General features: G+C 38.6%; 4 protein-coding genes across 7 annotated transcripts in view; 2 read left to right on the top strand and 2 right to left on the bottom strand.

The window, feature by feature from the left end:
- Positions 1-28,085, top strand: part of LOC113068267 (septin-7) — a 43,158-nt gene extending 15,073 nt beyond the window's left edge. For 2 of the 3 annotated variants that reach the window (XM_026240935.1, XM_026240933.1), the window contains exons 4-15: positions 695-801; positions 14,143-14,243; positions 14,392-14,526; positions 16,206-16,323; positions 16,578-16,670; positions 19,409-19,505; positions 22,189-22,240; positions 22,531-22,656; positions 22,998-23,018; positions 25,913-26,048; positions 26,134-26,279; positions 27,246-28,085. In XM_026240935.1, the coding sequence (XP_026096720.1) occupies positions 695-801; positions 14,143-14,243; positions 14,392-14,526; positions 16,206-16,323; positions 16,578-16,670; positions 19,409-19,505; positions 22,189-22,240; positions 22,531-22,656; positions 22,998-23,018; positions 25,913-26,048; positions 26,134-26,279; positions 27,246-27,282 (1,169 nt within the window). In that variant the 3' untranslated portion in view covers positions 27,283-28,085. The remainder of the gene's footprint in view (positions 1-694; positions 802-14,142; positions 14,244-14,391; positions 14,527-16,205; positions 16,324-16,577; positions 16,671-19,408; positions 19,506-22,188; positions 22,241-22,530; positions 22,657-22,997; positions 23,019-25,912; positions 26,049-26,133; positions 26,280-27,245) is intronic. The other variant, XM_026240934.1, reaches the window with a different exon arrangement.
- A 3,503-nt stretch (positions 28,086-31,588) lies between these two features.
- On the top strand, positions 31,589-51,804 carry LOC113068266 (endonuclease/exonuclease/phosphatase family domain-containing protein 1-like). Its single transcript, XM_026240932.1, has 7 exons — positions 31,589-32,674; positions 41,485-41,536; positions 47,507-47,617; positions 49,922-50,056; positions 50,572-50,707; positions 50,854-51,048; positions 51,335-51,804. Exons 1-7 carry the CDS (start codon positions 31,842-31,844, stop codon positions 51,529-51,531), a joined length of 1,659 nt encoding a protein of 552 aa, XP_026096717.1. The 5' UTR covers positions 31,589-31,841; the 3' UTR covers positions 51,532-51,804.
- A 4,449-nt stretch (positions 51,805-56,253) lies between these two features.
- Positions 56,254-65,982, bottom strand: matcap2 (microtubule associated tyrosine carboxypeptidase 2). Its single transcript, XM_026240931.1, has 7 exons — positions 65,715-65,982; positions 62,028-62,695; positions 60,336-60,479; positions 59,823-59,955; positions 58,392-58,697; positions 57,787-57,884; positions 56,254-56,909 (listed from the first exon to the last, which is right to left on the bottom strand). The coding sequence occupies exons 1-7, from the start codon at positions 65,740-65,742 to the stop codon at positions 56,751-56,753; spliced, it is 1,536 nt and encodes a 511-aa protein (XP_026096716.1). The 5' UTR covers positions 65,743-65,982; the 3' UTR covers positions 56,254-56,750.
- A 960-nt stretch (positions 65,983-66,942) lies between these two features.
- Positions 66,943-71,380, bottom strand: LOC113068264 (chromatin target of PRMT1 protein-like). 2 transcript variants are annotated; one of them, XM_026240929.1, is made up of 6 exons: positions 71,108-71,380; positions 69,946-70,318; positions 69,107-69,257; positions 68,508-68,685; positions 67,753-67,887; positions 66,943-67,588 (listed from the first exon to the last, which is right to left on the bottom strand). In XM_026240929.1, exons 2-6 carry the CDS (start codon positions 70,038-70,040, stop codon positions 67,389-67,391), a joined length of 759 nt encoding a protein of 252 aa, XP_026096714.1. In that variant the 5' UTR covers positions 70,041-70,318; positions 71,108-71,380; the 3' UTR covers positions 66,943-67,388. The 2 variants fall into 2 exon arrangements, with proteins under 2 accessions (XP_026096714.1, XP_026096715.1); XM_026240930.1 differs by having other exon boundaries at positions 67,371-67,588; positions 70,227-70,318.
- Positions 71,381-71,669: the final 289 nt, after the last annotated feature.

The following is a 71,669-nucleotide window of genomic DNA, read 5'->3' as shown; positions in this document are numbered from 1 at the left end:
GACTCGTGACCAACCCCATATCAATTCAGAGTGTCAGGTGTTAAGAGCACCAGGTTTGGTAGATCTGCAATGTTGGGCCTTATAGGGACCTTTGATTTTTTATTTTTATATATATATATATATATATATATATATATATATATAAAAGCATGGAGAGAATCATGGTATCCAGTTATTAAAATTGTTGTATAATGCTGAATGTGATTGAATTTGTCAGATTGGATTAACAAATCAAAATTTGGGCTGTATTTAATTTATCCAACCTCTGTTTTGCAGAACTTTATTTGACACAAAAGCAATGACTTATTGTAAAGGATATTTTTATACATTATACAAGATTGTTTCATGTATTCATTTAATTACCAGTTGTTGTTTTTTATTTGTATAAAATCCAGAAGAATTTAAGCAGATTTTGCAGATGAGAAAAAGGGCCATATTACCTTTATGAAATGCTTTTCGATGCTATTAAAATGGAATTCAGAGAGCATTAAAATGGAAAACAAAAAATATAGGGAAAAAAAAGTTTAATGAACAGGCATGCAATTGGAAGACGATGTGAATTAGGGCTTTTCAGATTCTGCGTAAATCTCTAGACTCAAATTCCACACAGTCATTGTTCACCAGCCAACAGAAGTGATGAGTGAGTCATCTGCTGAAATCTCTGACGTAAACTCTCTCGTTCTCTGTCCTGCAGGAGAATCAGGTTTGGGAAAGTCTACACTCATCAACTCCCTGTTTCTGACAGACTTGTATTCTCCGGAGTATCCCGGACCCTCTAACAGAATCAAGAAAACTGTTCAGGTAAGATCCACTCGGTGTACGGCTGTATCTCTTCCTGCTTTTACCAAGAGGTCACCATAGAGCGCAGCAGTGATCTGTATTTTTGTCACCCTGATTCCCTCATCAAAAACCCAGCCAGATTTCTCCATTGGTTTTAGGATTATTGCAGAAAATAAGCTTAGTGACCAAGAAGAGTTTGATTCATTGATTCATTTTTCACATGTTTTCTTAATCATGATAATCTTCACAAATGAACACAGCCTTTATGAATCAACTCGTTTATGGGTTTTGAATGAAAAGCACTTAATAATTGCATGCAGCACTCTACAGAGGGCTGTGGTTCTGGCAGCTGGATCACATATGCTTCACTCCGCCTTATATAGTGTTGAATATAGTGTTATATAGTGTTTTACTTAGGAGCTGTTAAAGATGGCTTCCCATTGCTCTAGGGAAGGCACTTGTGATATGGCCAGCAGCTGTCAATCAAATGAGCATTCAAACTGGATTGACAGGCGGTGTCAATCATCAAACACCAGTGTGTCCCATCATCCCTCACTGGCTTTTGTGGCATGCGGTTCGTCAGCTGTTGTAAAGAATGCAGTGATTACAATGCCACGCTGTTCTCCACAAAGACATATTTCAGGTCTTTTGCATTCAGTAGGTCTTGGGGGTTGTGTGGACCACTTTCATGAGGTACTTTCTTATCTTATCGTCTGTCGGTTGGTACAGCTGTCTGAAGCACTATGCAAAAGTTATCTTGATTGAGATGAGTGTGATACATTACATAACTGTGCAATCATATGTTTTTGCACATGATGCACTGGAATCCTTAGTGATCTTGCAGAAATCAGTTCATCTAGTTTGATGTTCAACAGTCCCAGATGGAATTATGAGATCAGCCATGAGGATAAACTAGGGGTGAACGGTTTGAGGAAAAAGTCTAATTGTGATTTTTCTGATACTAAATTTCAATTGCAATTTTTAAAAGTGATTAAAAGAAAAACTCCAGGTTTGCTGCGCTTTTTTGTAAGGTTGCGCAATTTGGCAATTTTTTTTGTGATATATTGCTTATATATTTAAATTGATGCATTTAGCAGACTCTTTTATCCAAAGCGACTTACAGTGCATTCAGGCTATCAATTTTTACCTATCATGTGATCCCGGGGAATCGAACCCCCAACCTTGCGCTTGATAACGCAATGCTCTGCCAATTGAGCTACAGGAACACTTATTTACATACCAAAATGGTTAAATAATTATAATACCATAAAAATGACTTTTCTAATATTACAGTAAAATAAAGCAAATAGTTGGGAATAATAATAATTAAATATAGCTGCAAACAGCATTTCCGAGGCCAAGCCCGAGAAGGGCCTTAGCACAGTGCAGGGCGGGAAGAACAAAAATGGCAGAAATAGAATGTACATTAGGAAAGCAGATTGGTTCAGAAGTAGAGAAGTTCGAAATTGAACTGAAGTTGAGATGAGCAAAATGAACAAAAAAACGTTTCTGACTCAATACAAATAATACAATTTCTGAAATAGAAGCAACTTTAACCATGCTGGATTTGAACCCACAACCTGAGAGCTTCTGGGCCAGTGGTTTTGCAGAGTATTCCAATAGTATTCCATAGTATTCCAATTCTTTATGGCCATGTCCACACTAATACATTTTCGTTTGAAAACGTATATTTTTCCTTCGTTTTGGCCTTCCGTCCACACTTAGACGGCATTTTAAGTAAATGAAAATGTAGCCTTTGGAACACTCTCCAAATCGGATACATTTAAAAATGGCGTCTTCACGTCATAGTGTTGACTGTGAAAACGGAGGCTTTTGAGAACGATGACGCATTTTTAGTCATGTGATGCAGTCATATGACCAATTCAGCCAAGATGATATTTGTTTTGGCACATCTCCCAGTCTACGTTCACGCTTGCTTTGGCCACTTTATACTCCTGAGTTACTCGCAGCAACAGCTCCACCTCCACCTCACAAACTCCGTTCCTTTCCTCGACATTGCCGCAAAGTTTCAAAGAGCCGGAAAATAAATAAACGCCTAGCAGAAATGACGCGGGTTGAGGCTTTACCCATGCACAGTAGGGGGATGTTAGCATTTTCATACGTTTTTTGCAGATATGCCAAATGGTTCAAAAGATTTATGGTTCATGCAATTTATGTTAAATTTCACTATGGCGGACAAATGGTTCAGCCAATATTGGCACAATTGACATTCACAGATTTGGCATGACCCAAAGAGCCCATAGACACCATCATGCTTTCCTGACTAAATGTTAAAAAGTTATCATAAATTTTTTTTAAAAGGTGGCTGTTCCCAACTGGCATGGACCCTTAGATCATGGTGTTGATGAAGTGTACCAAGTTTGGTTTTGATTGTTCAAAGTTTTCTTTAACTGTTTACGTTTTCATACAGAGAATACTTCATTCTGTAGGTGCATTCTCAATTTAAATGCAGTGATCCAAAGCAGTGAATCTAATCATCATTCAGGCAAAACTTAGCTTCAAAAATGAGTCACACTACTGACGTGATCTAATCACTAGCACACCTAGAGCACATGTGAGTTAACGTATTCCTCTTATCGGCAAGACATATCGGCATCATTTTTCATATCGGCTGATGCCGATATTTACACTTAAAGCCATTATCGGCTAATATCAGTCCAAAAATATAGTGCATCCCTAGTACTCTTCTCAGAAAACATACAAATAAAAATAATTTTAGAGGTTTAATTACTATTTGGAGCATTGGAATCACTAGACGGGGTCTCAAAATGAGCCTGTGTGCATAGACTCATTTTGCCAGCACGGGTCACATATATAGTAATAATATTTTTTACTTTACATTACACAACCAAAATTGCAACACTTATATTTACTGCTGTCTAAATTATTATTATTTTTTTTTTCAAATGTTAAGCAATCAAACTTTTATTTTGATTGAAACCTCAGAGTAGACGAAGAAACCGCTAATAATGAGCTGCTCATGTGTAAATGAACACAGTACCACACTTCACTCTGAAACACTGCGATCTTTGTGATTTAATAGTCACACCGACTGAGCCATATAGTGATTTCAGTTTTGTTTTGATTAATCTTGTTGCCCTTGTCTAATCAGAATATCTCTCTTGAGTTTGATTATGTCTATGCTGATAGGTCTGATAGATCTTTCAGTGGTACTTCAGTAGAAGCAGGTCAGTTTTGCTGTTGTGTTTCTCATGGCTCTTATCAGGGGAAGGATTAGGTTTATATCTGGATTAATCTCAGAGAAACATGGTTTCCAGTGATGAGATGAGAGCCTCCCTTCTGTCTAGAGCAGTGGTCACTGCAGCACACGTCTGAAGATGCTAACATAACATGAATAACATGACACATAGAAGCAAATTGACAGACGCAGTGTGTTATTATAAAATAAAAGTGGTTATTATAAAAGTGGTAACCATCTAAATTAAATGATTACTGAATGTGCAGATTGATGGAGAATAATACAGCCTTGATTTCAACACCGTTCTGAAGAGAGAAAAAACTGCATTAATCAATCACTAAAAAAAACAATCACTTTCAATTCTGGGTGAAATAAAAGTAAGTTTATGTAAGTAAGTTTGCTTCAAACTGATTAAAAATTGCCATAAATGTGTCATGCTATAAAAGATTTCTATTTCAAATGAATGTTCAAAATATATACACGTTCTATTTAACAAAAATCTTGAAAAAATGTACTTTCTGCAAAAAAAAATGTGAAGCAGCACAACATTGTGTTTTCAACGTTTTAATAGTCTCTTGGGCAGCAAATCAGCATATTTTCATGATCTCTGAAGGATCTTTTGACACTGAAGACTGGAGCAATGCTGAAATTTCAACTTTGATCACAGGAATAAACTGCATTTTACAAGATATTACATCACAGTTATTTTAAATAGTAATTAATGTCATGCAGACTAATTCAGAACATTTGAAATTAAACAATTATCTGTTAATGCTCTTGTGTAGTGTAGCTCCATACTCTAAAAAACGCTGGACTGTTTCAACCCAACCTTTGGGTTAAGATTTGAATGTAAAAATGAACAGTTGGGTTAGTCCATATTTGACCCAAAGTTGGGTTGAAACAACCCAGCAGTCAGTATTCATATCTCTTTGACAGCATGTGAAATGAGTTTATGTGCTGATGTAAGAATCTGAAGCCTCTGCTGTCAGCTCAATCTGATCGTATCTCTGGTCTCTGTTCTGTCCTGCACAGTAACACTGAACTCCTGTGCTGTTGTTGCCTCTGAGAAGTGAGTCAGATAATCAGTATGTGACAATGTTATTTGTGCATGAGGAGGAGAAAGAAAAGAAGCTTCATCACTCATGTTTCTCACTGTGTTGCATTACTCCAAATGAAGAGATCAGGCTCTGTATGTGTGTGTGTTTAATAGCTGTGATTAGGATACGGTGATGGCACACACTAACCACACACACACTCTGTGGTCTGGCACCAGTGTCCTGACTATTTCAGGCCTGTGTGTGTTTGTAAGTGCTCATTCAGTGTAGTTATGTTGTTTATGTAAAGTGTTGGCAGCTTTTTAACTGGATATGTTAGCCATTGAGATGTGAATCTGTTGTGACAGGCTGAAAGAGGAGTGTAAGTGTGTCTGTTCAATCCCTCAGTACAACAATTTGTCTGTTTGTATTAAACTCAAGTAGTCCGTCATTACTGCTAATCGTCAGTAAGTGGACATGTCTTTGGCAATGATTGGAATTAAATACTAGTATTAAACATAGGACTGTGGACTTGTGTGTTGAAAGCTGAGGCTTTGGCAGAGCAGTGATCTGTCCAGACCTTCAAGCCTGTGGATATCTGACGGCCCACACTGGTATCAGACTCTTTAGTGTTGACTTTAAAACGCATCCCAATTTAGTAATTTCATTGGGACTGATGCTGCTGCTGATTAAGTTGCTTGGTTCGAGCTGCCATTGGTGACTATATGTCTGCTAGTGGCTTGAAATGTTTAACCAGACCATCTCACCTCCTCAGTTGACTGCATCAGGTCAGATGAGAAGAGGACGACAGCATCCATGAACACAGAAAGGCCGATCAAAAGCAGTTTTGGTTTATTTCTACTCCACCTGTTGGGTGTGCGGACACAGAAGGAATTTTAGACGGTTATAAAATCAGTGTGTTCTCATGGTTTGTAGACGTTTGCTGAGTGATTACTCTGGTGTGGTGTAATAATCAGGGTGATGTCATTGATGTGGAATTGTTTGGTAAGACAGAAGATACGGGATGGGTGCTCACACCCCCTCACATTACCTCAGATCATCTGTTGTTCCAGCTAATGCCTGGAATGAAGAAAACAACAACTGGTCATCATCTGTCAAAATCACAACACATGAGTCCAACTTAAACACTGACATAAACAACTTCAATTATCTTTTGCTGCACATTAGAAATATATTCTTTGGTTTTTCTCATTTTGATGGATGAATTTGGGCTTTGTCCTCCAAAACCCCCCACCTTTTTTTTCAATTTCTGTGAAACAGGAAGCCACGGGTGGATAATTTCATGTTTATAATCATGCTGGTGTGCTCAAAAATGTGAATATGAATATACTTCAGAGATATTTTACTCATAAGAATTTCTAGGGGTGCCAATAATTGTGTCCAACGAGTATTTGAGAAAAACTTTATTTCATAATCCGAATCAGAAAGAGCTTTGTTGCCAAGTATGCTTGCGTATACAAGGAATTAGTTTTAGAAGACTAGTGACATAATGATATTTCCCCCATTTGAAATTCTTATTATCCAATGAAAGGATACATTTTTGTGAATTCTTTAAAAAAAGATCAAAAGGATTTTGGGCCACGACTGTAGATTCTGCACACTTCTTAAAGAGAAATCCAACAGATTGACCTGTTTACATGTGACTGTTTCTGTCTTAACCCACACTTCGGAGTTTTTCGTGAAACTGCAAATACACATAAAGAGGTGTGTTTGCACAGACTTTAATCTCAAGAAACAAACATGCTGATTAATTGTTTCTTAAGCCACGTGCACAGTCACTCTCTTTTTGCTGAATTATTATTTCTGATATTTTTTGTTAGGAAAGGAAAAGGATTTCCAGGTCTCAAAGTCATGAAAATGAGTTATCTGTCTAGGAATCAACACTTGGACATTATTTATTTAAGGTTTTATTTTTTTTTATCTTTCTTTGTTTAGTTTTGGTTTTAGTATAGTAGGGCTAAAAGTCGAGCCAAAGTTCATAAAACCTGAATTTGGCGTGACAATGAATTTCACCAATGTTCTTGGTCTCATTGTGAATTATTCAACCATTTATCTATAACTTCATTGTTTTAAACTAAATGGGTGTAGCTCAAGAATACAGTGCTTGTGTTAACTAGGGATGTTTGCAAAAGCAGCTCTGTCTGGAGTTACTGTGTGGAGTGTTGTTTCGGGCTGGCAGGTCTGTAGAGGGGTGATAAAAATCTCACACAGGAAGAGTTGCGAGGAAGTGCCTTTGACTGTGCTAGTCTTGCGGTTTCTTGGCAAAGGCAGGTTATGACAAGGTAAATATCAAGCCCATGTAGTTATTTCTGTTCTTTCTCCCTTTCCAAACATTGTCACTCATGGTCACATTGATTCAAGTCTTCACAAAAGGATCATTAATACAGCAGCTCATGCTTGAATGGACATCACAGTGTCTCTGTTAAACCCAGCTAAATGTTTTTCAGTTGTTGCCTGCAGCATGTGTCTTCACTTATCTATATGCAGAGCAGTCGGAGAGCTGGAGAGGAAACACTGTCTTTCTGGTTTCTCAGCATAGCTGGATAACAGCGCTGCTTCATCATCTACATGTCACTGCACGCTTCCATATAGGACCCATGATTAACACTTCAGCTTTCAAATTCATCAGAAACTATACTACATATTACCAAAATATTATTTCTACAGACTGAGCACAAGAATGAGTGTGATCCTTTCTGAAGGGTGTGGAAGGAAAGTGAGAATAAGCGCCAGTTGGATCTCCAAAAGCTCAACTGGACCCGCCTGTCTGCAAGTCTCAATGATCAACAAATGCCAAACTACATCGCAGCAAAGCTTTTGGTCACCCTTTTGTTCGTGAAGCCTTACAAACTAGCTTGAACCAAATTCAGGACAACAGATTTTGCATTGGTTACTTCAGTGTCCAGGAAACTTAAGCGATATTTATGCAAGCCTTAGTGCTCTATTTTATGGAGCCCCTCACATGACATGCAAGAAAAAAATATATAAATCATGCACACGATTTACAAATTTGAATTTAACTCATTCGTTCCCTCGAATTGCTAAATTGTGTGCACAATTTACTAATTACTAATATTTTTATATATATATATATATATATATATATATATATAAAGTTGACCAATATCAGATTAAAGTGTAAACTGATCACGGTCCTGAACTGACCCTGGATGTAAAGATGGAGGTTAGCGCTTTTAAGTTAGGTTTAGAAGTTAGCTTGGTTTGCGCTGTTTACAATGTTAGAAAAAAAGAATAAATAAAAACAAAACCGAATTTGGAACATTAAAGCTGCAGTAGGTAACTTTTGTAAAAATATATTTTTTACATATTTGTTAAACCTGTCATTATGTCCTGACAGTAGAATATGAGACAGATAATCTGTGAAAAAATCAAGCTCCTCTGGCTCCTCCCAGTGTCCTATTGCCATTTGCAGGAATACATCGCTCCTGGTTAGAAACAACCAATCAGAGCTGCTGTCCGTAACTTTGTTTGTGTTCAAATCAGTTTTCCAAACAGTGTTTTTAGCTTGTCCTGAATCACTAGGGTACACCTATAATAAGTGTTTATATTCTGACTATTTTAGATTGCTTCGGGGGTACCAAGGCGGAGTAACCCAGTACCTTTGTGATTCTTCATAGACATAAACAGAGAGAAGTAGATCCGGCTATGATGTTCTTCCGCAAGACGCAAGCAGTTCTGTTTATTAACCGCTAGAGCGTCAAAAGTTACCTACCGCAGCTTTAGCTCTCTTTAATATCAGTCTTTAAATGCAAGATATTTAAAGTGTACCTGAAGTATACTTGCAGTAGTTCCACTTCAGCACAATCAGATATACTTCCGAATATCTTTAGTTAGCCTCAGCACTACTTCCACACAACTGTGCATTAAGTGCAAAATTACTTGTTCCTATTTAGCAATCTTTTTGGACAAAATGCTGCATGCTTCTTTGTAAAAATGAAATATAACACAATAATAATATAGCACTTCCATATGATTGCTTTTTTGTTGGTTTTCATTGCTTGTATTGTGCTAATTTGTACAGTAAGTTGCTTTGGATAAAAGCATCTGCTAAATAACCAAATTTAAATATAATGTAGATGTAAATAACTAAATGAAATAGAAATTTTACAACGAGCCCCAAATCAAATAAATTACATAAAAGAAATCTCTTGATATAAACAAAATAATGCTTTGTGTGCTCTTTGCATTTAAAGTTAAATTCTCTCTCTGCCAGCAGGTGGCGCTTAAAGCGTTTCCTTGGTTTCTGATGTAAACAAAACAGTGCTGCCCTTATGAACTTTAATATGCATTATACAGAGCCAAGATGAAAAGAAAAAATACCATCTAAAGACCGTAAATTCTCCTCAGACATACATTCATATAAACTCCTACCCCTAGTTAAATCACGATTTGTTTAGCATCTCAACCGGCTCGCAGTTATTCATTACATCCCTAGTTATGACCAGTCTAGAAGAAAACCAATTAGATAACTTTTTAAGACTAGTCTCAGCAGTTTATGCAGCCAGCCCCAGTTAGAAATTTCTGTGCGACTGCCACTATAAATATAAATATATTTGTAGTATAATTAGCACAAAATAGATGAATTTTAAATACATTTTACTATTTCTTTTTCAGTAGGCTGCGCTTGTGTCTTTTGCAGCATCTCACACAATACACTCCGCTCTAAAAACACGGCACTCAATTTAAAATTGGTTAAACTTGTCAAAAGTGCATCTTGAAACCATGCGTCCTTTTTTCCCAAACTAGACAATGAAACCGAAGAGACGGAACAACAAAATAGTGGAGACCACAACAACAACAGGGTTATTATGAGATAGCCACAACTTAAGTTTAAAAGAGTAAAAAGTAACTGTCATAACTTCCGGAGAAAAATAAAGCAGACACAGTACTAAGTTTTAAGTTAAGGATTAAGTTTTCTAGAGCACGTTTGTCGACCACCTGATTTCACATACACCTCAAATCGACCATGCTTTAAAAGGCTACACGTACAAGCATACTTGGGTCTTTACAGTATTGTGCGAACCAAAACACCTGAAGGCACACTTTATTGAGAGGAATTAGATCACGCATAGGGAAGTGGACCCTTTTTGAAATGATTTGCTTGAACCAAATTCAGGACCACAGCTTCTGCTTTGATATTTACTTCAGTGCACAGGGAAACTCAAATCAGTCTTGAGTCACTTCTCTTAAATGCCTTTCAAAGATTTAAGGCTATGAACTTCACAAGCTTTGTCAATTTCAGTGACTAGTGTTTACCTCTGTTGTTCTCATTGTCTCACAGCCTGCTAACTGCTAAGAAAACCTATGAACACTGGACTAATTGGAAATCAGTACACTAATCAGTTTTCTCCAGCTTTTGCCTTTTTTTGTGCTATAAGCATCAGTTGGTAAATGCAAGTGTAAGAAAATCGGTTGTAGATTTTATTATGAAGACTATTGCATTTATTTTCTTTAGAGAAAGTGCAAAGTGTACAACTTTTGCTAATTTCTCAGACATTTAGCTACTTCAGTGTGGTTGCTTTTTTTCTAATTTCGGGGCAAACAGTGTTGAAATGAGTAGCATGCATCTGATGGAAACCATTGTGGTCTGCTGTACAGACGGAGGAAGTTAGAGAAGACGTTATGGGTTTGTAACTGGGGCAAGGTGTGTTGTTTGGTGAGCATGGTATCTTGCTGGATGATATAGCACACTTAAAGTGCTTTCTGTCTTTGCACTTGCCATTATAAACTCAGTGTTTGACGTGCCAACCCAAACATCACCCCAGATGTGCTGCGGTGCACCTCTGAACGTGCCGGTGCAGTTTTTTTAGTGGCTGATGAAATTGTCTCAAGAACATAGTTGCAAGTATACTAATATGCTGTAATGTAATGCATAATAGTAATCTGAAATGGACAATGGACAACTGCAACAATAGTTGTGGATGGTTACTACGCTGGGGAGTTTTCCCTCTCTTCTTCACTTTCCTTCACTTTTAAATGCCTGTACACATTCAAATTAGTGGCATTTCTGCGTTATTTGTTTGAATGGCAAATTTCATCCATAATATCTTAAATTGTGTTCTGAAGAGGATCTAAGCATTTACGGGTTTGGAACGTCATGGAGGTAAGTGATTAATGACAAAATTCATTTTGGGGTGGAGTAACCCTTTAAGAACATAGAACAACAAGAATTATTTTAATACAAAAAATCCTTAAGTGTTTTCTTAGGTTAGAAAATAAGAATAAAATGCCAGTTAAGAAGAAATGTATGCTTAAGAATGTTTGGTGAATCCGGCCCCAGGTCTCCGCACATTGCCAGCAGTCGGCATTAAAGGTCAGAGGTCAGGAGTGTGATATATGTTGGCGAGTGCTCACAGTCAGACTTGAGTGGAATCTGAGATCACCTGCTCAGCGCAGACAGTAAAGCACACAGGAATCCTCCACATGTCCCGCAGCAAGTGTGAGGCGCTCTCCTGCAGAACGAATGTTTGCATTCCACAGCCGGCCAACTCCTGATGGAGCCATTTCTCCGGCATTCTTGGTCTCATTTGTTGGCTTGTTTCTTTTTTTCTTTTTTCTGTTTCTGTGGAGTTGGTAATTTACAGAATGACAGATCTGCGGTGGCTGCACGTACGTCGTCTCGCTCATGTTTCCAAAACATCCCCATGGCCTCTCAGCTAGGGCTAATGGTTTTGAAAACAACACTTCCACTGAAAAGAAAGAAATGTAGCAGGATTTGCCAATGTGTTCTCAGGTTACTTGTTTTTTCTTTTCTTGGCCTTTTTGGTGTTCCAAACTCCTCCTTGGTATGGATTTCCTTTTTCTATTTAACACAAAAAATTTGTATTTTAAAGAATGTTCACGTTGTACCTTTCCATTCAATTAAAAAAAAGACATTTGATGCTTTGAGGATCAGATCAGCACATTTCATACTAGTAGAATGCGTTTGAATTTTTATAATGCAAGTCAATTGATGAATTTGCATTTCTAAAATAAAATTAAAAAAACATTTGCACATCAGATTTCAAGTTCTTTATTTTGTAATCATATTATGGCATTTACAAAACAAAGAAATGGTTAAAAACATGAATGAAAAGGAAGTAAGCACTCAAACCAGTGTGATGATCAGTATGTGAGATCTGTTAAATCAGAATCACTTAGCCTCATCTAAAGACCATGCAACACAAAACGTACATGCAATACTCCATTAATATGACATAGCAAACAAGCTGTCAAAATAAACATCCTGCTTAAACTACTTATCAGCCGATATGGCAATGTCCTGGCCAATATTTTGGTCAATCACTTATTAGAAATATAGGCCATTTTTAATGCATGTGCAGTTTTGTTGTATGAAAGATCTGCAAAATACCTTCTTGAGTATCCTGTGGAAGAAAGATAGCCATAATGAGTTTGGCACAACAAAACAGGAAAATAAATGATGACCGATTTAAATTTTGAATGGAAGGCGTTATTATTGTGATATAATGCACTTTGTTAATGTTTTCTCACCAGTGAATTAGACATGAGCAAATCTGACAACCCTGCATTCAATCTTATGCTTTTAAAACTAGCTTGCTATTGCTATCCTCTCCGAAATCGCCTACGTTACCTTTACCATGGAACATCTTTGGCAGTCACCGTGATCGGCCCACAAGTTGACACAAGTCATCAGTTTGAACTTGCACGCTCGCTAAAAGCAGGATGTGTAGCTCCTCCATCCCAGCTGTTTGATAGACGTCGGAGGCCAAGTTTCTTTTTTGGGGGGTGTGCTTCATGAAATGAATGTCCTGCGCTGGGCTCGGTGGTGTCCGTCTGAGCTGTGGAACGCTGAGGGCTGTTTAGGAGGAAATCATAAAATGCACAACCCAAACCCAGAAGCCACGGTCTCAGACCACAGCTGCTTTATGCTGCACATAGAAAGGTGTGGGCTTGAGCTCGTTTTAGCTGTGGTTGCACACATGTTGGCTGAATCTGTTCTGCTTCACAGTACGTTTAAAGGCTTAGAAAATGTGATCGATAAATGTAAAGCCTCTAGTATTGATAGAAGAGTTTCTCAACGTGTCTTGAGGTATCATTCATGTGCACAGAGCAAGTTGCATGCCAAAGTTTAATACTTTTGGTTTTAGAATATAGAATACCAATTAACTGTTCCAAACTAATGTATAATGGCTCATAACAGAAGCAGAACGTCTTTGCTTTCCTTTTTGAGCTGTTCCTATATGTGCACATATCCTATCTGTTTAAAACTGGCATCCAAAAAAAGACATTAAGTTGAACTGTTGGTTTTTTTTTTGTACAATATCGCTACATACAATTGCAGTGAAAATAAGTGATTTAACTATGACAATTAATTGCTCACTATATTTAGTTGAAATTAGTATGTAAGTGAAATAAGTGTTATGAGATGTAGTTGGCATTTGCAAGTAACTGAATTCAAACTTTCCCCAGAAAAGAATACAAATTTGCATCAGAATTTGAGTGTCTTTTGGTCACATTTGGTGTGATTTCATGTGAACAGGCTTTAATCCTTGATTTGATTTGATTTTTTTCATTATAGTATTTTTTTTGTGTGTTTATTTATTTTATCTTGTGTTTAAAATTTTTTTAACGTTATTATTATTATTATTATTATAAGTTCAAGGTAGGGCTGGGCGATATATCTAACGATATGACATTACCTGCTTATAATTGGAGTGGCATTTAATAGACAGAGACGTAGATCACTTACAAGCTACGCAATATCGTGTTCATTATCGAAGGCGATTCATCGAAGATAATGAACGTGATATTGCGTAGCTTGTAAGTGATCTACGGCTCTGTCTATTAAATGCCGCTCCAATTATAAGCAGGTGATAGAGATTTAGCGGTAATCACGGATCCAGATTTACTGACTAGATGCGCATGATCATATCGTTAGATAGATCGCCCAGCCCTAGTTCAAGCAACAATATTGTGATGACCCTCTTGCAATTTTTATTTTATTTTAATTTATTTAGTCCTAAATGAACTTCTAAATCAACGTGTTTGTGTTTGTTTGTGTGTTAGTTAATTATTTATTTAGTTTTGTGGTCACGTTTGTTTCAGGTGGAGCAGTCCAAGGTGCTGATTAAAGAGGGAGGAGTTCAGCTGCTGCTCACCATCGTGGACACGCCAGGGTTCGGAGATGCTGTGGATAACAGTAACTGGTAAGCGTGATTTCTTTATTTTCTGCATGTCACGTGTAAATAGCTTGAAGCCTCCTGACATTGGTGTTTAGTAAATGAGGGCTGGCTGATTTGTTTATATTAGGTTTGCATGTTGTTGACTCTGAAATGCCGGTTGTGTGTCCTGTAGCTGGCAGCCCGTCATCGATCACATCGACAGCAAGTTTGAGGATTACCTCAACGCGGAGTCACGCGTCAATCGGCGCCTGATGCCTGACAGCCGAGTGCACTGCTGTCTGTACTTCATCGCCCCCTCTGGTCATGGGTAGGCACTCTTTTTCAAGCATTAAATGCACTCAGACCGTTTGTATTTTTGGCTTGTATTTCTGCTGTGGATGAGCTTTTAGAGGTGAGCACTAAAGTGATGCCAAGTACATCAGGATTTATTGCACTTTCAGCATTTCCAGTCCAAGTTGTTGTCAGATGCAAGTGTTGTTGCAAGCTAAATCTCATACACGTCCAACTAAAAGTTTTCTGCCAGCTGTTAATTTTGCCATGTGTGTGAATCTCTTTCTTTTCTTGCTCTTTTTCTCTGACACCGATTATTTCTGTGGCTCAAAGTCGTGCTCTGACTGCTTTTGTCTGCACATCCAGAAGTCAGGGAATACTGCGAAGTAAGGGAAAGATCGGACAAGAAGCCTGATTAAAGCATCTATATGATTGCAATGTGACACTGATTTTGCTCAAATTCGCAAAGAAAAAAATATATCAATCAAGCCAGTGCAGTACTGTTGTGTCTCTGTGTTTCATTACTGAATGAATCCACTTTTTTTGAAAGAATGGAGCGAAGAAGTGACCTGTTCATAAAGACAGTCACATGTTTCTGAATGAATCAGACATTTGAACGAATCGGTTGAATGAAAGACTAAACAACTTGCTCATTAATTTACCGCCACCTACTGGTGACTTGGTATCACATTTAAAACTATTATTGCATTTTCTCCAACATATATTTGGTTGTTCAAAAAAGGATTTAAAACATTAATCTTGCAACATTATTTATGCATTTGACATTTTTTGGTGTAAAAGCATTTAATGCACCTCAGTTTTGTTAAACAGTCTGTGTAAATGCAGACGCAGCTTCTGTTTCCTCTGCGGTGGAAAGATGGAGAGAGTTGATACCTTTGAGAGTTTAATCATTTATTTTTTTATGTAAATAATTTTTTGCATTGAAGTAAAAGTAGCTTTTTTTGCATATGCATATGTCATTTTATAGATCTTCAGAATTGGCAGTTCACACTTACAAAACAGTCGGAATCGGCCAAGAAAATTGCAATCGGTGCATCTCTACCCATACTGTTGCCAATACTTGAGGAACAACTTCTAACGCTGTTTTGTTTGGTGCTTTTTTGTCTGGTTTGGTTTATTTTGGTTACTTGTCTGGCGTTTTGTTTCACGGTTTTTGAATTTGTTTTTGTGGCTCTGTTTCAAAAGAGGCAAACATTAGAACCTAGGGATAAGAATTTTAAAGAGACCTGCAGGTGAACTTTTTTGACTTGGGCTATTACATAATCACATACATTAGCTGCAAACCACTGTAGCACAGTTAAGAACTGCTTTTAACGCTCCAGAAACCACATAGCAACTCCTTTATCATCTCTCAAAACAATTGGCAACCACTCAGAGACCTACAGCACATTGGTGGTAGGTTTTGCCTGGGAAAGTGCAGGTGATGTGAATCCAGTGTGTGTGTAGTCAGTGGCTGTGAGTGGACAGGCACAAATCATTTTCCTGCCGTTTATTTATTGCTCCTCTTGCAGCGCAGGTGGCTTTACTACGAGCCGAGTTATAAGTTCAGCCAAGCTGTCAAACATCAGTGTGAACGTGATCCTTCACTCCTGCTCTACAGAGGAGACCTTTGCACCTGCTTTTGGACCTACGCTCAGTGTTTGGTTTGAAACATTAAACCCTCACATTCTCTCTCTTTCTCTCTCTATCTGTCAGACTGAAACCACTGGATATTGAGTTCATGAAACGGTTACATGAAAAAGTGAACATCATTCCACTCATCGCCAAAGCAGACACACTGACTCCAGAGGAGTGCCAACAGTTCAAGAAGCAGGTGAGGGTGATCGTGTGCTGATGCCAAACTGTCTGCTTGTAGATTTAAGGGCTTTTCCCACCCTTAAGTCCACTTATAACAAGGTTTCTTGCCCCAAAAACACTAGAGAAAAATCTGTCTGCACAAAGTTTTCACGCTGACTCCTTAGAGAGTAAATGCAATCCCAAACCGGTGACACTGAGAGCCCACAGAGCATGCTGGGAGATGCACCAATTGTTTTTTCACTCTGTGCTTTTGTTTTGTTCTTTGCCCAGATGATGAGAGAGATCCAGGAACACAAGATCAAAACCTATGAGTTCCCAGAGACTGATGACGAGGAGGAGAGCAAGCTAGTCAAGAAGATTAAGGTTTGTGTCTTCACAATAGTTAATGAATGATTTGTTTTGTACTGACACTAGGGAATATTTTCAAAATTGACTAATAGATGGGAAGTCCGAATGACGTTAAGACCCCGATAGATTTCAAATGAAATCTATGGGTGTGATTTCATACAAAACGCCGAAACGGAGGTGTTTTGTAGTTTCAGTGGTTCAGATGAGCTCACCAGCATGAACCATCCGGAAAACTTACCGCTAGCTGTTCAACCATCAGTTGCCATCGGTCCATGATGATTATCTAATAGCTGGCAGTCCTCTGGAAATCTGTTTTTGTCAAGGTGTGACAGAAGTAAAAACATAAATTGTGCCAAATTGCAGAGTGTTTGTTGTGCTATTGAAACAATTGTACTGCACATATTGAAATACTCATCCAAACACTGTTCCCAGGAGCACTGGCAGCATCAGAAGGTTTGCTAACAGTATGTTATTTCACGACTATCTTCAGTGTAGCCCTGAGAGGATGCTGGAGCCTTTACACAGTGCCAGGTATTTGATCCAGGTTTACTCATTGAAATATGTGAAATATGTGACCCTGGACCACATTTCTTTTTTTTTTCCCGAAATTTAGATTTATACATCGTCTGAAAGCTAGACCCGCATGCCTTTTCGGTCGACGATTCGTGCTTAGAGTTTGGGATGGCTGACTCCCAGGTGCCCAAGGTTCCCACTACACCCTTCAAAGAACAAGTGGTGAACCTGCAAGCACTGCCCCTGGAGGAGGCAGACCCAGCCCTGCCTTTGCTCTGTCCCAACCGAGCATTGAATTGCTACGTAGACAGGACACAAAGTTTCAGGAACTCAGACCAGCTCTTTGTCTGTTATGGAGGCTGGCAGAAGGGGAATGCCATCTCTAAGCAGAGCATGGCCCACTGGATTGTGGACACCATAACCCTGGCTTATAAAGCACAGCGTGTGCCCTGCCCATTCAGGTTGCGAGCTCACTCAACTAGAAGTGTTGCATCCTCCTGGGCACTGGCTCGTGGCACCTCGCTAACAGATATTTGTAGAGCTGTAGGCTGGGCAACCCCTTTACATGTTCTATAGCCTTCGTGTAGAGCCGGTATGCTCCTTTGTTCTAACAGTGGCACCAAGAGGTCCTGGCTACTGTCAGCTTGCTAAAACTGCTCCAGAGTGTCCGTACTGTAGACCCTGTTGAGATCCTCCATCACCCTAGGCAGCTGGACGCAGCAGAACGTCCAGTGCCAGGCCTTCATGATGAATCCGTGAGAACCATGGAAGGCTGGGTTCCATATTGAGACCTAAGCGGTACTCGTATGTGTATAGTCCACGGTATAACCTGTGTGCCTGTGTTTCCCCGGCAGACTTCTGCCTTCCCAAGAGGGTTTTAATCACCTCAAGTTTCTCCATATACACCTAAACGGATGCTATGTGTATTTGCTCCTGTAAACTCCTTTGGGGAAGGATGGGGCTTCCACAGCGTCCCTATTCTAAGTGGAACGGGTACGTTTTCCCAGTGTTATCCAATCTCACCCAGTGAGGTAGTGCTTTGACAATGGTGAGTGGAGCTACTTGTTCCAAGCCCCGGCCTACACCTAATAGAGGTGCAGGCAGCTCGCAGAGGGCACTGGAAGGGGAAGCACCCATGGCGCTTTGGTAGGGATCCCAATTAGTCGTTCATCAACATGACATCGAGAGTGACTGACTGAAAGGGAACATCCCGTCGCAACGGTTGCAGTACCACCGCTGAGCCGCCGTGTCACTGGCTCGGCTCCTCAGCGAAAACCTGTTATGCATTGCACCTGCTGCCTTATTATACTCACGCAGTGATCAGCGGCAGCTGGATGCAATAATTGCATGCCAATGTGCATTGGCTTGTTTAGTTTAAACTCGAAGTAGACTGGTCTATCAAAGCGATATCCCTATTAGTCGGTCATTAACGTGACATGTCTGTTCCCTCCTTCAGGGAACGAGGGTTACCATACGTAACTGAGATGTTTTGTGCTATGTGTAAGTTGATTTACTAAAATGACTAAATAAAATAAAACTGAAATATAAAAAAATTCTAAATACTTAAAAAATAAATAATAAAATAAATTAAAAACTATTATACATTTTAAGAAGCACAGAACAAATTACTAAAAAAAATTAAACAAAACCTGAAAATATAAAAAATATTGATAAAAAACTATAATAGTTTCTAAATAATACTAAACACTGGATGTCACACCTGGTTAGGAGCGGATCAGTTTTTTTAAGAAGTACTGGAACTGGACTAAATGATAAAGCACCGCTGCTTGATCGAATTAATTAAAATGAATGAATGGAAATAAATAAATAAAAATGAGATATACGCTCTAGTGAAGCTCACAAATTGACTGGCTTATCCATATCACATGGACTGATATTGTGGAAAGAGTTAGTCATTTTAGCATTATATTTTCTAATTTTGTTGTCATTTTTATTCATTTTTTAAAATGTCTATGTAGAATAAATTTACATCTCATCTCACCTTTTTTTTTTCAGCTAATAAATTGCTTTTAGTTATAGTTAACAATAGTAACCTCATTCAGAGTGCATCAACTACTCAAATATTGGCTCCCTAAATTATCCATCAGGGAAATGGGTCAAACAGAGACACACACACTGAGAGTCAATATCAGTCACCTGATGCTCTCTCTCTCTCTCTCTCTCTCTCTCTCTCTCTCTCTCTCTCTCTCTCTCTCTCTCTCTCTCTCTGTCTCTCTCAGGACCGTCTGCCGCTGGCTGTGGTGGGCAGTAACACCATCATTGAGGTCAATGGGAAGCGTGTACGGGGCAGGCAGTACCCCTGGGGCGTGGCAGAAGGTAAGGGGTGAAAGGTCACCTCCCCCTTCATATATATATATATGTGTGTGTGTGTGTGTGTGTGTGTGTGTGTGTGTCTGTAGGCTAGGACGGACCCTGAGGCTGTTGATGTTCTCTAGTACACAACAGACCGGAGTCTGACGGATGTGTGTAGATCTGAATATATTTGTTCAGTTTTATTAGCGATGTGTGCTAAGGCTTTGTGATCCAGACAGAAATGTAGCTCTTATTGTGCAGTTTGAATATGATAAAACAATTTGACCAGTGACGGGACAAAAAGCTTGTGAAATGTTCCCCAGAAGACGTCTAGCCTCCAGTGAATCATTCAGGACTGTGAACATCAGTCAGATTATGTTTTAAATGGCCAAACCAAAGCCGGAGGACAGGATATCATGTATCCAGCGCCCTCTAACAGTTTAGCAACACCCTCCGAAGAGAAAATATAAATCTGTTCTTGTCCTAAGAGCATTAATTCATCATTAATAATTAATCCGTGAATACTAGCAATAAGAATTTTCTTTGTGATGATGACACCATATTGGCATTAAATGCACACTTTTTTATATAAGTCAGCATAGCTGTATAATTTGATGCATTATAATTTTAATTCAGGGCTTCCCAAACTGGGTTTCATGAGGGAACGGCAGGCGGTACATGATTTGATGAAAAGCTAATAACTATTAAAAAAACAAAATGTAAAATTGATACAAAAGCTTTCATTTATTTAATGTCATTTAATGATCACATGACATACAGGTGAGAGAACTGTTATTTAACACAAATATTAACTTGAATATTTTAGGCCAAAGGGGTTCAGCTGACTGTTTGGTAAGTTCTGAATTAATTAATTGACAATTATGATTAGCACAGCACAGACTAATTAGAATACAATAAAAAGCAAATATAAGCAATAAAATAATCACTTTACTCGTGTCAGAAATGACTTTTCTGTTCATAACTAATGCCTTGTTTTTGATGTAATAAAGAAATGAAGCATTTTCAGGGACAAGCCACTGTTATTTCAGCATAATTTATTTACTGTTGTTTTTTAAGTTAGTTTTTATTTAATATTTTTAGTTCATTTTAATTTTATTGTAGTTTTGAGTAATTTTGTCTTGCTTTTTTTTAAACATTTCTCTTTTTTTTTTTAGTTCATTTTGTAATTACTTCGGTTTCAGCTTTTTTCATTTACTTTCCGAGGCACCAATCCAGAAAACATTCATCTAATTTTTTTTCCCGTATCTTTCTTTATTTTAATTAGCAAAAGTGTTTTTAATAGTTGTAATTAATGAAAACAACACTATTTAAGCTATTTAATTAAATACAGGCCTTTTTATAGAAATGAAAGAATAAACAATGGCTGATGCCTGCTTGAAAGACCTTTGACCTCTGATAACACCATCTGGAGCGAGCCGTGCTGAGAGCAGGGTTATTGTGTCTGAGCTCAGCGTTTGTCAGCTCTAGACTGATGTGATCAGGAGGGCTGTGGGTTTGATGGCTGTATTTGGATCCAGTGGTTATCTGTGTTTTAAGAGGCTAGGTTTGAATGCTTGAGATGCTTTCAGCAGCATGTGAGCACACAGATGGCATGTGGTTGAGAAGGAGGGAGAGGTCTGCCCCCTGCTGGTCAGTTCACACACTACAGCAGCAGAGGAGTGAGTGTCTCACTGTCAGGAGAGCTTCAGCGAGCAAAGCAGCTGGTTTGGTTACTCTGGTTTTGTCATGTTTCCCTTTTCAATGAGTAGGTTATTTGCTTATTAATTTGTTGTTTAGCTTGGTTTAATGTTTGTTTTTTGTAACTATTGATTTGTTTTCAACAAGCAGATTATTTTTGTTTAGCTGAGTGTAATTTGTGGTTTTTTTTTTTTTTTGGTTGTGTGTGTTTTGCACATTATTTTGTTTTCAACAAGTAGCTTATTTTCGTCTTAATTTTTGCTTAGCTCTGCTTAATTTTTAGTTTTCTTGGAACAATTTATCTTTAGTGTGTGTGTGTGTGTGTGTGTGTGTTTTGCAAAAAATTGATCACAGTTTGCATTTTTCAATGAGTAGGTTATTTTTGTTTAGCTTAGTTTAAATTTTGTTTTTTGGTTGTGTGTGTTTTGCACAAATGATTTTGTTTTCAACAGGTAGGTTATTTCTGTTTAAAAAAAAATTTGTTTGGCTTAGTTTGTGTTGTTTTTTTTTTTTTTTGATGCAGTTGATTTTTGTTTTTTACTTTATTTTTGTGTTTGCACAGATTTTTGCTTAAGTTTTTTAAGTTTTATTTGTTTTGTTTAATCTGTGAATTGTTTCAATTGCATTAGACCATGTACAAGCAATCATTCTCCCTTTCATCTAGTAGGTGTATAACATTTATTTATTTTCAGAGAATGATATTTTGCATTAGCTTGAGTGAATTATTTTTTCTGCAATCTTCTGCTCAATATATTGAATCACTTTAGATTTAGCGTATATAGGCTTTCAGTCTGCTTTTCAGATGATCTGTATATAATCCCAGTTGCATATTCTTAATGCAGTTTTGCATACTTTTTTATGAGAATAGTCAATATGTAAGGTGTGTACTGTGTCTATTAAGTATGAAGTAAGCCACTGTCTGTAATGTATTAAAATGATATGTCATTAGATATGATTAATAGTATGCCAACTGCCATACTGACTCACTTTAATCTGATTTTGTTTTCAGTGGAGAATGGAGAGCACTGTGACTTCACAATCCTCCGAAACATGCTCATCAGGTACATACACCAGCACTAATACCTCACGATGAAAGAAGTCTCTTCTGCTCAACCAAAGCTGCATTTATTTGATTAGAAGTGCAGCAATCATGTGAAATAATATTACAGTTTAAAATACCTGTTTCCTATGTGAGTGGATTTATCCCTGTGCTGTAAAGCATCATTACTCGAGTCTTCAGTGTCAGTATAATATGATGATTCGCTGCTCAGGAAACATCTCTGATTCTATAAGACCGAGTTGTACAGGCTGTGATGTAGATCTGTCGTTTATTTGTCCTCCTCAATCACAGAACTCACATGCAGGACCTGAAGGACGTGACCAACAACGTTCATTACGAGAACTATCGCAGCGGGAAGCTGGCCGCTGTCACGTACAACAGCGCAGACAACAACAAGAACAGCGGCCAACTCACAAAGTGAGTGTTTTCAATTCACGCCACACTTCAACAAGTGCACACAAACATGATTTCCTGATGTCGTTTCACTGCACATGAAGCAGATCGCCTCACTATAAAGGATCAGTGTAGAGACGTCTAAACCTGGAGCCCACCGCTAGACTGACACATGCTAGTAATGCTGATAAGAAGTCAACACAGTCGACACATCCAGGCTTCCTAACAGCACAGACCTGTCACTAACCCTCACGCACAGTACAGTGTAGAAAAGAGCCTCATCTTAACTAAAGAAGTACATGATTCAGCTGCTAACTGTCCATGCAGTGTGAGCATGCTAAGTGTTTGTGTTCTTCTGATTTTAGATCTGACACAGCCGATGGCATGTAAGTGTCCTGCACAAGTTCACGTTTGTCCTGTCCTCTCTCCTCCGCTCTCTGTTGTTCTCTCTTTCTCCTCGTCTGTTCACGGACGGAGTCGTCTGTCCTGATCGATGTTCACTAGTGTGTGTAACTGCACTTCCAGATTTGTGTTAGGGACATTGTCAAACTGCTGTCCTGCTTTAGCCAATTTAAGGACGTTTATCCTGCTTTATGTCTGCTGGAAGACTTGAAAGTCAATCAAATGTGTTTCCTAAGAAGCTAGGCAACTCAGGACATGTTCATGGTGAAGTATTTTGGATGCTGCCTGATTGGAGTAAAGGCCTGTACATACCAATATCTGGACACAGCATAATTTTGAAATAAAGCAGTGTCCTTATTAACACTTTCACACAACGTTTATTTTTATTTTTATATCAAATTAGTATGTTGGTTTGTTTTTGCGATCAGTTATTTATTTATTTATTTATTTATTTTTCATTATTTTGTTAGCATTTTTGGTTTATGTGGTTATTTTTTGTTTGTTTGTTTGTTTGTTTGTTTTTTGCAGATTCGGTCATTATTTTATTTGCATTTTTTTGCTTTGTGTGATACATTTTTCTTTGTATTTCATTATTGGGTTGAAAACACTTGCTATGAGCGATCCCTGTTGATTCAGAGTTTGGGATTCATTTCTTGATTTCTTGCGTTGACACTAGGGCCGGGACTCGATTAAAAAAATTAATCTAATTAATTAGAGGCTTTGTAATTAATTAATCGAAATTAATCGCATTTTAATCGCAGATAAATATTTGACCTGAGAACAATGAGAAGTAATTTTTTTTCACATGGATTTATAGTATACCATTGAATAATGACTGAATACATAAGCTTAAGCAACAAAATATTGTTTATTTTTGTTCAACCAAGTCTAGCAGACCAGTGCAATTTTTGCCATGAAGTGTAGCAATAGCATATTTAGAAACAATTTAGAAATAGTACATTTCAGAAATTCAGGAAGCTTATAGGTGCTGGAGCCTTGTGTAAAGTGTTTTTTAAGTAAAACACAATACTGTCAATTACATTCAGAACATTGGAAACACTGACTATTAGAAAACATCTCTCTGTTGCTTCAGAGGCCATAACATACTAAGTCCAACTCTCAATAACCTTGGCCAAAACAATACACAGTTCAACATAAAGTGTAAAGTCCACGCTAGCTGCTATATGTTTTGCGTTGAGGTGATACTTCAGGTTCGATGTGCTGCGGTGATATTTATTTTACTGTCTATGGGTGATATGCGAACGCTAGTTGGTGCTCCAGTATAATCGGTCCGCCGAAACTCATCCAGTGAGAAACGTTCCGCGGTGCAAAAAAAAAGTTATTAAAAATGCGGGAATTTTTTTTCTGTAATTAATTAATCTTAGTTAACGCGTTAAAGTCCCGGCCCTAGTTGACACGATTTACTTTTCTTCTGAAGATTAAGAGATGGTTTTGAAAAACATCATGAATTTAAATACATTTACAAGTCAGAAAAAAAACAGCTGCTGTCACAAAAGAAAATATTACAATTAAAGCTGCGGTAGGTAACTTGACGCTCTAGCGGTTAATAAACAGAACTGCTTGCGTCTTGCGGAACTAGCCGGAACTACTTCTCTCTGTTTATGTCTATGAAGAATCACAAAGGTACTGGGTTACTCTGCCTCAATACCCCCAAAGCAATCTGAAATAGTCCGAATATAAACACTTATTATAGGTGCACCCTAGTGATTCAGGACAAGCTAAAAACACGGTTTGGAAAATGGATTCATGGTGTACTTGCTTATTATATACATATATCATAATCTTGAAAACAAACAAAGTTACGGACCGCAGCTCTGATTGGTTGTTTCTAACCAGGAGCGATGTATTTCTGCAAATGGCAATAGGAGCACTGGGAGGAGCCAGAGGAGCTTGATTTTTTTCACAGATTATCTGTCTCATATTCTACTGTCAGGACATAATGACAGGTTTAACAAATATGTAAAAAATATATTTTTACAAAAGTTACCTACTGAAGCTTTAATGCAAGTGCGTTAGCTAAATGTAAGTAATATTTAATGTAGGTTCACAAAGAAAAACATGGAAGTTACGCCATTTTTAAAAGCTTCATATTTTCTAGAGCTTTTATTTAAAGTAATATAAATTAATTGTTAAAATTGTATTAAGTATATAACAATACAATTCATATAAATGTTATAGTTATAAATAATTAGCAGCAGCAAAAGCTGGTCAATTTTGGCAATGAAAACATCTAAAAACAATGTTTATTCGGTCTTATTAATGTTATATTGGTCTTATTAAAACAAACAGTTTGCTCAAACTAAACTCACATTTAGCTTCATGAAAATTAACACAGGTGATCTGTTTTGTTTGGTTTTTTATTGAGTGGGTCATTTTTGTTTGTTTTTTGCGGACTGTGATTTGGGTTTTGTTTCAGTTTGTCTTGTATTTTTAAACTGAATCATGGAAAAACATGCATTTTTCTTTCGTCCAGATGTGTTTTTCAGAGAGTAATGCTAACTTGCATTAAACTCAGAACAAAATGAATAATTGGAATAATATTATTCTGCAAACTTTTGCTCCATACTGTATATTCTCATTAGACTTGGTGTGTACAGGCTTTCAGTCCTCCACCATCCAGCTCCTGATTCTCTGTATATAGCCTCGACGAGTTAATTTTCTGTGAGTGTTTGATTCGTGATGTTGTCTTTGTGCTTCGTGAGCGGCTGCACACTAACAGCGCTTCAGACCAGCTCACTAACTCACACTGGGTCCTCGAGTCTTCCCATCAGGCTCCTCTCTTCCCTTCTGCTCCTGCATCACGTGTCTGTTTGTCTCTAAAGCTCGGTCTAATGAATGTGTGTGTGGATGTGAGCAGGAGCCCGCTGGCACAGATGGAGGAGGAGAGGAGAGAACATGTGACCAAGATGAAGAAGATGGAGATGGAGATGGAGCAGGTGTTTGAGATGAAGGTCAAGGAGAAGATCCAGAAGCTCAAAGACTCGGAGGCAGAGGTAGCAGCAGAGATTTCTTCTGAATTGACGGTTGTGTTGTTGAGTCTGAGCTCACTGTGCTGCTGCTGTGGTTTGGTCTGTTCAGCTGCAGCGGCGTCATGAACAGATGAGGAAGAACCTGGAGGCCCAGCACAAGGAGCTGGAGGAGAAGAGACGTCAGTTAGAGGAGGAGAAGGTCAGCTGGGAGGCGCAGCAGCGCGTGCTGGAGCAGCAGAAGCTGGACGCTTCCAGGTACACACACCAGAGCTCTCATGAGGAACATAGTGAGCTGTCCAAGGCACAACTGCATGCATCCTTTATGCATAAGGAAATCCCAGAATGCATGACATCACACTTTTCTTTCTGAATATATTTTAAAATGTAATTAATTCCTGTGATTAAAGCTGTATTTTCAGCATCATTCCTCCAGTCTTCAGTGTCAAATGATCCTTCAGGAATCAGCTATTATATGCTGACTTGCTGCTCAGTTATTTTTGGTGCTCAGTTACCAATTATAATTATTATTTTCAGTGTTTTGTTGCTTTATATTTTTTTCAGGATTCTTTGATAAATAGAAGGTGAGAAACAACAGCATTTAACTGGAGTAGAAATGTTTGGTAACATTATTAAATTCCTTACTGTCACTTTTGAGAAATGCATCCTTGCTGAATACATTTTGAAGTCTTATTCTAAACTTATTTTTGAATGAAAAAAAGATAAATACATACATACAAGTATTAATTTCTTTCAAAAAAGAAAATTAAAATCTGCAGACCCCAAACCTAGTGTGTAGATTGTTTCAAAAGATTTATATTTTAAGGAAATGCTGTTCTTTTGAACTTTTTATTAATCAAAGAATCCTGGAAAAAAAAAAGTCACAGGTTCCAAAAAAAATAAATAAATGAAGCCACGAAAACTGTTTCTAACATCGATAATAAATCATCATATTAGACTGATTTCTGAAGGATCATGAGACACTGAAGACTGGAGGAATGATGCTGGAAATACAGCTGCACATTTTAATAATACTATACAATATTACTGTAGCTGTTTTTTGATCAAATAAAAACAGCCTAAGCATGAAAATATGACTTATACCAAACTTTTGACTGATAGTGTAATTAAAAGATATTGTGTAGCATTTTATTTTAATCGGTCAGTGTTTATTTCCTCTAATATCGTTGTTTATTATTATTATTGTTATTTAAAATCCTAAAGGACCCTGGAAAAGAACAAGAAGAAGAAGATCTTTTAAAGCGCTCGGACCGTCACCACATCATCGTCTGTCGACCGAAATCTAAGGTGTTGTGTTTGATGAGTGTTTGTGTGGGACGCTGGAAACACTCCTCTCCATCAGACTAAAGCATCGGTTCATTCTCCTGACCTCACCGAAACTGAAAAACAGACAAACTCCTCACAGATATGCAATACTGTTTGAAATGACTTTGAATTTGTAATGTGTCAGATTCCCATCCTGTCGCGGGTTTGTTTAGTGAGGTCACTTCCTGCTCCTCTCAATAAAGGCTGAATCTTACCTCAGGCATTTCTGGCCTTTAAACGGCAACCTTTTCTGTGGCTTCTTCTTTTCCCTTCCTGAAATGTTAAGCTTCCAATATTTGTCTAATTTAAATTATTTAGCCATGGACCTTAGCCATTCATGAATTTTTTTTTTTTTTGTCTTTTAGTTACAATTTATTTGATACATTTCCAGTTCACATTTTGTTTTAAGTGCTTGTGTATTTACACGTCCTTTACGAGTGTCACATGATGTGTCCATGGATCCTCCTGTAGTGAAGTGCTGTAGGACATTATGCAAATGCAGGATTCATCACACACGATGTGTGTTTGTCAGTGATTTGAGTGTTTCCTGCTCCTCCTCGTGCGGGTAAACTGATTCAGGAACCGTGGATGTGTGTTTCTCTCTCTGTAAGAGCTGGCCACACTCAGCTCTCGGTCATGTACTTCTGCAACTTTTTTATCATTTCGTTTCTTTTTGTTTTGCTTTTCCATTTTTATTGTACAAAGTCACATAATAAAATTGTGATGATGCCATTTTAATAGTACGAGTTGTTGTTTTTTCCTCTAAGGGGAAGAGATACAATGCGGGGCCACTGATGTTTATTGTCTGTATGTGGTATTTCATACCGAGGAGTCAGGGCTATTGTGGTAATCATTGAATGCAGCTTTATAAAGACCAGAACATGAAGTTCAGGAACAGATTTGACCGGAAGGGGGCAGCAAACACTCAGTCAATTCTGGGTGAGCTTCCTCTTCAACTTTACATTCAGTATCATCCCTTTTTTTTAACCATTAAATATTAGACTTTTGGATAATTGTCTTAAACTCAATTAAAAAATGTGTCTACACAAACTACATTTGAAGCTTTGTTTTGTGATTTGTCTTGTTTTTTATTTTTCAGCTACCACTAATCAAAAAAAATATTTACAAATTCTCCTATGAAGTGTGTTATGATTATAACTTATTCATACAAATATATTTAAATAAAAATTTTATTTTTATTTATATTATTAAAAAATATACAATTATTATTTTATTGTTATTATTTATTGCTAAAAAAGATAATTTTATTTAAAATATTTTGCTGAAAGCAACAATCTTGCAAAAATAAATAAATACAGCTTCCCGTTTGAAGTGTGTTTTTTGTTGTGTTTTCATATTTGTGCGATGAAGTGCTGTTACAGTGCTGTTCAGATAATCTTAATACACACACATAAATGAAAGTTTAGGGTTGGAGAATGCACTGGAGTAAATGTTAATATACACTATTACAGCTTTTGTTTTTAAATCTAGTCCCGTATACTGAGGGCTGAGTTTGGGTTTAGGGCATATCTAGTGTAGAGTTTCACTCATACTGAACCCAGTTCTTATCCAGAAACGGTTTAATTTCAGTCATGGGATCTCAGTGCTGTGAGATTTGCACCAATGCATGCCATTTGTGTGTGTTTGGTCTGTTTATCTGTAACCTCTGTCCCCATTTTAAGTGTAACCCTCAAACAAACGTCGACCTTTGAACTAATGTGGTCTTGCAGTAATCAGCGGTGGACTCGCTCATCAGGTGATGTGACTCCTGTTGATCCTGCGATTGGCCCACCGTTATCCCTGATCATCAAGATACATGCTGCTTCAGCCAATCAGTGCTCAATCCCATTTTTCACATCATAGGAAGCCCAGGCTGGAATAGGTGCTCTCAGAAGATGTGTGGTAAAGCTTTCAAAGAGAAGTCAGTGTGCCGAAGGTTCACAGATCGACACCTACACAGAAACAGATCCTCTCAAATGACTAGCCCTGCAAACAAGAGCACTGTGCTTACATCACATCATGTTCAGTTATAATGTTTGGGTTGTGTTTTCTTGTTTGTTTGTTTTTATGTGTTTTGTTTTGTAGTTATATGTTTTGTTTGTTTAGTAGTTATGTTGTTTGTTTTGTTTTGTAGTTATGTTTTGTTTGTTTTGTTTTGTAGTTATATGTTTTGTTTGTTTAGTAGTTATGATGTTTGTTTTGTTTTGTAGTTATATGTTTTGTTTCTTTGTTTTGTAGTTATACGTTTTGTTTCTTTGTTTTGTAGTTCTATGTTTTGGTGTGTTGTTTGTTTTGTAGTTATATGTTGTTTGTTTTGTAGTTATATGTTGTTTGTTTTGTAGTTATATGTTGTTTGTTTTTTGTAGTTATATGTTGTTTGTTTTTTGTAGTTATGTTTTGATTGTTTTGTAGTTATATGTTGTTTGTTTTGTTTTGTAGTTATATGTTGTTTGTTTTGTTTTGTAGTTATATGTTGTTTGTTTTGTTTTGTAGTTATATGTTGTTTGTTGTGTAGTTATATGTTTTGGTGTTTTGTTTGTTTTGTAGTTATATGTTTTGTTTCATATCAATACCATGAGTTTTCATTTTTATTTGGCGTACTATTTCTATGCATTTTCATGTTTCTGTACAACTACATAATATCGCTGTAACACTGCCAAAGGTCATGGGTTTGAATCCCAGGCAATGCATGAACTGATAAAAAGCGCACCTTGAATGCATTGTGCATGCAGTGGTTTAGGTCATGGAGATAAATGGCATTGTGTCCTGAAAATACAGCTACATCGATGCACACAGTATCATGTCTCTGGCACACAGCAGAGCATGTGGTAATGCTCTCTAAAGTGCAGCTTCATGTCTGATCAGGCTGCTGTCCGTGTTGGCTGGAGGCTGTACAGTGTGAGAACTTGTTAATGGGGTCCCTCAGCACTCGGGCCGATCAGAGGACACTCTTATGTAACCAACACAATAGTGGATGATTTGATGCCAGGGCTGAACATGTCCTGCCAAACACAAAGCCATCAGATTGAGCCAATCCTAAAGTCCTGCAGCATGGTGACCTCATTCCCACCAGACTCTGGGCAACACGGCCGGCTCGCAGACAAACCTGTAGATTCATCAGCCAATGAATCTGATCCATCTATACATGACTGTAGCATCAAGTCAGTATTTGCACATTAACTCTTATTCGTCAGACCTCTTATACACATCTCAGACTATTAGTTGTGAGGAATTGGTGCCGGATCATTGCCACATTACCTGAACTAGTCAACATGCCAGATATGTGAACTGAACAGATGTGAACACAGTGCTATCAGACCACCAGCACACCTCGTTCCAGAAATAGTTCAGCTGGGAACATTTAAACACATTAGGCAAAATAATCCATTGCTATTGTTTTATAGCACAAAGAATTGTAGTCATAAATGTTTAAGATTATTGCGAGAATAGTTTGGACTTTGTATAGCTTTACTCTAATCTTTTATTTTTACTGAACAGCTAGATCGCTGATAAGAAACTATTTTGAATCTTGAGGCAGATTTGATCTTCTTTCAGCTGCAATCACAACTGAGATGAATCATCTGGCATTCATTCAGATCAAATACATGATGGCAATGAACTGACTGCAGCTCCATGTGCACTGTGATAATTAAGGTTTAGAGTTATAAATGTCGTCCTCATCTCTCCTAGGCTATTCAGGGTATAATTGGGAGAAAAAAAAACTCCTTATGGCTCCTTATGGGAAGAGCAGGAAACAATTAGGCTACGTCACATTTTGGGAACAAAATGTTAGCTAATCACAATAGCTCCGTGTCTCTATCAAGTGTCACACTGGGAGAGTCCGCAGACAATGGCCAGCAATAATGACAGGAGGCCACGCCCCCGTCGACTGGACGCCAGCGCTTCTGATGTTTGATTAGTGCTTTGAAATACCTTTGGGAAGTCCGATTCATTTGAGAGTCGATTCTTTCGAATCTGTTATGTCTGTTATCACTGTTTTCTATTAATTTGTATACACGAATAGTGTTTTTTTTTCTGAATAAATGATCCTACTTTCTTATCTGCCAGTTGTTTATGGTTCCAACCTATCACCGACCTTTACAGTTTTCTCACGGATAGCTCTCCTCAGAGTCCAGTGATTCAGGAACGCTGAAGAAATTGATTCGATCGAATCATGAAAAAGAGTCGGTTGAAAAGAGTCGTCGGCGAATCGGATACCTCGAAATACATTACAGTAGAAACCGCGCTGGAGTTCACTTCAGTTCAGTCTGTCTGTCTGGACGCTGTTCGTTCTGCTCCGAGACTCAGACAACACGGCGAATTTAGCGAGAACCGACGGGGATACGTGTTTACAGCGTGTCATGTTTAACGAGAGATCGCTGGTGAAGTGTCGGCGTTAAATATCAAGTTCAAATATCAGGATTAGTATATGCGCTCAGTGCGTAGCGGTCCGGACGGGTTTCATTCTCTTTCATTTCAGATTCACCGGGACACATGGGTGGGAATCTCGGGTGCCACCGGTCCATTCCCAAGGACCCCACGGATTTCTGCCAGGGCAAGCGCAAGTTCAGCGCGGCATGCAACTTCAGCCACATCCTGGTGAACCAGGAGCGGCTGAACATCAACACCGCCACCGAGGAGGAGCTCATGACTCTCCCGGGCGTCAACCGCGGGGTGGCTCGCAACATCGTGGAGTACCGCGAATGCATCGGCGGATTCAAGAAAGTCGAAGACCTGGCGCTGGTCAGCGGGGTCGGTGCCACGAAACTAGAGGCTATTAAACTAGAGATCTGCGTGTCGAGCAAGAACAGCTCGTCTAATCAGTCGCCCTCGTCTCTGCGCAAAGAGCACGAGCACCTGCCGTGCACCGGCGTCAACATAAACACCGCCACGCCGCCGCAGCTCGTGAGCGTCCGCGGCATCACCGAGAAACTCGCCAAGAGCATCGTGGAGTTCCGGTCCGCGCACGGTCCCTTCCGAAGCATCGAGGACCTGGTCAAAGTGCCCAGCATCAGCTCGTCCCTGCTGGACCGCATCCGCTTCCAGGTGTTCGTGGAGCGCTCCAGGACTCCTTCCACCAACACCAACGGAGGCGTCACGCAGCCGAGCCCCGTGTCCTTCAGTGAGGGCAGCGAGGAGCCGGACGCTCCGCTCGAAGGACCACCGCTCGTCACCTCTGCGCGCCCCTGCGTGGAGCCTCCGCCGGGCACGCGCGACGGGAAGCCCGTGGTGCGCGTGGCCACCTGGAACCTGCAGCGCTGCTCCAGCGAGAAGGCCAACAACCCTGGGGTCAGAGAGGTCATCTGTATGACCCTCCTAGAAAACGAGTGAGTGCACTCTATTCCAGAGCTAACAAGTTCTTCTGCATGCTCTATGATCTTTTTAGAATAGTACCTTTAAAATATCATAATAACGTTACCATTTTTTGACACTTTACCATAGTATTACCTTGGTTTGTGCGCATCTACCATGATAATACCATATTTTTGGATGTACAATCCGAGTACCCTTATAGCACCATGCTTATGGACATGCACAATGTCTTATATTAGAGGATTTCTGAAATGTTCTTTGAATATGCATATGAGGCTTTATCTAATTAAAAATCCACTTATGCACACCTTTTATTAGCACATTAGAGTTTTTTTTTTTTTACAGACAGAGTTTTTAGATATCTATTTTTTTATCATTCAGTAAAACATAAAATATTGTGAACAGCCTGCAATAATAATAATAATAGTAAAAATATTTTAGGATTAAAATGTTATGTAGATCTGGTAAATAATATATGAACAAACCCCTCGGTGAAAACTTTCAGATTATAGATAGGAATGAAACTGGACAGTTTGGTGTAAGCACTACTGGCACAAATAGATCAAGTGTATTTATTTATTTCTTTTTAATTTTTTTAAGGATTACAATAGAGGATTGCATTGTAAGATTGTCACACTCAAAGTGTTTCTAATTATTAATGACGTGATTTTTGCAGTCTGCGTTGTCTGATGGTTTCATTATTTTCTAAATCACAGACCAGATGTTTTTCGCAGCTTTTAAGAACTTAGTGCGCTGACTGCCAGCAGGGAAGAACATGATAAAGCCACATCTGAGTCGACTGCACCTTATCACATCGCAGCAGGATCCGCCCAGGTTTTATTGCATTGGTGGATTCTAAGACAAATGTTTATACTGTTAGTTGTTTTATGGCACACACACACACACACACACACACACTGTAATTCACTCAGGGGTGTTGCTGATGTACGTGCCCTCATTCTTGTCATGACTCAGGGAGGGTTGTTACATAAGCCTGAGTGTGTGTGTGTGTGTGTGTTGAAGAGGGTTGAAATAGTAGTATTCTCATTGGCAGAGAGACTACAGTGTTATGAATAACATCGGTGCTGAATGCTGTAACAGCTATGCATGCAATGCAACTGTCTCTGTAAAGCAGTGATTCCCAACCAAGAGGCTCGTGTAACGTGTTCAGAGGGCATTTGGAAAGATTTCGATTCTGCTTTGTTAGACCTATTAAACAGAATTATTAGTAAATTCAAAATAACTAGTTATTTTTTAAACATTAGCAAAGATGGCAGTTGTAGCAGAATATATGTGCCGCTTGATTGCATAAAGATCAGTTATTGTTTTCATGTTTAAGAGTGACTTTAATGATAAATGATATCTGGTGTATAAGGGGTTAAATTAAAGGAAAAGCTTTCTGGTTTTGTGTTGATGAAGCAGAGTTATTCACTAAAACTATTCTTTATAAGTATAAGTGTTCTTTACTCTAAAAAGTATAAAATAAAGCTGAAATAAATCAAAACATTAGAATAAAATGCTCTTCTTGGGAATTTTCTTATCTTGTCTCTTGTTAGCAAGCTTCATCAAGAACCATCATTTATTCAGATAGAGACATTTTCTTACAATAATAATAATAGTAATAATAACAATAATATTTTTTTCTTAAGAACATATTCAAGAGTTTGTCAAGAATTGCACAGAATTTATTGGGATTTATCTTAAGGCGTTTCTTAACTTATTTCTTAAGAAGCCCCTCGTTCATCGTTCATCACAGAAGGTCATATGCAGATACTGGACAAATTCTGCTGTGTTAGAAATATTCATTTTGACACAGCAGCATATTGCTGCATTTAAAAGCTCACGTCAGCTTACAAAACAGCAGCAAGCGTCTCTCAAGGGCACTTTATCACTTTACAAACTCATTCCTCCTTTTTTTTTTTTTTTTGGAGAACTCACTTGAGTTACAGAGTAAATCAAACGGCATCAGATTCAGCCCATCTCAAAACAAACCCTGTCCTGGAAATGACTGCTTTCTTGAAACCCGAAATCAAACGTCCCGTCAGATGTTTGTTTCCATCACACTCCCGCTCACATGACTGTGGGTAACCTGAGATCTCCTGCACTCGTGAAGACGTGAGGTCTAACCTGAAACGGGAGGAAATATTGATTAAAATAGCAATGATTTACAGCAGAAATGCCATTATCTGTTGATGAATGCAGTCTAGTGTGTGACAACCCTTGAGAAACCCGAGAATCAATACAGCCTCGTGACGCTTTGACCTTTTGACTAGATAACCATGAAAACTCACTTAACCGTCTGATTGGATTTAAAGAGTGAAGGTCTACAATATGCTCAAATGTTGCCCATAATGATATACTAAATGCATAGGCACTGACATAAATAGGCAAACTTTTGAAGATGTATTTATAATGTCCATATGTTGTTGTATTAGAAGCAGTATCATTTATGTACAGCCAAACGGCACACAAGTGTAATACTTGCACGTCTCAGACATACTTGATGTGTTTTCTCTGTAAATGAATGGCAATCTGGTTGATGTGTGATATCTTATCGATGTAAAAGGACACATTAAAACCCACAGCGCTTGAGATGTTTGCTTGAAACGCCGTGACCAATCTGGTTTGTTAAACACACACAGAGTGGAGGAAACCAGCAGACGGCATGATCAGAGGTTACTGTAGTTCACTCCGGAGAAAAGAAGAAGCGTGCACAGAGAGCACCGAGCCAAACTATCTGTAAGTACTCATCTCCGTATCTGTCAACTTCAGCTGGCTTTTGTGAGTGCGGTCTCCATGGTGCTGTACTACATTATGATGAGCCATGTGCACAGAGACAGTTTCAGATCTCTGAAAGGATCGGCTTCTTGTTCTGAAACTATATTTGACATTTTCTGTGCTTGCCGGTGCAGAAGATCAGCATTTGACCTCATGTGTAATTTTTACAGTTTCATTTCTTCCACAAAAATCCATGTTTTGGATGCAGAACATATTTCAAAATCAGTCTTTTTAAAGTTTATTATTCCTTGACTTTAGTCCATATCGCAGTTTGATGAAGTGCACGGCCTTGCTTAAAACATCATTCAGCCAAATTCCTGTTCTACAGTAAAGTACATTTTTAGGACTGGATCTGGATCTTGTTTTTTTTTTATTGTCCACCAAGTGAAAATCAATCCTAGAAATTGGCCAAATTTGATAAGACAGAATAAATCAGAATTGAATCAGGAGAACTTCTCACCAAGAAATGTCCACACAATCTTTTTTTTTCGTAACAGATTTTGGTCGTTCTCTGCAAACAACGTTTTCTAAAGACATGCAGCATGTGTATAATATTATATAATAATAAATTAAATATGTATAATTAAAAATATATTATTAAATAAGTCTTTAAAATGTATTCTTAACACATTTAAAATGCCTACAAGAGTATGTGATTTTTGCTTACATGTGGTTTTAGTTCTTTTTTCTTTTTTTTTTTAATACATATATTTTTTTCACACACAAATTCTTATGTAATGCATGGTTGGTGCATGAGACCCAATATCTGTTGCACAAATGGTTTATTATTACTCTGTAATAATAGCTAGTTTGTCCGTATCTTTAAAGGGGGCATATGACGTTGCTAAAAAGAACATTATTTGGTGTATTTGGTGTAATGCAATGTGTTTATGCGTTTTAAGGTAAAAAAAAAAAAACACATTATTTTCCACATACTGTACATTATTGTTTTTTCTGAAAAGCGTTGATTTTTACAAAGCTCATCGTTCTGAAAAGCGAGGTGCGCTCTGATTGGCCAGTTATCCAGTGCGTTGTGATTGGCTGAACACCTCAAGCGTGTGATGGAAATGTAACACCCTTTACCAGGTTCAGGAAACTTTCCTTCATGAAATGTGCTGCACACACTCGAATATATGAGTTGTTCTGTTCGGGAACAGTGTTGTAAACACAACGTAACCACTGATTTCTAGCTGTGTCCTCTTTTGGAAGACCAAACAAAGTAGTTTCGCTTTCACGACGAAATAAACAGCATCTCCGCGACATCAACATTAATACACGTGAACATTTGGGCGGCGTTATGCAAATCTTTCCACATAGTGATGTAGACATGTGGGGCGTGTTTAAACGAGGGGTTTTAGGAAGGCTTGGAGGAGTCTTTTGGCTTGAGAATGTAATCTTTGTGACGTTACAGATCTCCTGTTTGCACGAGCAGCTTGTAACACTCCAAAGAGAAAGAAAAACATGAAATCTCATCGTATGACCCCTTTAACTCAAGCGTGAGCACCAGTCGTAGTGAGGACCAGCTGTCCTCAGCAAACCTTGAGTAATATCGCCCTACATAGGATGCGGATTGTCATGGTCATTTTGCAAGAGGTTTAATTTTTATTGCAAAATTGGATTTCGAAAGGTTTCCTTGCAACAGTTTGGGCTGACTGACACGAATGACAGACTGCGAGAAAGAGGCAGATGCTGTTGATTTATTCCTAAGACTGAGGCTGGATCGAAGTCGTTGTTTTCAATTCTCTGCAAACCTTTACTTTTCTGCTGACACAACGCCCCGTTGAAAGTTATTATATAGAAACAAGTGCAGGAAGTGACACAATGGGACAGGATATGTGGACCTGTTTGTTGTTGTGTCTATAGATCATTTGTCCATCCTTTAGCGCTGTAATAAACTGCCGAACACATGCAGAACTGCAGACTCACCAGTTACATTTTGACAGAGTTGGACCTTGTCTGTTTTTTTCCCTCAAGGTTCACTCTCTCATTGATTGAAACATAACTACAGCTGTGTTAGCGCTGAGCGTTTATTTGCAGTTTGTGTTTTGCACTTGTAGTCTTTAGAACAGTTTATAATGCTTGGGGAATCTGAAAGCCATTCTTCTCAATGGAAGTTGCTCGGCTGACGCAGGAACTCCTCTGAAGAAGGAGATTTGAAATCTTTCAGATGAAAGAAATCCGGCACCAAAGGAAAATGAAATCTTGGTTGCTGGGTTTGTCTGAGATAGATCATACCATGCACGTTATTATAATGAGAGGATGTGCAAACTTGCAGAACTCAGCGCAGGACAAAAAGATCTCCAGTTTTGCCAATATCAGATTCGCCGGGGCCCTAAGAGCCGCTTACGTTGTTTATAAGTCCACCCCTGGCTGTGGTTGCTTTAACTTTTGACCCTGTCTGTAACATGCAAAAAATTGAGGAACAGAGTTGTTTGCTTATGTGAAAATATGCTAATTTGATAATATGTGTAAATAACGGATTTAAGAAAAGAAAGTATGTGTCGATGGCAAACTGACCAAACAAGACCAGCTATAAATGCACTGTTTATTAATCTTTAAAATTAGCCATTAATTTTTTATTTTCAGTTTTAGTGATTTTAGTACTTATTTGACAATATCTGACACATTTTCAAGTTTTTTTATTTTTTTATTTAGTCATATATTTTAGATTCTCTTTAGATTTAGTAAACGCTGCTCAGAAATATACAATAGAAACCACTTCTCATTTGTATTTCAATGATAAACATCTACAGTACTTCTGCAAAACAAAACAAGAATAAATCCATCAGTTAGATTGAAGAACAATGTGCTTCAGCTTGGAAGACATTTGAGCTTGATTGAATTAAGCATTCAGGATGATCACAATCTGCTCCCAGTGCCACACAGATTGATGATGAGATGATGTGAGGAGTTTATTGGCAGATAATGGAGATCAGGCTGTTGTTTGATTGCTGGATGACCAATAGTTCGAGGTCGTTCCTTCTCTGGTTAACACAGGCTTTATTACTGTATGCTAATCTACAGTAGGTTCTCTTCCCATGCCATCTGAGTCATATACTCAATAACATACTTCTTCATCGTGTTTATGGTCTTGTTGAACTACATGAAGACTCTTTTAAGTGAAAGAAAGCTCACTATGATAACACTTAGCCGTGACGTTCTGCACAGACATCAATTAATGCAATAGCTAACACAAACTAACAAAGAACAACACCTTCTCACCGTTTATTAATGTTTGTTAATGTCCTTTTATACTATTGTAACATTTCAGGCTGTTGAACAAGTTATATTTATACGTTTATATTAACATAGATTGATGAAAGGTTCACGTGAGGGTTCGTGATTGTGGAGAACGTTGTCTGTGGTGCTTATATAATCATTTTACTGTGTGTTTGTTTAATGTCTATTAATGTTTATGGGGTTTTATTATTATTATTTTATGAGGGAGCAGCTGCTTGGCTTTCAGTGTTGAAGTGTATTGATCCCAGTTTTAATAACACACACACACATATAAACACCAACTAATCAAATGAACACACACACACACACACACACATATAGGGTGGTGGCTGACTGTTTGTTTTCTAAACAGGATCTGTGTCCTCAGTTTCAGCCTTAGCTGTAAAAATAAGGATGGATTCTCTCCTCTATCTTTCTGTTTGTCTTTCTTGAACGGTTTTTTGAGCTGAAATCAACTTGTGTCCACAGGCCAGGAAGGTTTTATTATCAGAGATAAAGTGAAGCGTGTCATCTCTTCACTAGCAGCATCAGAATGGCAAGTATAAGAGTTTTCAGCTAGGTTTAATGAACCCTCCCCCTGTCTCCCATTGGTTTAAAAACAGCTAGTCCCGCCCCCAATCCACTGCGTTGGTTGAGCCTGTGTTACTGTGTGGAGATGATCAGGAAACTAACCCGAAACTAACAGACCACTGAAACAGTTTTACTATAGACATCTTTAAATCTTTAAAAGTCTGTCAGAGTTCTGATATCTTCATTTTTCAATGACTTTTTCTGCAGGTTACATTGTTAACCCAGTGGGTAAAAGTGAGAGACTTTACGCCCCTTTCACACATGCAGTCGTTACAGGTGAATTACCGTTAAGAGATCACGTGTGAACTGGACCTTTTTAAAAACAATGGTAAATTTGTTCCAGTAATTTACCAGTATGATATGTTGCAACATTACCAGTAAACACGCAGTAATGTGCTCTGTGTGAACGCAGAACTAGATGAGCAGTACGTACGTGTATGAACACACTGATGTCAAATATCTGCTCTGAGCCGATCATAAGACTCTGACGCTGATGACGCTGTTTACGGAAGTCAAAGAAATGTCTAAAGTCGTCTAATATGATGTCTTCGAACAAAAAAAAAAAAAAAACAGCTGAATGATTGTTATCTTTTGGCACAAGAATGAAACATCAACAAAAACACTGAGCGTGTTTACCCCTTCATGTTTACATGAGGTCACTTCCGGTCAGTGATGTCACAGAATGTCCTGGTGTTTACAAACTGATGTGTGAAGGGTGCTTTATGTGTAAAACGCCTGTGTGAACAGTGCACTTTTGTATTTACCGGTAAAGGTGTTCCACCAATTTTAAGGCAGTTTAGTGAGAAATGGGCTATTGACTCCTTTACTGTTGATCAGAGACACACGACTTGATTCTGCTCGGATTCCACTTGGAGTAGGAATTTTAACATGGAAAAAGTGACTCCCTTCAGCAGTTTTGCCGAGTAGTGAGACGCTGTGAACTCTGGGAAACCTGCAGGACTGTTCTGTTCCTCCTGACAGTACAGTACAATTGATTTGTGTTTATAGTCGCTCTCTGAGCTCTTCTATTTCACGCCGACTTCGTGGCTCCAGTCTGAAGTTGTAAAGCTCCAGTGTAGATAAACATCCCCGTCGAGAGGATGGCTTACATTTTCTCCAGTTCACCTCACAAGAGGTCAAAATGAAGCTATGCACGGCAGTAATGTCCGCTGGAATATACAGTGTGTGTTTGGAACAGAAAATGAATGTGTATGTCTTATACACTCTGCCACATTTCCAGTCCTCCACCGAGAGCAGAGCTTCAGTCTGCTCGTGAATATTCATGAGGGACTGCTGGGGTGCGAAGAAGAGTTTAGCAGGGCTTTCTAATGACTTCTGTCAAGAGTGTCTCCAAACATTGTGAGATGGCCTATTATAGAGTCCAGAATATGTAGTGTCTGCTTCATCATTGTACATTTTTATTAGATTTAATTAACACATTGCTCTTAGTCCTCTAGAACCAGTGTTGATCTCGTTAACCAAAACTAATACTATAAAAACATATTTTTTTTGTTAATTGGTTAATTGTTTTGGTCATATTATTAAATTAATTATAAGATTTAGATGTTGCCAGATTTGTATTTATTTAAATATTTTAAGAATATTTTAAAAAGAACAAACAATTTTTTTTTTTTTTTTTTTAATGACTAAAACTGAAGCTAAATTAAAATGAAATCTGGAAATAAAGTAGAAGCTAATTCAAAATATTAGTAAATGCTATAATAATAATAATAATAATAAAATTACACTGTCCTGGTCAAAACAATTGCTCAGAAAGGCTTATATGTATTTAGATGCAAATATAATAAAGGTGATGTGAGAGTAGTCTGTGTAGTCCATATTTCATGAAACAAAACCTAGGCATATTGTTCTCAGTGTGCCGGAGCAGAGATATTCGGGGAGTCCCGAGGACAGGCAGATCTTGACTTTGTCAAAGATGAGTCCAGTAATGGAGCTGACCTTCTTGAACATTTTGTTAGCATTGCTCCCAGAGGACCCCGATGCACAAGAGCACTACTGAGGGAAGTGTGGGGTTTTCATATCATCTGTCATCTTAACTTTACACAATCGTTTAATGAAAAGAGCAGCTCTGACATTTCTACTTGTGTGTTTGAGAAATCATTAACAAACAGCTCAACGGTTATTAGGACTGAAAACAGAGCATTGTCATTACCTCAGCTGTCGTCACCCGGTGTAAACTGAGTCTCACATGCCTTGTTTCTCTCTCTCTCTCCAGCATCAAGCTGCTAGCGGTTCAAGACTTGGTGGATCGGGAGGCTTTAGACAAGGTAGTGTCAGATTTCTACACACACCTCTTCACTTTTACACACTAGCCTGGTGTTTCACATCCGTATGTGTCCGCTGTGTCTCTATAAGAACCACCTGATCCTCCTTGTTAATTTTGTGCAGTTTAGTGGTTAAAAAGCCCCATTATACTTCAGATCGAAGAATGAAACGGTGTGACATCATTTCAAACTCATTCTGACGCTTTGAAGTCATTTTGGCAGTTCGGTGCAACTTGGCACGCAAATGTTTTGGAAAACTTGATGCTGGCTGTTAAAGATGTTCAAACTGACAATTACATAGACCAGATGTCAGAATAATGTTCAACTTTTTGTTTCCGGAGGTAAAAATCCCATTAATTTTCACCACTGCGGAACTGATTTTTAGCAATAACTTATAAACCAGATTTTTTATGTCATCCTCCCTCTCCTTTCGTTTCTACCTAACCTATTAAAATCATGATTCTTTTCTATTTTAAGATGTGTGTGTGTGTGTGCTGTGTTTGGGGTCTTCTCCGCACTGCCTGATGCTGGTTATAGACTAGTAAAATAGGTTAGCAGAGCAGCAGTTATTCAGTGAGAGTCGACCCATATTTCTACCGTCTCCTCTTTCAATCACACTCTATTTCTGTTCTCTTTCTCTCACTGCAGAGTACAGAGCTTCTTACCGTCCTGCTCGTCTTTCTGGGACACGCCATACTGATTTGGTGTGACATAGTGGTTTAACCTTAGGGCTGGTGATTGGAAGGTTGCTGGTTCAATCCTCGCAGGGTGCGAGCTGTGAACCTGATCACCACTGCGCCCTTGAGGTCCAGGGCAGTTATCCCTGTGAGGGGTGCATAGGCACCGACTGCCATTATCAATAACAACTGGCCCTAAAATAATCGTTTTAATGACAGTAGGCAATATGAGGTGACATGAGTAACTGTTATCAGTGCTACTAACCTGAGATCAGCTTTCATGGAAATGCACAGTAATTTAATCATTCAGTAAAAAATATTTAAATGAGCATAAATTTAATGGTAAAGCATTGTAAAAGATACGACAGTGTAAACCTGTTAATTGGTTAATGGTAAAACTGTAATAGATTTAATGGGAAATGTAGTGTAATTAAACAGTAAAATACTTTAAAAAGTGCAGTTTGGAAGTAAAAAAACATAAACAAAAACTTATCTAATAATTTAGTGGAAACATCAATTTTAATTCTTTGTGTAAAAGCTCACATTTAGTGTTTTGTCAGTGAAAAAAATATATATTTCTGTAAAACAAAATTTAAGTGTATGTTTAAGTTCAGTCTGTAAAATGTAAATAGTTGCTGTCCACCCTATTTTTCCAGCGCAGAGACTTCTGATCTCATCAATTATTTTTGGCTGTACAAAAGATTTGTTATCATATTATGTTAATGTTTTGTTCTAATAGCAATAACATGAAATGCACTTCTAGTTATGTGTCTAAAGCAGCTAAAGAGTCAGAAGTCTTGCACATTCACAGAAAACAGCTTACTTCCATGTTGCAAAACAAGGTGGGTAAGTAAACGTCTGGGAACTAATTTTAATGGGTTTATATAAAGAATAAAAATGACAGTGTAGAATGCTTTCGGATAAAAGTGCCTGGTGCTCTGTTTGCATCCTTCATGTTTATTCCTTCTCTTAGCTTGTTTCTCTTTCTCCCGGCTGCGAGTCATATGGGGCATGAATGAACGATGTTAACAGCATTGTTGCTGCTGTCTGAACTCGGCGTGATGTTCTTTCCTCTAGACTGTTTTCTGCAAGTGCTGACTGGATGGACAGAGACGGAAAGGCACATTTCTCTAACTCGACCCAGAATGAAATGGCATGGGCTTGTTGCCTCTCTGTACTCAGTCTGACATTAACTCATGTTGTGAAATGATGGTATTACAGGCGGTATCCATGGAATGGACTGAGGAACTGATATCAATATTTCTTGTTGAAACAGGAAGTTGGGACCTAGTGAAGGCTCGTCTTATTTATTTATTTTTTGATAAATATCTAGTTTTAGGCCACAGCCTTACAAACCCATCATCTTACAGCTACTGCTAAAGCTGAAGCATACAGACTTAAGCAAAAAGCCACAGCGCTTACAGTAGATTTTGATCTGAAGAGCGCCGGGTGATTGTTGTGCTGTTTGTTTATAGCTTGCCTTGGTTTCCATGGAGTTAGTGGTTTAGCTGTTGCTCTGCTATAAATGCACATTTCCACTAAACTCCTCGTGACCAAAGCGATTTCCCTCAGACATCGGAGCTGTGAGTCATCAGTGAGTTTATAAGAGGGCAAATCAGACCTCTCATAAAAAAATAAAAAAAACCTTGAAAGACCAGCAAAGGCACTCACACTTCTGTCTCTGTCTCCTGGTCTTACTCAGTCTTTCCGCTTGTGTCTCTTTCTCTCAGTTAGATCACAATATTTCACAATATTGCGCTGCGTGCTCTCATGGAAACGGTCAATCATTTGCAGCTCTTTGCATCAGCCACAATCTGTTGTAGGTCTCCTTCTCTCTCTTTCTAAAGGTATGAGAACAGTATTGATCCTTGTGTCCTGGTTGAGGTCAATGTGTAGGTGGCATAAAGAACCAGAGTCAGAGACACCATCAATATTTTTATATCTAGACTGTAATTGCATGTCTCTCTCTCAGAAATATAGAAATATTATGGTCCCAATCTATCAAGCATTATCAGAAGACTTCCCCAAAATATCTCAAAGGAAGTTCACTCAATTGATCCATGTGACACCTTCACTTTGAAAACAATGCAGATTATAAAAATGTTTCATGGAGTGCTAAAAGCTATGTATATAAATAGTTAAATCAAAATTAAAATCTAAATGAATCTATTCAATCATTAATTTCAATAGTTGGTTTGGAAGTTTACCTTTTTATTAATTTTTTTTCTTTATTTTTTTCTTTTTCTCTCAGAAATAAACATTTGAGGAAAGATACTTTATTAAAAACTTATGAATAAAAAAATCATGAACCATACTAACCTACTCTGAGAAGAATAACAGCATTAAAATACATATTATATATGGGGGAAAAATGATAACTTTCTTTCTAGGAGTGAATTAATTTCTTTGAATGATATGAACAAGAAACTAAAAATAAGAACTTTTTAAATGTTTTATATATATTTATGTATTTATTATAGTTCATTGCAAAAGTATATATATATATATATATATATATATAATATTTTAGCAGAGTGTAGGGAGAATGATTCAATAACATTTTTCACTAGGCCTTGACCGATTCCTGCTGACCTCTTTTGCAGTGAATAAAAGCCGGTTCAGAATATTTATAAATACTACGATTATATTTGGAAATCTGAATATAAATATTTTTATAACAGCATTTAAATAATAATAAATTAGCAGGTTCTCTCTTCAGGATTTTAGGTAGTGTAGATGATTTCACCAATACTCAAACTATTAAAACACACTTTAGCACTAGAACTGTTATTTGTGCAGCGGTCAGAGTTTAAGAGTGACAGCTTTTAGTGTAAACACAGATGATTCATGTTCACTAGTGTTCACCATCTTCATCATCATCATGTGTGGGAATCGATTGCTTCACTTGGTTAGCTCTCAGTGTGAATGAGATTGTACCAGTCATTGATGAACACAGCGCCAAAGCCCCGTCATCACCTGTCTTTAGTCACAGTAACTTATGCACACCTGTGCCTTATTGTGCTGTTTACAGAGTTACTGTTACACAAGATCCCCAGCAGAACCCAGAAGACAAGGCACCGCATAGACACCCGCTGGTCATTTTTGGAGGGTTTTGTTTTGATTTTGGTTTGTTTTGACATCAGTGAAGAGGTTTGTTGAGCCCACATTCCTCCGGCGCTCTTTACCGATCAGCTGATGATAATGACGCTCTGGCTCCGTCCCCTGGTGCCCTGCAGGAAACTCTCCTGGTTAATTATAGAACAGAACAGGAGGTAATGGGAATGTCAGATGTAGTTATCAGATTTCCCAGCTCATGTGGACACATACTCTTTGCTAGAATAACGCCAGCTTGGGTTTGCTAGAAGATTCACAGATCTGTTTAAAATCTTACCAAGGGTTTGGCTTCTCTGAAGTGAGGTGATCAAGGCACTGTTTATACCTGAACTTAAGATGTGTTTTGGTCAAATGGATCACAAGTAGACGAGGGAGAGACATTCCCATTCACACCTGGTGTTTTAATCTGTCTGTTCTGTCCACTGTGCAATTTACATATGAGCCTAAAGCTATTTTTTATATATATACTTATTTTAAGATGATTTTAAGATGTTTAATGCGTGGATAAAAATCTGCTACACAAGTCAGTCAAAACTGTGCTGAGAGAGAGATGGACAGAGAGACAAGGAGAGAAAAAAAACAATAAGTTATATTCACCTATAAGTTGTCAGCAAATCCTTTATATTTCACCAGTATTCACAAAGAATAAGATAAAAAATCAGGAAATATTGTGTAATCAGAAAAGATTGTGCTGAAAAATTATAGTTTAATGGCATTCCTTTTTAACAATAAAGGCTTATAAACATCAAAATGTGTGCACAAGAGAGGCTTTTATTGATGTGTACTCACAACATGAACAAAACTGTGCTTTTGTAAAATATAGAAAACAAACAGGATGCACTTTCACCCATCTCTGTTTCCTTATGGTGCAGCCATAAAAATGAAACCAGTCAGACTTTTTTTATTTTATTTAATTATTTAGCTGAAACCTTTTTTTTTGTTGGCCTGTTTATTCTATTTCTATCATTTGTCATTTTATTCCGTTTTTCTCAGTTTTCTCCTGTTGTTTATGCATAAATTTTTAATGGGCCACATACACTTACTTACCATTGTAATTGAATTTAGATATAATTTAACATTCAAATTGTGTCAAGTAACTGATAGGAAGTGAACCTCGTAACGTTTGGGAATTAGCTCAGTCAGTTGAGTGGAAGTGGACTTTCCAACGCATTCACATTCGCATTTTTGACTACTTCTGAAAGTGGTCGGAAGTGGAAAAGGTCTTGCACCACATTCACACCTTTATAGCGTTGTCCACTTCGATTGGATCCACCAAACCACTTTGTAATACCAGGTCTAAATGGTGCCCAAAATGTAAGGCCCAGCACCAGAAAGCTGATTCTTCAGGTCCTCCAGCAGGAGGTGACCATAAACTCCAGGAATGTTTCACAATCATTTGACGGTGGTTAGAAATAACTGCAGATCTAAACCCCACAGAAAAGATTAGCTCACAGAAAAATGATAATTCTGTCATCAGTTGGGACATGGACAAAAGAGAATGGTATAAAACGGTGTACTTAAAAGCTTTAGTGAGGGTAGAAATAACTACAATCCCAGGAAGCACTGAGAATGACGATCTCATCAAAAACAAAAAACAAAAATATTATTTTAAATGTGTTGATTATGTCCATAGAAACAATATATTTTAAGTTGATTGCAAAACATTCATTTAGATTTACTCTCCGCCACTCGGATTGATGGATTTTTTTGTACAGCATCATTGGAAATGTAGTTTTTAACACAAATTCAGCTTTTAAACATGATTATTGAATAGATAAGTATGCAATATGTATCATGCATTTTCAGTAGGAGTGTCATTGAGGGCTATTGAAGCACTGAATACCAGTTATAATATCTAAAAGCCATGTTGTACATTTTAAAAAAAAGATTTTCTATGTGTGTAATAATAGAAAAGTTATTTCATATTTTATTTGACTTTTCTGTTTTGACCCCTTGAAAACCAAAGAAATACATGCGTGAATAACAAAGGTTTCAATTGCAGTATTATTTTACAGATGTCTTAAAAAAAACCCCGACATAAATCATCATAAAATGCAATATCAAGTATGTATTTTTCCTAGTTTTGGGCCAAAGCTGCTTACAGGGGCATCCCCACAAGGAAGTGTAAGGCTCTATCATGTTTCAATGCTAATCGGCTGTGCGTTGTGTTTGTTTGTGTCAGTTTTGTGCAGAGCTGAATCAGCCGTCTCTCTGCAGCGTACGCAAGTGGAAGAGCGCCAGAGGCCTGTGGAAATGTGCCGTATCAGAGAAACCCACCGGACAGTCCAGTAACGTAAGCTTGGCTCCCTGCAACACTTATACACACACATATACGCAAACGTACAAATATTTAAGAAGCAAATATCTGCTGCTACAGCATACAGACAGTCCGTGCAACACTTAAAATTGCCTTTTAAGGATGAAGAACATGAATGACGCCAAAGCACTTCACCAATAGTTCAAGATCTTGGCCATGTCTGGAGGAGTCTGAACACTAGCTGCTCTCTGGATAGTGCTGTTTACCCACACAGGAAACATGTGGCAGATATAAACACCACTGAAACTGAGCTGTCATGTAGGACAAATGAAAGAGATTTCGCACGTCTCCACTCACACAGGCCTGCTCTTCATCACAGAGCACTACTGTAAATATAAAGAAGAATCGAGGGATGTATTAGACCGGATATATTCCTCTAGTTGAATAATGGGTGATAACTTATTACCGCAATGGGTTTTCAGAGAAAGAAAGTTTCAGGTTCAGGTTCCTGTTTTTAGAAGTTTGTGTGGGTTGAATCCTGAATCATTTCCACCTCAGTGAGCGCAATCAGCATTCATTTTCAATACCTGCACCTGATGACATTTTCAATAGAGATCTGTTGTAATGCACACGAGCGGTGTGTACTTTCCCCCTGATCTCTTATCTGCACTTTCTCTGCACATATCAATGGACATCAGACACAAAGGGTAAAAACTAAACTGATACACAAGGATCCAGTGGCCTTTAGCTGAACACGCACAGTCACATGAACAAACCCCAATTCATACGCTCTCTATCTATGCAAATCTGCAGGCTCTGTGTCTTGTGCTGCTGGGAAACGCTTCACTTGTCCGATCTGGCAACCATTGTTTCAAAGAGCTCTGGAGTGTTGTACTTTGCCACCATGTTGTTTAATAACATTTTGAATTAGCTTCTCATTTTCATTTTAAAATTTATATTGTAGTAATATTTTACAATTTTACTGTATTTTTAACATAAAAAACTTAACACAATAATTTAATCAATTTAATTTAATGAAAAGTATTCTCTTTCATGGATCAGAGTTATTTTAGTGTTGTTATTTACTATTATAGTACTTGTGTACATGTGAATGAGTTTTTATTTTTAGATTTTCAATTCCCGTTTTAATTTTATTTATTTTTTGTAATTTTGTCATGTGCATTTGTGATTGAATTTTTTGTTTGTTTATATTTCTGTTTAGCTTTTATTTGTAAAAAAAAATAAAATAAATAATGCAATGCAAAAGTTTAGAAATGTTGCCTTGAAAACGAACTGAAATAAACGTTTTTTTAAGCTTACGTTTTTCCTCTAATATTTATATTTGATTTCTGCTTTATTTTAACTAGTTAATAGAATTCAAATGTAAATAGTTTAACTAGTTAATAGAATTCAGGTTTCAATAGTTTGTATTGTATTGGATTAATTAAATTAAGGAAATACAGCTATTATTTGCCTCAGACCCGTGTGATTTATATTATTACCTTGAACACAGAAGGAGATATTTAGCAGAATGTCTTGGCTCTGCTTTTCCATATAATTTGAAAAATGATTCTAAATTAAAGCAATAAGCCCTGAGAAGCCGTGGTTTACAGTGAATTTATAACAGCTGAGGAGCATTTTTAGGCACGACCCCGTTAGCTGTTATAAATTCACTGTAAACCACGGCTTCACGGTGCTTATTGCTTTTATAAAACGGTTATCCCACATACATAGTTTCATAAAATTACAGACGTAATGGTATTAATAAAAACAGTATTCTTCCACCAAACAATGTAGTTCCTCAGAGACAGTTGTGGTTCCAACAATGTGGTTGCCGGGCAACACACAGAAGTAAACAAAGCTGAATGTTTGTAGAGTCATTAAGAACAGCTTCAAACACGGCTCAACCAATCAGAATCAAGAGCTGGAACATTCCGTTTTATATTTAAATTAATAGAACGTCACAACTGTAATGATGACGACACAGAGGAACTACATCTGTGGAATCACTTTCAAACGGATTCTTTTTCCAGCTGATGAACGACAAAAACTGTGCCAGCCAATCAGTATCCATCCTGCTTTTAAAAAGCTTGAGCATTTAACCGGACTATAATAAACCAAACAAAAGTGTGCGGTCTGGATGCGGATATAACTGTCATAACAGTCATTATTAATGATATTGTTCTGGGAGTGAACAGGCCTTAAGACTTAAATTCAGTCTGTTTAGAAGAGTCCAGGCTCTTAAACTCTCAGAAAGAAAGGGTACCCAAGTTATCATTATGTTATTAATGTTATTGATCAGATCCTGGTCATTATTGAGGCTGTGCTGTATTCCTGTAGGCTACCGAGTACTCAGGTTTCCTGTGGGACAGCTCTTCTGGGATCGAAATGAAGGATGCCACTGTCTTGGAAAACCCTGCGACTAATGGAAATGGAAAGCATCCTCACACTCAGCCGTACATTGGACATTTTTACGTAAGTTAAACTGGAAAACAGCTCTCTAGTATCTGTGATTGATGCCAAGCTTATTGTTTTATAGAGTTGTTTCATGATACGGTTTTATTTGTGCTATTTAAGTTACACATACACTACTTTTGTGATCAGAAATTTTTACTTATGATAATAGATGGTGAATGTGTACTTTCTGTTCATAAAGCATCCTGAAAAAAATGCTTTGAACATTGATCATCATATTATACTGATTTCTGAAGGATCCTGTGACACTGAAGACTGGAGGAATGATGCTGAAAATTCAACTTTGATCACAGGAATAAATTACATTTTACTATATATTACAATAAAAAACTGTTATTTTAAACTGTAATAATATTTCACAATTTTACTGTATTTTTAACTATAAAAAAATGCAGCCTTGATGATTGAAATCATGAAAACATTCTTACTGACTCCCAACATCTCATCATAAGTCTCTCTGTGTTCTTGTTTGATAATGCAAGCGATAATTCTCACCCACTTGTCTCTGTATTTAGATTGGCTCGTCTGAGCTCACGCTGGTCAGTCTGCACCTGACGGCAGCACCGTCGCCGGCAGAACAGAAGAGAAAAGGCTCATGTGATGAGCTCAAGGCTCACAGACTGAGCGCCGCTCTCCAGGACACTCTCAAAGGTCTGTCCACCATCACTGCAGGACTCATCTTCTGTGCTGACGTGTTTGTGCTGTGTCCGGACTGATTCTGGGTGTTCAGAAATGAAATAACACTGCACGTGACGTCAGCAGCCCTGAATGTTTCTGTGTCGGTGTTGCTGATGTAGGTGAGAGAGAGCTGCTGGTGCTGGGACACTTTGGCATGGCTCCGGACAGCCCTGAGATGGAGTGCCTGAGGAAAGAGAAACTGTGCGCCCTCCTCGCGCCATCCGTCTTTACCAACATCAGCACCCGCGCCCCGCAGGGATCCCGCTGTCTGGACAACATCTGGACCAGTCGCTCTCTCAAGAAGATCTACACAGGTAAGATTGAACACATTAGGGCTGGAGAAATATACATTTTTTTAATGTACGTACTGTATTTTCTTTTGAAAGAAGTCTCTTCTGCTCTGCATTTATTATTATTAGTTTTTTTTTATAAAAAACAGCAATATTGTATAATATTATTACAATTTAAAAAAACAGTTTCTTATGTAAATATATTATAAAATGTAATTTATTCCTGAATAGAAAGGTCAAGTTTCCTGGCGTGTTTGCTCAGTTTAGTGCTGTTGGCTATACCTGCATGTGTTTGTGGTGCCCCCTGCAGGTCACTGCTGGGTGGTGCGCGAGGGCCTGACCAACCCCTGGATCCCTGATAACTGGTCGTGGGGCGGGGTGGCGTCTGAACACTGTCCCGTCGTGGCCGAGCTCTTCGTGGACGTCATGCTGAAGGAGCACCCGGGCGGAGGGAATGGACTGGCGGTGGTGGAGAGAGGAGACACCATGTCCAAACACGAGCGGTGACCTCCGACCTTTTACATGGCCACCGTGGACTAACACAAAGACTGTCTGAATACAGATGAAGAGAGCGAGAAGTGCACCATGATTGCCTTTGTCTTGTCTCACAGTAGAGATCCTATAGCAAGAGACTGTTGATTTTAATATAGAGCTATATAATGAGAGATATTTAAACGCTGATTTATTAAACGTGTACATACAATGAAGTGCAATGAGAAACAAATGACAAGTGTGCCAGGACTTTTTAAGTGAGAACAATAAATCGATATTTATCAGTAACCTGAGTTTGTGTCTCGAATTTCAGAATAATCTCTTGGTATAACCCAAGTGTGCCCTTTATTTCTGCTGTGCTGTTGGCTGTTTTGTCCCAGTGTTCAAGGAACAGAGGCTAATTTCCCCATCCATTCCCCTGTACTCTCGATTGCACGTGTTTTGTCAGTGTGTTGGCATCTTGTCGGAGGATTGTGGATTTGTGTAGACCGAATGCTTCCCCTTTTAACACAATAAGGTCCGGCTGTCATCAAACCTGTTTCCTCTTTCATGTGCTGGATTGGCTCGGTCACATCATGACTCAGGTTATAAAGCTTAGCAAGAAAAACAGGTTGACATGCTTCTAAAACTGTGACTCTCTCTGTATTATTATTATTATATTCATTTAATAATTATTTTATAAGACAACAAGTTCTTTCAGCTTTAATGCTTATAGTTAGGTGAACTTTTTTAAATCAAACTGGGGTTAGGACCAGTGTTATTGTATTGGCATAGACACTGATTTACTTATTATGTATTAAATTAGTTTGTATTTTTGTATTCAAGTTTTAGTTTTAAACAGAACCTCACAAGCCAAGAGAAGTTGCATGTACACTACCAGTCAAAAGGTTTAATACCGTAAGATTTTTATTGTTTTTTTTTTATGTCTTCTGCTCACCAAGCCTGCATTTATTTGTACAGAATACAGCAAAAGCAGTACTATTGTGATATATTTTTACTATCTAAAATAAATAAAATGGAATTTATTGCTGTGATAAAAGTTGTATTTCCAGCATCATTCCTCCAGTCTTCAGTGTCACATGATCCTTCAGAAATCAGAAACTTTTGACTGGTAGCGTAGCAGGAGAGAAACGGGCTAAAGATGAAAGTCCTCTTTCATACTTCTGTCTATCTGCTTTTAGACTTCTGCTGTTTATCCAGCAAACATTCACCTGTTTGCTCAACGGCAGGTTCAGACACACATGATCAGTGAACATTACACACTCAGCAGATGATCCTCACAGCTACAGTCAAAAACACTGTTGGACACCGTCTCAGTCATCCATGCACTGCTCTGAGTCCAAGCACTTTTGCTTTTTGGTTAATTTATCTTTCAGATTTTCATGTAGGCCTACACATGATCAAAACAACATCTATTAGCTTCAGTTAATCAGGTCAAATCAAATATACAGTAGCTATCCTGTTTAATGATTAAAGATTTGATCTTTTCTTTTCAATAAAGCTGCCCATGTGTGTCCTCTAGTGGACACTTATCTTTAACTTAAATGTGCATTTCAGAACTAAATGGCAAATTAATATATGTATATGTAATTTATTAATGTAGTATTTAAATCGTATAGTTAAACACAATTTTAACATTGACAATTAGCTTTATAAAAATTGCTTTACATTTAGAATTTTTTAACTAATAAATAGATAATCATCTATCTTGAAGTGGATCTCTATTCAGTGCTGTTCTCTATTAATGCTGATGTAACAAGGACGGGATGTTTTTATAGTTTTATTATTATGTGTTTATGAGTATAACCCATCTCCACGCAGAGCAGAAGTGGCAGATAAATATAATGCTCAGATTTCCACACGCATCCTCATCAAGTTCTCTTAAATCTCACTAAAAATATGTTGCATGTCAACATTTATAGCAATGTTCATTTGTTCAGCTTGATGAATGTCCACATGACACCACAATCCCAGTTTAATCCTACAGATTGCAGGAAGTGTGAAAGCTAAGACCTCATAGAGATTAATGAGCCTCGACACACACCTGTGTGTGTGTGTGTGTGTTGGAAGCACAGGCGAAAACAGAAACCCTTTGTCCTGCTTGTCCGTCCTTGTAGGTGTCAATCAGCCGGTGATCAGGTTACAAAGACATGCGAGAACAGACACCTGTGGAAAGAGTTTGCCAAAAGATCACTTACCGTGTGTTTGAGAGGGCATTGTGGGATTGGAGCTTGATCATTGCTCACTTGTAAACCATGAGCATACTTTACTTTGACGAAAGTCAGGGACATAATTAAAGATTGAGTGTCCTGCGCTTACATGCAGTTTGATGTCATTTCTTTGGTTCAGTGGATTTTACGTTCCCTGTGAATCAATAATACATATTTTACATAAAATGCTATGTAAAGCCATTAGTTTATGTCTCTCAATTTCCAGTCTGAAGATCTTACACTGGTCCTGCTAACCCTTTACAAATCTTAAGCACACACCCTGAATCACATGACTTGCTAGATGTGACATCATTTCCTTGAAGGAAAAGCAACTCCAAGAACAAAGCATGTAGTAGTCATAAACTTTTCCTCATTAAAACATGACATGTCTATCCTGTTGTGTTTATTTGTACTGGACATGAGAACAGATGTCATATATCTATTAGTATTCTTCCTAAATGTTAAATCTTCTGCTAGAATGTTGTTCTTTTTTAGCTTGTGGCCACCATACTAACACACTGCATTGTAAAGATGTCATGTAACAGAGTGGAAATATTAGCTAGAATGTGAAATATTTGGTAAGGATTATTATGTTGAGGTTGATCAGTGTGCTTCAAAGATAAGACTAAAACATATTATTTTTTAAAACTGCTCAGTCTAAAATTCACCAAATTTTAGGAAAGAGTCATTAGGAAGATGGTTCATAACCAAACGCTTACTGTATGCAAGAGATAATACAATATATTTGAAAAATGTCAGATATAATTTCATTTTAATTCAATTTAACATGCTTTAAAATTAACATCTAAACAGAGCTTGTCTGAATGCAAGGCATACATATATTTGATTAATTTAGATATATAAAGATCATATTGAGTTGTTGTCATGGGCCATGAAAACATTTTATAGGCAACTTTTAAAATGTTTTTTTTTGACCAATGGGAAAATGGCAAGAACAGAGCAAGGTCAAAGGTCATACATATCAACAATTCAGTCAAGGTTAAGTAGTTGTGCTAGTGGACATTATTCATATGCAGTATAGTATGTGACATTTAAGACACAAATGATTGTCTGCTTCCATAAAGGACACTTATTAAACAAAGGTTAACATTTTGGCACTTAACAGTGCTTCCCAAAAGTGCTCCAGGAATATGGTTGGGGACCACTGGTTTAAAAGTTATATTGTTAAAAACATGCCATCATATATATATATATATATATATATATATATATATATATATATATATATATATATATATATATATATATATATATATATATATATATATATATATATATATATATATATATATATATATATAAAAGTAAAAATAAGAATATATATATGTATGTGCGTGTGTGTGTGTGTATTAAGCAGTTTATAAAATATCCAGATTAAAGTGTCATAAATATTCAGGATATAAACAGTTTAAGGAATTGTAGTACATATGAATGTTTGGCAATTTGTAACTGATGGTAAGTTGGCCCCTCAGTATCCCCTCAAAAGAGAACACACATGTCCTGAGAACTACAGGGGGCTTAATGCACTGCACTGGCTAAAAAAACCCCCCTCAAAATTATGTTTTACCAGAGAAAAACAAATAAAGCTCCATAGGCTCCTATATAGAGTGCAGAATATTATCCAATCCTGCTACACGAGAAAAAAACAAAACAAAACAAAAACATTTAGAGCAAAAATTAAATGCTAAAAAAATTAAAAAAATGTTTTAAAACCATGAAGGTTTTTTACATCATAACATTTTATAATTTGGTCATTTGTTTTTACATTTTGTAATATTGGTAATGATTAATGACTGTGATATAATATATTTTCACATTACAGTAATCAAAATAAGATTTTAGTAAATTTACGCTAAATGAGATACAAGAATTACACAAATCTGAGCTGAGAGGCCCTACGTGTATTACTGCCCTCGACTAACAATTTTTCTGATCAACTAACAGTTGTTCACTTAAAGTAATTAGTCGGCTAATTGCACATTTATATTTATAAACCATATAATTCATAATAATGAGTCTTTAATTGCCTATAGCCTAGCTTGCCACAGCACACCACAAAAGTAATGATTATAAATGAGTCTAGGTAAAAACTGCAAGACTGCCTTAACATTATAATACTTCATTGATAAACTAGTGTTTTCTGTATTCTCAGCTGCAGTGATGAAGTCTACGACACTGACTTGTCATCTCCACAGACATTCACGTTTCATACGGATTACATCATTTGAAAATATTTGTTTTCCATTTGAATTGGTTCATTTAAAAGTAGACATTTTGCTTTCTCTTTGTTATCTCACAGAGTATCGGCTCTTTTTTTTTTTTTTTGACACGTTCAAGTTCACAGAGACCTAAACGGCAGAAAGTGCACCCTGTTTAACTTCAGAATTTTACAAAAGCACAATGTTTTGTTGATTGTATATTGTGAATTCTGCACCCCTGCCAGATTATGCACCCCTCGTTGAAGTTGCTAACTGCCTAATCCTAACCCCACCCCCCCACCCCCACATCTACTCCTAAACCTACAAGCGAGCAGCCATGTAACGATGCTACTAATAACATGTTTCATATGATAAGCCACATTTAAGGTCCCAAACGAAACAAGCGTTTGGATGTCCTGACCGATGTACTGTAATTACCACATAGACCAGCTGTTAACAATCTGTCCGTCACAGACTACGTGACTTCGACACTTCCTTTGGATTTTTTTGTTCCTGCAACGAAGCGACTTAGAAAATATTGATCGACTATGCCTCTGATGGTTAGTTGACTATTAGGGGGCAGCCCTACCTAAGTGTCATTAAAATAAATAGAAAATTAAAAAAATATTTAATGCTTTAAAAATAGGCTTATTTTTTTATGCAAAAAGTAATTTAATCTTTCTTTCTTTCGTTTTTAGTGAAATATGACCTGGACATGTTTCATTTTTTTTTTATTTATGAATGGTAATGTATGACCTGGACAGGCTTTGTGAGAATCATGCTGGTGGTCGGAGGTCACATAAGTTCAGATAAGTGTGCACAGCTCCTCATCGGTTAACTGGTTGACCTCCATGATTTTATGAAGCTGTTCTGTGTAGCGCGCTTGGTCCTGCAGGAAGTGAGGAATCCGCACATGCTCCAGCAGAGCCAGACTCTTCAGACGCTCCACGTCCTCATATGACACCTGCACAATACACACACACACACACACACACACACAGTAAAACAGGGCTCCATGATTAGCGTGCAAGTCTGTGTAGTTAATGCTGCTCCATGTGAAAGCGTGCAGGTGTTGGAGATTTACTGGTGATTACAGAACCATCTTTACTGACAAGATGCGCATTAAATATTGCATGGGTCTTATCATGCAGCCCTTTTCTGTTTGTCATTTTAGCATGATAATATATATGTTGTTGTGAGCATGTAGGAAATACTCCTGCTGCTCAAATAAAATATAAGAAATAAATTGCGCATATAATATAAATGAAATCACCGTGTAGCAGATCTATACAGGTGGAGCTGGGGAAGGTGGAGGGTTTCTGAAGTGCGCTGCAACTGCTCCAGCGAGCACTAGCCAAGTATAATAACGTTATACAATAATGTTGAGCAGCACGCTCATTGGCTGCTGATGTAAAAAGAAACCAAACAGATGTGCTGTGTGAATAATAATGTGATTATATCAGACTAAATTAGAACCTGTTGGCATCTGTGTTGCCAAGTCTACGATTTTCCTGCAGAACTGGGTTACTTTAACACTGTTGCCACGAGTTGTTTTTAATTTTTGCAGGTTAACGCAATCATAATGACATAAGATTTATCCCCTGGAATGTGAATTTTACTGGAGGATCCCCTTTCAAAAATCCTCTGAAAGCTATTGGGTAAGCTACTGGTAACCCTGATTGGTCTGCATCATCTAGAGTTTCATGTCAAAAAATTTGATATACTAAATTTTTTATTGTGATTTTGGTTACAATTCGATTCATTATGCAGCAAAAAAGTAAAGCTAAAAAAATAAAGTGTGTCAGTAAAGTAACATTTAAACATGTTGACTTCAAACTGACCTTGCCCAGAGCCATAAGCAGCTGGAAGTCAATCTTGTCTCTGTGCCTGAGGATCTTCAGGATGCCATCTAGATAAACTTGGTCTTTACTGAAACAACCTTAATGACAAAAATATTGGATTATTAACATGCATAAACACAATGATGACTCTGTAAGTCATTAAGTCTGAGAATCAAGAATAATGGTTGACCGAAATATTGCCGATATACCGATATATCGGTTGATAATCAGCATTTTTTTTTTAAATATCAGCTCTGTTTAGAAATTGCTGGTTACATTGTTTTCCTTTCTTTTTATTCATATTTGTAACAATTGCTTTATTTGTGAAAAATACTGTAATATAGAATCATTGCCATTTAAATAAATACTTTTACTTCACAGATTAATTTATCAAGTTAAAAAAATTTTTTTTAATTTTAATAATTTACAAATGTAGTATACACATATAAGCAATTTTTATTCAGGTTTTTATTATTTTTTTTACATTTAACAGTGTGATAACAAATATATATCTTCTATATTGGTCATCAACCACACTCCTCTATAAGATATCGGCAACAGAAAGTTGATGTAGGCTGACCACTACTCAGGAGGAAGTGCTGTACCTGGCAGTGCTGTGTCGGTCTGTCCTCGTTTGGCTCTGACGCAGTAGTCCCATCGTGTGTTGGGGTCGTGGACAAACCGGCCCAGGTTGTGAAACAGCTGTGAGAAGGACATGCGGCTGGCCTGGTAGACGGTGTAGTAGAGCAGGGCGGCGCGCCACAGGGTGGGGTCCTTGCGGAAGAGCACGCTGTGGATGCTGGCCAGACCCTCCTCAGTGGGGTTGATGGGCCGCAGACCGTGTTTCTTCCTGCCGCCACCGCTGCTCCACGGCTGGTGACTGTTGTTGATGCCACGGAAGTAGTGTGTACCTACACGAAAGATGAAGGTGGGTTTGCTTAAGCAACCAAATCACAACAATCTGGATTCATTACTTCATACCAGAAGATCAAAGTCAATCAGAATTTATAACCACTACAATAACTATGAATAATTTGTGGATTCATGTGTTATTTGTAATAAATAAATGAAATGGTGTGTAGATGACGCATGAATTAAATAAAGCAGCTCAATTCATTCACGATTAAAAGCCATTGTCACACTTCTTATGATATCCTTTTAGCATACTAAAGATACACTTTAGAATACTTTTAAAAAGCAGTACTCATTACAGAAAAAATATAAATATATTTAAATATACTGTAATATGAGATACTTTAAAAGAATAAACTAAATGTAAGATGCTAAACTGAATGCTAACCACAATAAAAATGAAATTGTATAATAGTTTAAATGTGTATCAAATGCAATTAACTTTTTTTGCCCAACTTAAATAGGACTTTATGTCATTTCATATACATGTGCTTTAGTCTGTTAGTCAACACATCAAAATAAGTGCACTTATTTAAAGCATGACAAAAGATTCTTAAAACAATTATTTAAAATGCATTAAACTTGCAATTTGACATGGTTATAAAATGACCTTTTGAAAAATGTACTTAAGTTTTAAGAAAGTCATGAAAGTCTCTCTTTAAGTAAACTTGAAGAGTTTAAATGCACTTTTAATATTTGAATTACACTACAAGTGCACTAATAATACATTTAACCACACTTCTTTTTCACAAGGGACTCGCTTGTGACTACTGAACATATCTTTACCAAAACATTGGAAATAGTTGCCAGGTCATGTCTCCAGCAGCCAACCCCTGATTTCTGAACAGACAAACAGAGAAAGTGAAGGAGAGAGAACACACAGCGTGGGAGTGTAATTACTGGGGGCCTGACACTGAGCTCTGATACGCTCAGGGTGTAATAGTCCCTGACAGCAGGAACACAAGCTGTTGCCGACACGGACGGCTGATTTTCCTGGGGTGACCGAGACATTATCCAAAGTACAGAACACAAGAGACCGGAGCTGGTGGATCGTGTAAGACTTGAATAGTTCTCTAATGCGAGACTCAACGGACTGTGAGATGCTGATACAGACAAACACGCACCGATTTCGTGCCTCAGCATCCCCTCCAGCCACTGCTCTCTGGCAGTAGAGATGTTAATGGTGAGTGTAGGTCTGCCGTTCACCACAGTCATAGACGCTCTGGACAGGAGGTCATCAGTAAGATTAACCACGATCTGCAGAGACAGAGGAATTTCTACATTCAATTGTCATAAAGCTCTCACAATAATAAAAATATCAATCAACTACACTACCATTCAAAAGACTGGGGTCAGTAACAGCAGCAAATCATCAAATTATACTGATTTCTGAAGGATTGTCTGAAAATTCAGCTTATTTTGTAATAATATTTTTAATATTTTAGCGTATTTTTGATCAAATAAATGCAAGTTTGGTGAGCATAAGAGACAAACAAATCTTACTGACCACAAACATATCATTATTTTGTATATTTCTCTACTTTTTGATGTTCATGAGATTCTCTTTGGTTGAATTAAAAGGAGTTAAATGTGAATAATATACATAATGCTTCTTTGTGATGATTTCGCTGTCTCACCTCTCCCATGCACCCTTCCTTCTCCATGTATTTTTTGACATGGTACCAGATGCGGCTCTTGGTGAGGAGGTTTCCTCCAGTAGCCTGTTCAAACTTCTCATAGGAGCCGTATTTCTGCACGGCCAACTCCATGATGCGCACAGCCTGAGACCACAGCAAACACTCAAAGATGAGCAATAGAAGACAACTTTTACAAATTCAGCACAGCAAAAATTATTTTTTGTTTATGCCAGGGGTCATTCTTTTTAAAACAGATACCATTGCATTTAAGATTTTTGATTCTAATATAAATGTTTTACTTTACAATACTTTCAATATTAAATAACTCATGTATTTGTATATGTTGGCTTCCCAATTATTCCAATAGGGTTCCCTTGTGTAGAAATGTACGATAGTAGGACTGATATTTGGGCCTGTTTGTGCTTTGAGATAAACTCTGGCTGTGTAATGCAGAGGCATAGCTCAGTTAACGCTCAATTGTTATGTCATGAATGTACAGACCTCAGTGAATAACTAGGCCATTGCTGGGGCTTTGGTGCGGTGTGGATGTATGAAAACTGATTTGTGATATGTCAGGATATGCTTGAGGCTGATCCACAGTGAGCTCGGCACTCTGAGATAATCAATATAATGGACTGAAATGAATGCATTTCTCCTTTGCTGCAGCACATAAAGCTCTAAAACAGCCACTATATCCTGCTATATGTTCATTTAAACATTATCCAACTCTCTGGTAAAATATAACTTGGTATGTTGTTTTTGTTGGCTTTTTTAGGCCAGGAAAACTATTATGGGATCTCTGATGCCCTGTACAAAGTGCTCTGTACAGTGTTGGCTCTGTTAATAGCTAGCAGGGAACTGAATTAAATTGAATTGATGAACTCTTTAACCTTCAAGGAGGTTTATTTGTCTGATTGTGTTTTTGGCAGCACATACAGTTTTAGCACATTGCTTTGAGCTGTGTGTTAAAGGTAAAGCACCTGTTTCTATCGAGGACCACGGCCCTGCAGAGTTTAGTTTCAAGCCTAATTAAACACATCTGATCCATCTAATCAAGTTCTTAGGGGTTATTTGCAAACTACTGGTATGTGTGTTAGAGGAGGATAGGAACTGCAGCCCCCCAGGAGCTGGATTATGGGGTGTGAATGAAAATAACTGACACAAACCCATAGAGAAGATTTCAGCACAAAAAATGATGAAGGCAAATGAACGATACATGTGGCCAATCGTGAGAGAGAATCAAATAGAAACCTTGAGGGCAGATTTGCTGTGTCTTCAAGCTCTTAAACCAGGTTCAGGCCAGGTCAGCTCTCAGACACACATGGCCGAATCTCTATGTACATTTGCTAATTCTCTCCCAAGTCCCTTTGAAAGCAATGCAGTGTGCAATAAAATGTAAACAAAACAATTTGACATAAAAGCATTTGTTAATTACTCATAGGTTGCACCCCAATTTGCATTCTTTCCAGTTACATAGAGTAGTATAAGGGCATCACAACACTTGTATGATAAAGATGTAAACAGTGGCAAAGTATGAATGTATGTCTTGGGTGAATTTTAGGATAATGGAATTTACTAGATGTTGATGCTAGCGGCGCCATCTGTCCGCGGCCCCAAGCTTAGTCGTGCTATACATGTTTTATGAATTGTTCTAGACACGCAATGCGCTTCTCATCCGGTATGGACACTCACCTGTGTGAGGAAGCGGTCTGAAGCGGTGCTGTGCTTTGCTAGTACTTGTGGAGGCAAAGGGTTGCTGTACTCAAACTGAGGGTTGCATTTAAATTCTGATTTGAAAAACCTGGCCTTCTCTTTCTCCACATTAGACGGTTTTATGGCAGTGAGGATGCAGAGCTTCTTTATTGAGTTCTCTCCATCACGAGGAGCAGGGAACACTCTGGACAGCTGTGGGAGTTTGGTGCTGGCCGGGTAGCAGTTTTTTGGCCTGGGGATGGGGCCGGGGGCCAGGCGGATGGCACTCCCCAGCACGGTGATGCTGTTAGTTTGCTTGGAACTGCTGGTGGAGAAACAGGAGAACACCGACTGAGAATGCCTGCTGTCTCTGCAACCAAAGGCCAGGCCACTCATCGTTAGAGGTGCAAGGGTCGGCAAGGGCATGTTGGGATGCCTTGCCGTGGAGACTCTTTTGGGGCACTTGTAGGAGGAGTGTTTAGGGCTCTCCTGAGCATCTGACTCTTTCTGCAGCAGTGTGTTGTAGCTGCTGGTGGCTGTGTTGAACAGGTCCTTCAGAACACCAGAGGATATGTGCTCCAGACGCAGCTGACTGGGGCTCACAGGCTTCTCCATCGGACTTAGGACACAACTCTTAGACATTTCCATCTCTGGCCAATGGAGCCGTTCTGGAAGGAAATGAAACAACAACAAAAAACAACGTTCATATACGATATATACTTAAGTATGTACCACAGTAAATTGCTGTCTTGTAGTTGAGAACAGCTCATTCAATTCCAGGCCTTTTGGTACTTTTCCACTGTATGGTACAACACGGTACGGTTCACTTTTGGAGGCTTTTCCACTGGGTACAGTACCTGGTTTTTTTGTACTGCACTGAGCCGTACCGAGCCAAGTCATATCACGTAGTGGAAAAGCGCCATTTGAGCCAAGTCCGAGACCAGAAGAGGGCCACTTTGAGTCTGACACTAGAAGAAGGTAAAGTCTAAGTCAAGTTTGAGACTAAAAGAGGACCATATTCTGGTCAAGTACAGGACCAGAAGAAAGGTGCATCGGAGTCAAGTTTGAGACCAGAAGAGAGCTATGTTCGAGTCAACTTTGAGACCAGAAGATGGTTGCATCTGAGTCAAGTTTGAGACCAGAAGAGAGCTGCATTCGAGTCAAGTTTGAGACCAGAATAGAGATGCATTCGAGTCAAGTTTGAGACCAGAAGAGGGCTGTGTTCGAGTCAAGTTTAAGGCTGGAAGAGAGCTGCATCTGAGTCAAGTTTGAGACCAGAAGAGAGCTGCGTTCTAGTCAAGTTTGAGACCAGAAGAGAGCTACATCTGAGTCAAGATTGAGACCAGAAGAGATCTGCGTTCTAGTCAAGTTTGAGACCAGAAGAGATCTGCGTTCTAGTCAAGTTTGAGACCAGAAGAGATCTGCGTTCTAGTCAAGTTTGAGACCAGAAGAGGGCTGCGTTCGAGTCAAGTTTGAGACCAGAAGAGATCTGCTTTCGAGTCAAGTTTGAGACCAGAAGAAGGTTGCATCTGAGTCAAGTTTGAGACCAGAAGAGAGCTGCTTTTGAGTCAAGTTTGAGACCAGAAGAGGGCTGTGTTCGAGTCAAGTTTAAGGCTGGAAGAGAGCTGCATCTGAGTCAAGTTTGAGACCAGAAGAGAGCTGCGTTCTAGTCAAGTTTGAGACCAGAAGAGATCTGCGTTCTAGTCAAGTTTGAGACCAGAAGAGATCTGCGTTCTAGTCAAGTTTGAGACCAGAAGAGATCTGCGTTCGAGTCAAGTTTGAGACCAGAAGAGAGCTGCATCTGAGTCAAGTTTGAGACCAGAAGAGGGCTGCGTTCGAGTCAAGTTTGAGACCAGAAGAGATCTGCTTTCGAGTCAAGTTTGAGACCAGAAGAGGGCTGCGTTCAAGTCAAGTTTGAGACCAGAAGAGATCTGCTTTCGAGTCAAGTTTGAGACCAGAAGAGAGCTGCGTTCCAAGTCAAGTTTGAGACCAGAAGAGAGCTGCGTTCAAGTCAAGTTTGAGACCAGAAGAGATCTGCTTTCGAGTCAAGTTTGAGACCAGAAGAAGGTTGCATCTGAGTCAAGTTTGAGACCAGAAGAGGGCTGCATCTGAGTCAAGTTTGAGAACAGAAGAGAGCTGCTTTTGAGTCAAGTTTGAGACCAGAAGAGGGCTGCGTTCGAGTCAATTTAGAGACCAGAAGAGATCTGCTTTCGAGTCAAGTTTGAGACCAGAAGAGAGCTGTGTTCGAGTCAACTTTGAGACCAGAAGATGCTTGCATCTGAGTCAAGTTTGAGACCAGAAGAGGGCTGCGTTCGAGTCAAGTTTGAGACCAGAAGAGGGCTGCATCTGAGTCAAGTTTGAGAGCAGAAGAGAGCTGCTTTTGAGTCAAGTTTGAGACCAGAAGATGCTTGCATCTGAGTCAAGTTTGAGACCAGAAGAGGGCTGCGTTCGAGTCAAGTTTGAGACCAGAAGAGGGCTGCATCTGAGTCAAGTTTGAGAGCAGAAGAGAGCTGCTTTTGAGTCAAGTTTGAGACCAGAAGAGGGTCACACCCAAATCAAAACCAAGACCGGAAGAGGCTCAAGTTTGAGTCAGGTCTGTGCTGAGAAGCGGGCTGCATCTGAGTTAAGTTTGAGTCCAAATGCTGCTGGGTTCATGACAAAACCGAGACATTGAAACTCTAGAGTTCGGCCCTGAGTACTATGACCTCTATACTACTCTATGATACTTTATTGCTAATCTAAAAACACCTTTTTGCCATGACAATATCAACATATATTAGGATGGGATAACAGTGCACCAGGTGGAATTTCAAGAAATGGAAATACTGCAGTTCTTAAACTTGAGAGCAGTCCCGCAATTGTCATTTCAGTGTTGCGTCCCCATTTCCCTGGAAACAAAATATCCTTCACCCACTTAACCTTGACTCCAACAAAAGACGAGAAACAGATCCGAACTGCACAGTGAAATGAAGCATGCTGGAAGCAGTCTAGTGAGTTCACTTCACAGACAAGGCTAATCCTATTGGAGAGCAAAACAAATACTATTCCCCATTCCGCATGACAGGTACTGCTTGACAGTCATGCCCTGCAATGAATGATCCTGCAAGCTTTCGTAATCCCGTCATCCGCTGAAATCATCTGCTATATGAATAAATGTACTGTAATACTGTAATTTGTTACTCCATCATCTCAGGAGGATAGACTTAGGATACATATAATATATCTGTGTTATGTCAGGCAACTCTGTGGCACACAAGGCCCCACTAGACCACGTGCCTGTGTGAAATGATCCAAGGCCTTATCAGAGAGAACAGCTCTGTCAGGTGCACTGAAGTAGAAGCACCACAGCCTCAGCACCAGAGAGCCACAGAAGTGAAGAAGCACATACAACTGTCCGTCTATGTTAAGATCTTTAGGGCTCCATTCGATGATGGAGCATGCATAAAGTACAATTGGATACACTAAACATGCCAATGCATAGGACACGAAAAAGTTAACTCATTTTATTTCCTGGAGCCATTTTTACAATTAGTTTTAATAGTATAGCAGTAACTTAGATGCAAGCATGAAGTCTCAGTAATTAGTTCTAATGAGTCTCGTTTTAATTAAATACCCACTTCAGTGCCCTGGCGCAGTAGGTTATTATGTCTATGCAATCTGAAGAACTGAATACTCAGACTCACTCACCTATAACTTCAATGGATTCAAGCATCATCTCGCTCGCGCTGTGCAGCCTCAACTTTTCAGCCGTGAAGCAAATGTTTTTTTTATATAAAATAATGAAACGCACGAACGAAACGACAAATGCTCAGTAACGCGGGTATAGTATTTTACATATGTACAGCGCAGAGTAATGCTGTAATTTGCAAATCTCCGCTCGCAGGATCTGAACGCGCTCAATCTCCGCCGCACAACTGCTTCTGTCCGGACGCTGGAGCGAGCGTCAGCGCATAAGCGCGTTTCCATGGTGCGCTGTCAACGTCAGCCCCCAAGACGTCAGTTCCGTTTCGAAGAGGCTCGAGTCGTGAAATATTTATTTTACTGTCTATGGAAATAGTTATCGTTGTAATTTTATAAGTGATAGTTGTTTCAGAATGCATTTCATCATCACGGCAAATATTTTAACGCATTTAAATGCTTAAAACAGACCAAATGTGTTAAGCATGTTTACATTTACAGTTACATTTCTAATATTGTATCTCTTAAACGTATCTATAATTAAGGTTTCAGAGCTTCAAATACGTAATGGTTCTCTGTCGAAATATCTATTATTAATTTTTTTCTACTTTATGTCTTCATCGACAACTTTGGTTTCATCCTTGCTCCTTGTTTTTTTTAAATTGTAAATTAAGCAATACCTTTTTTTATCTATAATAATAAAAGAACATAAGCATTAGGACCTTATGATTACTATTTAACGATGCTATAAAAAAAACACTTTAGATCAACCTCTGAGTTCATGTTTTTGACGTTTCAACCCCTTGTATTGTTCAGCATATTGAAACATTTAATATAATTTCTGATATTTATAGACCATTGAACAGCGTTAGCCACTAGCACAAACATCCCAGCTCTCATTACTCATCCTACACATTTATATTAGAATTATACACATCTAAATGATTAAGAAATAAATAAATAAAACCCGGGCACACGCAGCTTTATATCTCCCTCTTGTAGAAATAATGAACATTTGAAGCTTGTAAGTAAGTTAATGTTGATGATAATGATCAAGGAGTTAATGGAAACATATGCATCTTTTGGCCAAGATTTATTTGAAGCAAAAAAAAAAAAAAAAAAAAAAAAAAAGGCTGTGGGTTACAATATACTTTTAAACATCTTTTATGACAGACAAAAAAAGCCTTAAGATTGTGTATACTGAATAAAAGTTCCCCTTTAAAACAATAAAAATACAGTTTCATTTTTGTAGAACATTATGGCAGTCTGTTCATCTCTATAAAGCACATTTTAACACCAGACGATCAAATGTCCCTGCTTACAGTTCTGCTTACATTGGGACATTTTCAGCCAATAAAAACACGCACCATCTCTCTTATAGTTCAATGGAAAACATGTTTTTTTTCTCCCTTCACTTTATTGCCCAGTGTTTTCTAAGAGGACCTGTGTTTCAGAACTGTGGTCAGGCTTTTATGATGATACAGAGAGTTCAGTTTAGACAAACGCGAGTGGCGACTCACAAATCTTTGAAGATAACGGGGATGGAACCATAACTTTGTACAACCTTCAAGTTTAAAACGTCTTCTCAGGGAGTGTTGAAGAGCAACAGCTTTAATGGAACTGAATGTGCATCTTGTCAATCAGTCTATTATCTGCAGATCTTCGGGGGGCTGTTGTCTCTGGTTACTCCATGCTCTCAGGGTCTGCCTGGGACATGTACGCGTCCAGCTCGGCGTCCAGATGGCCCTTGGTCTTGGACATGTAAGCATCAATCTGGTTGTCCAGCTGCTCTCGTGTGACGATGGGGCGTCCTGCTCCTCGGCCTCTGCCGCGTCCACGACCCCTTCCTGCAAACCCTCCACGACCTCTCAGACCCCCGCGGCCTAAGAGAGACAAACATCAACTTAAGCATGAAAGCACAAAACAGAAAAACCTAACTTTTAAGTCTCACTAAAACAGAAGTTTCAATAGTCTTTTTTTCCTTACTGAGGTGTGTATATAGGAGCGAAACGGCAGTACTTGATTAATTGTTGGTGGTATTTCTCACCTCTTCCTCCAGCTGCTCCACGTGCTGCTCCTCGGCCTCCCAGAGCACCTCGTCCTACGCCTCCTCCACGCTGACGCATGCCTCGACGGAGACCCATGCGTCCAGGACCACCCCTGCCTCTCATCTGACCGGCACCTAACACATCAAAACAATGCTTTCAGCAGAGGAAAACACTTCCTTAATGCACAAGAGAGTACTTGCAAAGAACTGGCTTTTCTTTTACTGTTAACTTCTCTCAATAACTGAAAGATAATTCAAGAAATTTTTTTACTACTTATGTACCACTGAATAAAGTCAAACATATTTGGAACAACAAGAAGCCGAGTAAATGCCAATATGAGGTCCCTTTGATCATCTGCACTCGTTGACTAGTAAGGCAGGCCAAGGCGGTCTTGTTCGGTTATCACCCAGAGGCTTCACGACAGGTGCAGGCGCTACAAGCCCTGTAGCACACCAGGAGTCTCCGAAAAGCCATAAAACAACAGCTTAGACCAATCAGCACACTGTGAAGTCCAGAGGGTAGGTGTAAAGAACCGTGTAACGCACCAGCTGCACTGCAGTGATTGACAACTCCAGATGAAGCACAGCCGTCTTCTGAAATGTTAAGTAACTCACACACTGTACTTTCAGCAGAAATACACTGGAATGCATCTAATTATCTCTTCTTCTGATTTAGAACTGCAGCAGCCTGTGTTTTTATTCATTGCAGGCCAGTGGTGTGAGAAGTACACTGGAGAACATGTAAAGAGTGTCACCTCTAAGAGAGAGCGCTCCTCTCATGACTCCACCTCTCCCTCTTCCCCGCAGTCCTCGTCCAGCTCCACGCAGTCCTCCAGGAAAACCCCGTCCTCTGGCGTTGCCCGGCATCAGCGGGCCGATGGGACGACCCAGTCTGGCCTGGATGTTGCTCTTCCCGAGTCGCTGCTTCAGGCTCTACAGGTGGGTCATATAAAAAGATTGTTTCTCTGGGCTTAAATGTGGTACGCCTAACTTATAAAGTCAGCATGAAATAACTCTTGTAACAATATGCAACATGAAACTTTGTTTTTACCCATCAGAAAAGTGTACGTTTCATACCAGAATGAAGTCTGCAGTTTTGTGTCTTTAGATTGTAATGTCTTACTGTTATTGTCATGAACGTTACATAACATTGTTCTCCAACATTAAATAACCATGCAAACCATTTGCAAATCTTTAGTACGTCCGGCTGAACTACCTACAACATTATGCTAAAATAAATTCCTGGACGCTTGGATAACATGAATCAACAGGCTCGTGCTCGTCAGCTGAAAGTACAATTGTTTCACGCGCACCCAGTCAGCTGATTTCATCTTTGTGCATGTTCCTCTCTTACCTGTTTGTGTTGCAGGGCAGCCTGCACAGAGGGCCTGTTCTCCATCTGCTGAGCGAGACGACGGTTCCTCGCACTGGCTGCATGCTGCTGCTGCACGCTCGCCCGGATGCTACTCACTGTCGGCTGCTTGTTCTTCAGCATGTTCGTGAAGCTTTTGGGACACAACAGAAGGAGGAGGACAGAGAGAGAGAGAGAGAGAGAGAGAGAGGAGGGAAAGGGGGATACGAGGAAAGGAGGGTTCCAAATCAAATCATTTCACACAGCATGGACGCAGCTCTAGAGAATGCCCTTCTTAGACCACAGCTGCTTTCATTTACTCTCTCTCTCGGTTACATGTGAAGACACCCCAACATATTAGCTTTGCTTTTAACGTCTACGACGTGGTTTAGAGAGAGGACAGGGATAGAGAAGAGGCAGGGGAGATTTCTGAGTGATTGCCACTTACAGGCCGCCATCATCCGACATGTATACACCACACGGTGAGTCGACCCGGGGCTAGAGAGGGGTGTCTGGACACCCAGCCACTTACAACCAAGACCGTGACCCGACACACTGTTCTGAGAGACGCTTCTGATGAGAAGAAGGGAAGGGGGTTTTGGGAGGGACAGGTCACGTCTCGGTACGGACTGAGCACCTTAATCTGCAGACAGCCAGAGAGAAAGAGAGAAACGCAGAGGAGGAGCAGAAACCTCATCTGAGAGAGAGAGAGAGAGAGCGAGAGTGTGTGTGTTTTTGTGTTAGAGAGGGCAAGAGAAACAGATGGCACACACACACACCATCCTGCATTATCATCTTATTCCCATGGCTGAGGATGCTCTTCTGCAGTGCAGTCGGCTTACCTCACCATTACCCTCTCACCTCCAGGTGTGCGCCGCTCACACAAGAGACACCTCGCCAAACACGGCACGCGATCAGATCTGTAACATTCAATCATGTAATCGCTGTCATGTTGGGTGAGCGGCGCACACCGCGAGGGCGGTCTAGCGTCCGCGTCAGGTCTGATGTCTCCCCCTCAATGACCTCCATAGTACACGCGTCTTGAGGCTTGATGCCTTAGTTATTTCTGTATGCTTTTCCCCCTGGCCTTGAGATAATGCTGTCAGGATGCGTAGCGCCTCACCGCTGATTCAGGGACACCTTGGTGGTGCTTTTCAGCACGACTTTTTGAGAAGAAGGGGCGCTCATGTTCCTTCAGACTTGCGGGGATCTCTTCTGTAAGAGAGAAACAGCAGAATACAGATGTTAGGTATCTATACTGCGTGAAACGAAAGTGAAAGTCTCACAGAGAGAAACAAGAACGTTAGTGGAGAAATCTGATGTAATAAAAAAGGCAATACACACTATATTCAAAACACTTTTAGACAAAAAATACAGTGGATGTTATCTTTTGAAACACTCTCCATGAAAATGAATAAAGATTTTTACAGATTTTTCATGATTTCATCAATACATCACTATTTCAAAGTGAAGGCCAGAACGCACTCTCTGACTCTGATGACTACTCTTCTTCCATATTAATAAGTTACAGTTGCTTTGTAAAATATTTACAAAAATAAGTCACCAGATATCAAAACTACAGTCTTTAGGCTTTCCAATGATATATAGTTTGTCAAGATTTCTTTAGGTTCAGACTAAGATTTTACTGTTTAAAACATGTAATGGCATTTGGACAGTGACAGGTTAAATCAGGGCTTTCAATCTTTTAGATACCACGGGCCCCCAAACATGAACCCTCTTAATGTAAGGGAAATCCTTGCTAAAACGACGGCCAAAAATGCCCAGTAGGTTTTAAAACATTATGTTGTTCATACCAGGAGTCAACATAATGGAGAAACAACAAGATTGACCGGTTTCGGCTAGCAGATGGATTTACTTTACGTTACGTAACGGAGTCTGACTGTTCGCCGCTCTTGTACTTCAGTATCACCGTAACTCACACAAAACTCGCTCGTATTTACATATTCACCAATCTAATGTTACATTTGAAATGTGAACCCTTACCTTTTCTTTGAAAGACTCGTGTAGATTTGTTAGCCGTGTAGCTTTAGCTCGACGACGCTCGACTCGACCAAATTCAAACTTCTCTACTTGACGCCCGAGAACTGTACAACTACTGCCCCTCTTCCAAATATATCTTAGAACTTAAAAACAAAGCAATATCCAACTAAACTGGTTTAAAAAAAAAAACACCAATCTACTTCTACTCCGCAGCTCTGTCGGCCTCACTGCTCTCATTCATCACAAAATGGTGCTAACAACTACGAGAGCTAGGAAAATGGAGCGCTACTTACTGCTTCAGATATCGCGAGATTTCATCGTGAGAGGCTGTGTGCCAAAATAGCTACTACCATACTAGGACTAGGGCACGTGCGTAAACGCTATGGATTAAGATTTTAAGTACTTTAAATAATAATAATAATAATAATAAAAAAAGTAATTTGAGCAACAAAATAAAAAGTGACCCACCCCTTTTTATGATTATAAAGTATTATTTTACTGTCATTTTACATTATATTTCATTTATTTTAGACCAGACATGTTTGATTTTGTTCTTCGTTTTGCA

The sequence above is a fragment of the Carassius auratus genome, linkage group LG44F (genome assembly GCF_003368295.1).
Source record: "Carassius auratus strain Wakin linkage group LG44F, ASM336829v1, whole genome shotgun sequence".
NCBI classification, from domain to species: domain Eukaryota; kingdom Metazoa; phylum Chordata; class Actinopteri; order Cypriniformes; family Cyprinidae; genus Carassius; species Carassius auratus.
Note: the sequence above shows the minus strand (reverse complement) of the source record. Positions and strands in the feature narration are given on the sequence as shown.

Coding starts and splice junctions, on each gene's coding strand:
- matcap2 (XM_026240931.1), bottom strand. CDS start 65,742: ATGATGCTTGAATCCATTGAAGTTATAG. Junction 60,480..62,027: donor CAGACCGCTTCCTCACACAG/GTGAGTGTCCAT, acceptor CTGTGGTCTCAG/GCTGTGCGCATCATGGAGTT. Junction 58,698..59,822: donor GATGCTGAGGCACGAAATCG/GTGCGTGTTTGT, acceptor TCTTTCGTGTAG/GTACACACTACTTCCGTGGC.
- LOC113068264 (XM_026240929.1), bottom strand. CDS start 70,040: ATGATTGAATGTTACAGATCTGATCGCGTGCCGTGTTTGGCGAGGTGT. Junction 67,888..68,507: donor AGGAGCGCTCTCTCTTAGAG/GTGACACTCTTT, acceptor TTGATGTGTTAG/GTGCCGGTCAGATGAGAGGC. Junction 67,589..67,752: donor TGGAGCAGCTGGAGGAAGAG/GTGAGAAATACC, acceptor TGTCTCTCTTAG/GCCGCGGGGGTCTGAGAGGT.
- LOC113068266 (XM_026240932.1), top strand. CDS start 31,842: ATGGGTGGGAATCTCGGGTGCCACCGGTCCATTCCCAAGGACCCCACG. Junction 32,675..41,484: donor ATGACCCTCCTAGAAAACGA/GTGAGTGCACTC, acceptor CTCTCTCTCCAG/CATCAAGCTGCTAGCGGTTC. Junction 47,618..49,921: donor CCACCGGACAGTCCAGTAAC/GTAAGCTTGGCT, acceptor GTATTCCTGTAG/GCTACCGAGTACTCAGGTTT.